General features: G+C 55.5%; 11 non-coding genes and 1 pseudogene across 11 annotated transcripts; 7 read left to right on the plus strand and 5 right to left on the minus strand.

Moving 5' to 3' along the window:
• Window positions 1-17,089: 17,089 nt before the first annotated feature.
• On the plus strand, window positions 17,090-17,161 carry TRNAH-GUG. The gene has a single exon. It is a non-coding gene; the product is annotated as a tRNA-His (tRNA).
• Window positions 17,162-17,788: 627 nt separating this feature from the next.
• On the plus strand, window positions 17,789-17,860 carry TRNAD-GUC. Its single transcript has one exon. It is a non-coding gene; the product is annotated as a tRNA-Asp (tRNA).
• A 1,160-nt stretch (window positions 17,861-19,020) lies between these two features.
• TRNAD-GUC lies at window positions 19,021-19,092 on the plus strand. The gene has a single exon. It is a non-coding gene; the product is annotated as a tRNA-Asp (tRNA).
• Window positions 19,093-20,254: 1,162 nt separating this feature from the next.
• On the plus strand, window positions 20,255-20,326 carry TRNAD-GUC. Its single transcript has one exon. It is a non-coding gene; the product is annotated as a tRNA-Asp (tRNA).
• Window positions 20,327-21,488: 1,162 nt separating this feature from the next.
• Window positions 21,489-21,560, plus strand: TRNAD-GUC. Its single transcript has one exon. It is a non-coding gene; the product is annotated as a tRNA-Asp (tRNA).
• A 5,704-nt stretch (window positions 21,561-27,264) lies between these two features.
• Window positions 27,265-27,358, minus strand: TRNAI-UAU. The gene is made up of 2 exons: window positions 27,321-27,358; window positions 27,265-27,300 (listed from the first exon to the last, which is right to left on the minus strand). It is a non-coding gene; the product is annotated as a tRNA-Ile (tRNA).
• Window positions 27,359-36,273: 8,915 nt separating this feature from the next.
• TRNAK-CUU lies at window positions 36,274-36,346 on the minus strand. Its single transcript has one exon. It is a non-coding gene; the product is annotated as a tRNA-Lys (tRNA).
• Window positions 36,347-38,240: 1,894 nt separating this feature from the next.
• Window positions 38,241-38,312, minus strand: TRNAQ-CUG. The gene has a single exon. It is a non-coding gene; the product is annotated as a tRNA-Gln (tRNA).
• A 12,968-nt stretch (window positions 38,313-51,280) lies between these two features.
• LOC120376303 lies at window positions 51,281-51,432 on the plus strand (annotated as a pseudogene).
• A 1,946-nt stretch (window positions 51,433-53,378) lies between these two features.
• LOC120376073 lies at window positions 53,379-53,494 on the minus strand. The gene has a single exon (XR_005586995.1). It is a non-coding gene; the product is annotated as a U5 spliceosomal RNA (small nuclear RNA).
• An 897-nt stretch (window positions 53,495-54,391) lies between these two features.
• Window positions 54,392-54,465, plus strand: TRNAN-GUU. Its single transcript has one exon. It is a non-coding gene; the product is annotated as a tRNA-Asn (tRNA).
• A 774-nt stretch (window positions 54,466-55,239) lies between these two features.
• Window positions 55,240-55,311, minus strand: TRNAM-CAU. The gene has a single exon. It is a non-coding gene; the product is annotated as a tRNA-Met (tRNA).
• Between the last annotated feature and the right edge of the window lie 13,484 nt (window positions 55,312-68,795).

Genomic DNA, 68,795 nt, shown 5'->3' on the forward strand with positions numbered 1-68,795 from the left:
TACACGCAGGAGCCTTCGTGCCCCGCGTGTTCAGGTCGCTCCCAGCGCCAGCTTTAAACTCCGCTGCTCAGTTCTAAGCTTTGGCCACACGGGGGCAGCGTGGAGCTCAGCCAACGCCTCCCGTTGCTGGTTGCGTTTCCCGCTCCTCGTGGCAGGTTCACACCCCGCAGGCAGATCTCTGAATCGGAGCCGAACCGTTCCCCAAATCCAGCGCTTTAGCAGCAGCTTTGCTAGGAAAGCGCTGACGTGACCAAGTAAAGTAAGAGCCAGAGCGCTGTGTGCGGGATCTTCTATTGGGCCCCTCACCGCGGTGTCTGTCAGGCGCAAGGAGAAACAAGGGAAATGTTTTCATGGTGTTTAAGGGCAGAAGGGGCCATTAGCTCAGCTGGTCTGACCCCCGAATAACACAGAATTACACCATGACACATATTGATCCCACAGACCTTAGATAGATCAAAGCGTTTCAGCCCTCAGGAAGGAGGCTAAACTGGGTGCCAGAGGCAGCGAACAAGGGGCCCCCAAGGCAATGGCAGGGAACTGACGAGGTGAAATATGCCCAGATGATCCCAGCAGGCGACCCACCCCCATGCTACAGAGGTGGGAGTCCCTGTTCCTCCTGCCCTTAAGAATCTCTGGTGGTAAGTGGGTCCCCCCAGTTCCCCAGATACGAATCCTCCATGTGGTTTCCCTGGCTTCACCTCCAGATAAGAACATTGTGTGGAGGGAGTGGGAGGAAGGTTGTCTGGCAGATCTGTAAAGGGGGACTGTGTCTCCCTGTCTGGCCCAGGCTCCTGGGAGAAAGTGATCTCAGTGTGTCTGGCTGTCTCCATTCTTCCCGCCCATAAGAATCCCTGGTGTGTGGGTGCACCCCAGACCATTAAGGATCTCTGGTGGGTGGGTGTCTCTCTCACCCTAGTCAGGCGCTCTGGGGCGTGCCTGTATAAAAAGAGACTTTGACTCACCCAGGCTGGGCTGCCATCATGGAACAGACCAGGTCCTTCTGTGGAGGGTTTGCGTTCCTCCAATGATGTGATCTCAGTGTGTGTGGGTGTCCCTGTCCCTGTCCCTTCAACCCTTAACAATCCCTGGTGCATGGGTGCGCTGGGCCCCATTATAATCCCCTCTGTCTTACCCCCCATGAGGGATCCGGTGGATGTGGGTGTTCTCCACGCTACTGGGGGTGTCTGGTGCCCCTGTCCCTCCTGGTTAATAGTGGAGTGTGTGGGTGTCCCCCCGCCCATTAAGGATCCGTGTTGTGCGGATGCCCCCGTTCTTCTCATTAAGAATGGTGCAATGGAGCATATGGGTGTGTCCCCCACCCCATGAACTAGCTCCCATGTGTGGTTCCCCTGCCCACATCCAGGCTCTGTGGGTGTCTCTGTTCCGCTTTTCAAGACCCGTGTTGCAGGGGGCGTCCCTCCCCCCAAGTCAGAATCCCCAGCGTGTGGGTGCTCCCATCCCCCCCTCCAGGCTCTGCGGGGGGCGGGGGGGTCTTAAAAGAGACCGTGTCTCACTGTCTTGCCCAGGCTACGCTGCAGGGGCTACTCACAGGCACAACCCCACTACTGATCGGCACAGGAGTTTTGACCTGCTCTGTTTCCGACCTGGGCCGGTTCACCCCTCCTTAGGCAACCTGGAGACCCTGAGCTTCCCAGGATCACCATATTGATGCTGAACGTAATGCAGACACCTGATCGGCACAGCTCCCTGCAGCCCAGAACTCCTGAGCGCAAGCGATCCGCCAGCCTCAGCCTCCCCAGGAGCTGGGATCACAGGCACCAGCCACAGAGCCCGGCTTGTTTTGCTGCCTGGCAGCTGGAGCTTTAAACTCTGCTTGTGAGCTCTGTGCCTTGGTCAGATGGGGACAGCCTGGAACTGGGAAATGCTCCTGCTCCCCCCGCCCCCGTCTCATGTCGAGCTGCAGGCGCCGCTGTCCTGCCAGGTAAGATCCCGGATGTTTCGGTGCCCCCCATCCCCCATCCAGGAGCCCAGGTGTCCGGGTACCTCTGCCCCCCATACAGAATCCTGGCTGTGTGGGTGTCCGTCCCTCTGCAGAGGATCCCGGAGTGTGGATGCCCTTGTCCCTCTCTAGAAGATCCTGGGTGTGTGGGTGCCACTCTCCCCCCCCAGAAGATCTCTGGTGGGTGGGTCCCCAGGGTGTGAGTGCTCCCATTCCCCGATACAGGCTGGGGGAGGGGGGGGTATAACTGGCTCTCCCTGTCCTGCCCAGGCGGTGCTACAGCAGCTGTTCACAGGGGCAGCAACCCCACTGTCACCCTGCAGCTTTAACCTGCTCCAGGGGTGACCTGCTTCACCCTCCTGTGGGAGCCTGGGGACCCCGAACTTCCCAGAGTCACCTGATTGATGCCGAGCTTAGCACAGACACCGGCTCAGCATGGCAGGGTGCAGCCCTGACCATAGGCGGCAGGTTTGTATAATTTTTGGTGGGGCCCAAAATGGTGGTGCCCCCCCCACACTCCCGCCCTGTAAGCCGATATAAAATGAAGCTACAACACGTCAGTACCACAAGATTACAAGGTTGGAGAAGGGGTAGGGGGTTCCAGGGGCCAGTCAAGGGTCAAGGAGCAGGGGGCGTTGGATGGGGCAGAGGTTTGGAGGGGCAGTCAGGGGACAGGCAGCAATTGGATAGGCATGGGAGTCCAGGGGGTTTATCAGGGTACAGGTACGGGTGGGGTCCTGGGGGAAAGTTGGGTGGGGTCTCAGGAGGGGGCAGTTGGGGACAAGGAGAAGGGAGGCTTAGATAGGGGCTGGGGTCCCAAGGGGCAGTTAGGGGCAGTTGTCTCAGGAGTGGGTAACGGGGGACAAGGACCAGTGGTGCTTAGATAGGGGGTGGGGGTCCTGGGGGGCAGTTGGGGCAGGGGTCTGGGGAGGGGGCAATCAGCGGCCAGGGGCTGGGATTCAAAGGGCTCTGAGCTGCTGGCAGCCGCGGGGAGCCCTGAGCCCTTTAAATCCCAGCCGCAGCGGGCAGCCCAGAGCCCTCTGATTCCCAGCCGCGGCTGAGATTTAAAGGGCTCCGGGCTCCCCGCAGTTGCAGGCAGCCCTGAGCCCTCTGATTCCCAGCCGCGGCTGGGATTTAAAGGGCTCTGGGCTCCCCGCGGTTGCAGGCAGCCCAGAGCCCTCTGATTCCCAGCCGCGGCTGGGATTTAAAGGGCTCTGGGCTCCCCGCGGTTGCAGGCAGCCCAGAGCCCTCTGATTCCCGGCCGCGGCTGGGATTTAAAGGGCTCTGGGCTTCCCGCGGTTGCAGGCAGCCCAGAGCCCTCTGATTCCCAGCCGCGGCTGGGATTTAAAGGGGCAAAACCTAGCTCCAAATATTGGTGGAGCAGAGCCCCTGATTTTGAATATTCCTGGGGCTTTAGCTCCACGAGCCCATATAAGTTGGCGCCCATGGCCCTGACCCCTGACAACCAGCTTCCCTCCGCCTCCTGCTGCACAGCGAGGATCCCACGTGAGAGCCTTTGTGCCCCACGTGTCCAGCCAGGTCCGTTCCAGCTCCAGCTTTCAACTCTGCTTGTGAGCTCCCATCTCCGGCCACACGGGGGCAGCACTAACGGCCCCATCTAAATTTGACCCTTCAGACCGCAGATTATAACCCAGCGGGCAGATTATAGCCCAGGAAGCCAAATCCTTCCCCAAACTGACAGCTGAAGCAGAAGCTCCCCTTGGAAAGATCAGGATTTTTGCCTTTAAAAACAAGGAAAATGTGCATTGGTCTCTTCTGTCTACAGCGAGAGATTGAAGAAACTCAATTGATTTCATTGACTGGAGGTTAAGAGGGGATTTAGTCACTGATTTTAAATACACAGTTTTAAAAATTCCCAGAGGGGGGAATATCTGATTTTAAAGGGTTCTTTAATTCACCAGACAAAGGTTGAACATGACCCCCTTGGTTTGCAGTCAATGTCACAAAACGCCAACTGGAAATTACCATTTTTTAACCGTGAGGCTAATTATCTAGTGGAACAAGTTCTGCGCAGGAATTGGTTAAATCCCCATCACTGCCCTGTGTAAATCAAGACCGCAGCTCTTGCTGCAAGACACCTGGTGTGTGGGTGTCCCTGTTCCCCCTTCAGAACCTCTGGTACATGGTGCTTCCCTCCTCCCAGTTCAAGATCCCCATCATGTGGGTGCTCCCATCCAGGATCTCCGGTGGGTGTCTCTGTCCCCCACCCCATGAACTAGCTCCCATGTGTGGTTTCCCCTGCCTGCCCCCATCCGGGATCTGTGGGTGTCTCTGTTCCCCTTTTCAAGATATGTGTTGCTTGGATGCATCCCTCCCCCCAAATCAGAATCCCCAGCGTGTGGGTGCTCCCATCCCCCCCTCCAGGCTCTGTGGGGGGTGTCTGTATAAAAAGAGACCGTGTCTCACTGTCTTGCCCAGGCTATGTTGCAGGGGCTATTCACAGGTGTGATCCCACTACTGATCAGCACAGGAGTTTTGACCTGCTCTGTTTCCGATCTGGGCCGGTTCACCCCTCCTTCAGCAACCTGGGGACCCCAAGCTTCCCTGGGATCACCATATTGATGCTGAGCTTAGTGGGGACACCTGATCGGCACAGCCCTCTGCAGCCCAGAACTCCTGAGCTCAAGCGATCCGCCGGCTTCAGCCTCCCCAGGAGCTGGGATCACAGGCACCAGCCACAGGGTCCGGCTTGTGTTATAGCCTGGCAGCTCGAGCTTTAAACTCTGCTTGTGAGCTCTGTGCCTTGGCCAGACGGGGACAGCCTGGAACTGGGAAATGCTCCTGCTTCCCCCGCCCCCATCTCATATCGAGCTGCAGGCGCCGCTGTAGTCCCAGGAAAGATCCCGGATGTTTCGGTGCCCCCATCCCCCGTCCAGGTGTCCGGGTACCTCTGCCCCCCATACAGAATCCTGGGTGTGGGGGTGTCCGTCCCTCTGCAGAGGATACCGGAGTGTGGATGCCCTTGTCCCCCGCTACAAGATCCTGAGTGTGTGGGTGCCACTCTCCCCCCCTAGAAGATCTCGGGTGCATGGGTGGGTGCCCCTGTTCGCCCTTACAGCATCCCTGGTGCACGGGGGCCTCCCTCCGTCCCAACTCAGGGGCCCCAGGGTGTGAGCGCTCCCATCCCCCGATACAGGCTGGGGCGGGGGAGGGGTATAACTGGGTCTCCCTGTCCTGCCCAGGCGGTGCTACAGCAGCTGTTCACAGGGGCAGCAACCCCACTGTCACCCTGCAGCTTTAACCTGCTCCTGGGGTGACCCATGCGGGTCGGGAGTGAGGGGCCCCAGCAGAGCTGAGAGTCTGGAGGTCAGGACTGGGATAGCAGGGGCTGCGGGTCGGGAGTGAGGGGCACCGTCAGAGCTGGTTGATGCCTAAGGGGCTGCGGGTCGGGAGTGAGGGGCACCAGCAGCACAGTAATTGGGGAGCTCAGCGAGGAATCGAGGGGGCTGCGGGTCGGGAGTGAGGGGCACCGTCAGAGCTGGAGGGAGCGCAGGGGGCTGCGGGTCAGGAGTGAGGGGCACCAGCAGAGCTGAGAGTCTGGAGGTCAGGACTGGGATAGCAGGGGCTGCGGGTCGGGAGTGAGGGGCACCGTCAGAGCTGGTTGACGCCTAAGGGGCTGCGGGTCGGGAGTGAGGGGCACCAGCAGCGCAGTAACTGGGGAGCTCAGCGGGAAATCCAGGGGGCTGCGGGTCGGGAGTGAGGGGCACCAGCAGAGCTCTTGGTGTGGAGATCAGGACTGGGATAGGAGGGGCTGCGGATCGGGAGTGAGGGGCAGCAGCAGAACTGTGAGTCTGGAGGTCAGGACTGGGATAGCAGGGGCTGCGGGTCGGGAGTGAGGGGCACCGTCAGAGCTGTGGGTGTGGAGGTCAGGACTGGGATAGCAGGCGCTGCGGGTCAGGAGTGAGGGGCACCACTAGAGCTGGGGGGAACCCAGGGGGCTGCGGGTCGGGAGTGAGGGGCACCGGTAGAGCTGAAGGAAGCCCAGGGGTCTGTGGGTCAGGAGTGAGGGGCACCGGTAGCACAGTGACTGGGGAGCTCTGCGGGAAGCCCAGTCGCTGCAAGTCGGGAGTGAGGGGTACCAGCAGAGCTGTGGATCTGGAGATCAGGATTGGGATAGGAGGGGCTGCGGGTCGGGAGTGAGGGGCAGCAGCAGAGGAGGAGGGAGACCAGGGGGCTGCGGGTCGGGAGTGAGGGGCACCGTCAGAGCTGGTGGACGCCTAAGGGGCTCCGGGTCGGGAGTAGGGGGCAGCAGCAGAACTGTGAGTCTGGAGTCAGGACTGGGATAGCAGGGGCTGCGGGTCGGGAATGAGGGGCACCGGCAGAGCTGGAGGGAGACTAGGGGGCTGCGGGTCGGGAGTGAGGGGCACCAGCAGAGCTGTGAGTCTGGAGGTCAGGTCTGGGATAGTAGGGGCTGCGGGTCGGGAGTGAGGGGCACCAGCAGAGCTGTGAGGCTGGAGGTCAGGTCTGGGATAGTAGGGGCTGCGGGTCGGGAGTGAGGGGCACCAGCAGCGCAGTAACTGGGGAGCTCAGCGGGGAATCCAGGGGGATGCGGGTCGGGAGTGAGGGGCACCAGCAGAGCTGTGGGTGTGGAGATCAGGACTGGGATAGCAGGGGCTGCAGGTCAGGAGTGAGGGGCACCACTACAGCTGGGGGGAACCCAGGGGGCTGCAGGACGGGAGTGAGGGGCACCGGTAGAGCTGAAGGGAACCCAGGGGTCTGTGGGTCAGGAGTGAGGGGCACCAGCAGAGCTGTGAGTCTGGAGGTCAGGACTGGGAAAGCAGAGGCTGCGGGTCGGGAGTGAGGGGCACCGTCAGAGCTGGTGTACGCCTAAGGGGCTGCGGGTCGGGAGTGAGGGGCACCGGCAGCGCTGTAACTGGGGAGCTCAGCGAGGAATCCAGGGGGCTGCGGGTCGGGTGTGAGGGGCACCAGCAGAGCTGTGGGTGTGGAGATCAGGATTGGGATAGGAGGGGCTGCGGGTCAGGAGTGAGGGGCACCGGCAGCACAGTGACTGGGGAGCTCCGCAGGAAGCCCAGTCGCTGCGGGTCGGGAGTGAGGGGCACCAGCAAAGCTGCGAGTCTGGAGGTCAGGACTGGGAAAGCAGGGGCTGCATGTCGGGAGTGAGGGGCACCGTCAGAACTGGTGGACGCCTAAGGGCCTGCGGGTCGGGAGTGAGGGGCACCAGCAGAGCTGTGGGTGTGGAGATCAGGATTGGGATAGGAGGGGCTGTGGGTCGGGAGTGAGGGGCACCGGTAGCACAGTGACTGGGGAGCTCCGCGGGAAGCCCAGTCGCTGCAGGTCGGGAGTGAGGGGCACCAGCAGAACTGTGGGTCTGGAGATCAGGATTGGGATAGCAGGGGCTGCGGGTCGGGAGTGAGGGGCACCGTCAGTGCTGGGGGGAACCAAGGGGCTGCGGGTCGGGAGTGAGGGGCACCAGCAGAGCTGTGGGGCTGGAGGTCAGCACTGGGATACTATCCAGCCTAATGGTAAGCGATGCCCAGCTGAGCCCATGGCCAGTACGTCCTGCTCCACCCACGACCGGGCTGGGAGCCAGGACTCCTGGTTCTTCTCCCCAGCTGTGGGAGGGCAGTGCAGGCTAGTGGTTAGAGTGGGGGTTGGGAGCCAGGGTATCCGGGTCCCACCGCTGGCTCTGGGAAGGGAGTGGGGGCCAGTCTTGTGCACCCCCTGGCTTGAAGTGGTTTCCATCCTGTGCAGGGTTTACAGGTTTGTTCACTGGCTCTCAGCACCTCCCACTATACAAATTGTCCCAGTGCCGCTGGGTCTAGTGGTTAGAGCCGGGGAGGCCGGGAGCCAGGCAGGGGCGGTGGGTATAAGGGGCCCGGGGAGGCACCTGGCCCGTGCTCCACCCAGAGGTCCTGCTCCCGCGCGTCCTCTCCCCCGCAAGGCCCCATCCTCACTTCGCCCTTTCCCAAGCTCCATCCGGCCACATGGGGCCGTGGGGGGAGAGGCCGGGGGTGCAAACAGCAGAGAGGCAGGTGGGGGGGGCCTTGGGGTGGGGGCGAAGAGGCACAAGTGGCAGGGCCTCGGGGGAAGAGACGTGAGAGGTGGGCGGAGGGGGTCAGGGGAGTGGAACAAAGGGGTCCTGAGGGGGGGGCGTGTGGGCGGGGCTGAAGGGGGAGTGTGGGCGGGGTGGAGGGGGCGTGTGGGCGGGGCTTTGGCAGGAGGAGGCTGAGTGGCAGCAGGCCTTGGGGCAGGGCCACAGTCTGGGCCCGCCCAGCCTCCCCAAGTGGAGGAGTCCCAAGCTGCCCATGGAGCCAGGACTCCTGGGTTCTATTCCTGGCTCTCCCACAGACTCCCAATCTGAGCTGGTGCAGCCCATCTCGCCCTCCCTGGTGCCTCAGTTTCCCCCGTATGATACGGGTCCCAGTGTGAACGGCTGCAGCGCCGTGGAGAATCTCGTCCCTTCTCCTGGCGGCTCCTTGGTAGCCCTGGGGAAGCAGCCAACTGCTGCAGCCCCTGGCTCCCGTCTGGGCAGCCCGGGGTGGGGGTGGGATCTGGGATCTGGGCAATGGGAGGAAGGAATCCCCCCTTCCCCCACCCCACCCCGGGGACATGGGGGGAGGCTGGTGCTGCGGGGGCAGGGAGTCCTGCAGCCCTCGCAGGGGAGAAGGGGCAGGTTCCCGGCTTGGCTGCTGATGGGGGCGGGATGGGGGGCACTGCTGGACTGGGGGCTCCCCCCTGCGGGGTGGAGATGGAGCACGGCCTGCTGGGAGCGGACGTCTCCTCTGGATGGGGGAGGGTGACACTGGCCAAATTGTGGGAGCCCCTGTCCCCCCCCCCAGACAAGGGAGGGGCCTCTCAGCCTTGCCGGCTCGTCTCTCTTTCACCAGGATCGGCCCAGCACCTGGCCTGGCCCAGACCCCCCTTCCTCAGCGCCAGCAGCTGCCCATTGTGGGGAGTGGAGCGGCCGGGGTGTGGGGGCCTCTCAAGCCCCCCCCGGGGAGCAGGGCCGGGGCACTGGGGGGCAGAGGCTGCGATGGGGGGAGGTGGGTTGGAGAGATGTCGGGGGGTGAAGCTGGGACTCCGGGGGGGAATGGGGCAGGCTGCAGGAAGTGTGGGGGGGCCACCGGAGGGGAGCTGGGGGCTGGGAAGCTGCGGGGGACACAGCCGGGGGTAGTGGTGACACCGCAGGGGGCTGCTCAAGAGGCAGTGGGCTGGGGGCAGGGCGGGAGCTCGGACAGGGGTGGGGTCAGGCTATGCGGGTCTCCTGTGAATGGCACCAGACTGCAGGGAACCCCACGGCCGGCAGCCCCCCTGCTGGGGGGTCTGGTCAGTGCAGCCCCCCCCCCGCTGCACCCTGCTGGGGGGTCTAGTCACTGCAGCCCCCCCCGATGCACCCTGCTGGGGGCTCTGGTCACTGCAGCCCCCCCCGATGCACCCTGCTGGGGGCTCTGGTCACTGCAGCCCCCCCGATGCACCCTGCTGGGGGCTCTGGTCACTGCAGCCCCCCCCAGCCCCCCTGCGGGGGGCTCTGGTCACTGCAGCCCCCAACCCCCCCCTGGACCGGGGGGGGGGGGGGGGAAGTTTCTTCTCGCGCTCCCAGTGGTCAGGGCTCTGCCTCCTCTTCCTATTGGCTGTCTCGGGAGAGCGGAGTTTCCGAGAGGGCGTCACGTGGCCTTGAAGCGTTCGCGAGGCGGCTCCTGAGCAGCCCAACCCCCCCCGAGCTCCCCTCCCCCACTGCCGCCCCTCCCCCTCTCTGCCCCCGCCCCCAACCCCTGAGCGCCCCCTCCCCAGTGCCGCCCCCTCCTCCTCCCCCGCCCCAACCCCTGAGCTCCCCCTCCCCACTGCCGCCCCTCCTCTCTGCCCCGCCCCCAACACCCCCGAGCTCCCCCTCCCCAGTGCCGCCCCTCCCCCTCTCTGCCCCCGCCCCCAACACCCCACCGAGCTCCCCCTCCCCCACTGCCGCCCCTCCCCCTCTCTGACCCCGCCCCAACCCCCCCGAGCTTCCCCTCCCCCACTGCCGCCCATCCCCTCTCTGACCCCGCCCCAACCCCCAGGCTCCCCTCCCCAAATGCCGCCCATCCCCTCTCTGCCCCTGCCCCAAACACCCCCGAGCTCCCCCTCCCCAGTGCCGCCCCTCCCCTCTTCTGCCCCCTTCCCCAACACCCCCGATCTCCCCTCCCCAGTGCCGCCCATCTCCTCTCTGCCCGCCCCCAACCCCCGAGCTCCCCTCCCCAGTGCCGCCCATCCCCTCTTCTGCCCCCACCCCAAACACCCCCAGCTCCCTCTCCTCCAGTGCCGCCCATCTCCTTCTCTGCCCCCGCCCCCAACACCCCGAGCTCCCCCTCCCCAGTGCCGCCCCTCCCCTCTTCTGCCCCCGCCCCAACACCCCGAGCTCCCTCCTCCACTGCCGCCCATCCCCTCTTCTGCTCCCGCACTCAAGCACCCCCAGAGCTCCCCCTCCCACAGTGCCGCCCATCCCCTCTCTGCCCCCGCCCCTAACACCCCGAGCTCCCCTCCTCCACTGCCGCCCATCCCCTCTTCTGCTCCCGCACTCAAACACCCCCGAGCTCCCCTCCCCAGTGCCGCCCATCCCTCTCTCTGCCCCGCCCCAACACCCCTCGACCTCCCTTTCCCCCTCTCTGCCCCCGTCCCCAAACACCCCCGAGCTCCCCCTCCCCAGTGCCACCCATCCCCTCTTCTGCCCCGCCCCCATCATCCCCGAGGACCCCTTCCCCAGTGCCGACCATCCCCACTTCTGCCTCAGCCCCAAACACCCCTGAGGCCCCCTCCCCAGTGCCACCCATCCCCTCTGCCCCGCCCCAAACACCCCCGAGCTCCCCGATGCCGCCCATCCCCTCTTCTGCCCCTGCCCCAACACCCCCGAGCTCCCCTCCCCAGTGCCACCCATCCCCTCTCTACCCCGCCCCAAACACACCCCAGGCTCCCCTCCCCAGTGCCGCCCATCCCCTCTCTACCCCGCCCGAAACACCCCCGAGAACCCAATCCCCAGTGCCGCCCATCCCCTCTCTGCCCCGTGCCCAACCCCAGAGCTCCCCTCCCCAGTGCCGCCCATCCCCTCTTCTGCCCCCGCCCCAAAACCCCCAAGCTCCCCTCCCCAGTGCCGCCCATCCCCCTCTTCTGCCCCCGCCCCAAACACACCCCGACACTGCTCCTGGTTTTGGGAGGGGAACAGCAGAAAGGACAAAAGAAGCAAGAGACGAAGAGAAAGGAGGGAGGGATGGATGGAGGAAAAGGTGAAACAAAAAGAACAAACCCTAATGTCCCCAGTGATTTTAAGGGACAAAATCCCTTGTACGGAATAAAATTCTGCCTCCTTAAGCTCGTGTTTTCCATGCCTAGAATTCAACTGTCACCAGATGGATCAGACTGAACAGGTTTCAAACCTCGAGGAGGCTCTTACCTTCTAAACAGGGACGGCTGTTTTCTAGTAAAATCACTAAAAGGGAAGGAGAAAACTCGAAAGAGGTTCCTCCTGGCGCTCACGTCCGTGAACCCGAATACTCTCTCAGTCCTCCAAGAGAGACCTGGAGAAAGAGACTTGCTGAAGCAAAGCCACAGGGGTCTCTGAGGTTTCCCTGGCCCCTCGCCCCTGTCCTGCCTGGCTGATGTCAGCATCTCTCTGTGAGGTCACCACCTCCCCACCACCTTTGACCAATAGTCTGAGGTCCTGCAAAAGGCCTTTGTGATGTCACTGCCACACCCCTCCCTTGCTGGGCTAATGTCCTGCCCCTGGCCAGGCACTTGGGAGGTTTGAGCTACTCCCTGTGGATCACCCCACTCAAGGAGCGTTCGTTCTAGGCAGCAAGCCGGCTAGACAGGAAAACATCAGATGCTGCTCCCAATGCTACATTCAGCTTTTCAGAAATTAGTCAACTTTATGGCCAGAAAAGACCATTAGAGCATCTAATCTGACCCCCCTGCATATCACAGGCCTCCTGTATGATACAATAGCTACTTTTGGAGCAAACATATTCCAGAAAGGCATCTAGTCTTCGTTAAGTGACATCAGGAGATGGTGAATCCACCACTTTCCTTGGTAGCTTGTTCCTGTGGTGAATCATCCTCGCTGTTGAATATTTGTGTCTTATTTGTAATATGAATTTGTCTCTTTTCACCTTCCAGCCACTGGGTCTTGTTATTCCTTTCTCTGCTAGATTAAAGAGCCCTTTAATACACAACCTTTTCTCTCCATTAAGGCCCTTCAACACTTCAATGAAGTCACCTTTCAATCTTCTTTTGATAAGCTAAACAGGTTGAGCTTGTTCAATAGCTCACTAGAAGGCATTTTTCTCCAGCCCTCAGAACATTTGTCATCAGACTCCTGAACTACAGCTGTATGTGGTTCTTGTTCTTCTGCACAACATAGCTCCTGGAGAAGAGGGATCTGCAAATGTGCATTCATATGATACCTTTGTTTAATTGATGAAAAAATAAACTAGACACTTAGAGGATTGGAACTGATTTCAGCTGATGGACAGCTTCGCTAGGTTTTTATGCATTTGGACAGTGAAATCTTGAGTGTTTACATTCATATCAAGCACTCCCATATAGAGGAGCCCCTGAACAGAATGGAGAATGGAAATGAAAATGTTTTCCTTTTTTTTAAAAAAAGGAAAGAAGGTTATAAGAGAACACTGGGGTTTAAACTGAGGATCACTGGAGCTGCAATCAACCACTCTACCACTGAGCTATACCAGCACAATGAGCTGAATAGAGAATTGTGATTTTCAGGACTTTGAAGGACAAACCCTGCTTCATCGAGGTCCTTTGCCATTCCCAGACCACAGGTGGTTTTAAAAATGGGGTTTGATTAAACTTCTTAAATGTGGTAAACACCACAGCTTGCACACCCACCGATATAGCTTCTCCCACTGACATAGCTGCCACCTCTTGGGAAGTGGATTAACTACACCCACAGAAAACTCTCTTCCATCAACATAGAGCAGTGGTTCTCAAGCTGTGTGTCAGGACCCCAAAGTGGGATGTGACCCTGTTTTAATGGGGTTGCCAGGGCTGGCATTAGACTTGTTGGTGCCTGAGGCTGAAGCCAAAAGTCTGAGCCCCACCACCCAGGGCTGAATCCCTCAAGCTCTGGATTTGCCCTCCCCTAACTGGGGCAGAGCTCAGGCTTTGTCTCCCCTGCCTCTGCTCAGTGGGGAGGGGCTTGGTGCTTGATCCCTCTTTCCAGGGCCATGTAGTGAGGTTTTTTTTGGCAGAAGGGGGTTGCAGTGAAAGGAAGTTTGAGAAACCCTGGCATAGAGCCTCTGAATATGTCTAGACTTGGCTCCCTGTGGCAGATCAGACACTGGAAGTACAGCCATGGAGACACCACACACCAGCCTTGCCTAACAGGCAAGAATCAAACCTCCACAGAAAAATGCCTGTTATTGTTTAACCCATCTCCCTAAGCCCTCAGCCACCACCACTTAACAAAGGGGCTTTTCTACACTATGGTTCTGGTCTCACTGAAGGGTCATTTCCAATTGTTTGCTCAGACCAGCATTAGGGAAAATGGTGCCCTGGGCAAAGCTTGTACTTTGGCACTTCCCCATTGCCCCTGGACGATCCCCACTCCCCCTTTACCGCTAGCTCCTGCACTCCCAGCCCTTGCACCTCCTTCACCCGTAACTCCTGCCCCTGCTGTGCCCCCTTTGCCCTTAACTCCCTGGGCCACCAGCCATTGCCCCTCTCCTGCAGCCCCTCACATGGCTCCAGTGCTAGGGGCCCCGCGCTTGTTCTCCCTTTCCCTGGGCTTTGGCATCACTAGCCCCTGCTTAGCGAGTAGGGTTCAGTAGTTCCCAAAATGTGGGGCATGACTCCTAGGGGGACACAGAGGAACATGCATGGGGGCACCTCAGGGCCTGAGCCAGCCCCTATGGAGGGAGCACCACTCAGCCCCACTCTGCCCCAGTTCTTCCCCAACCCCACCCTCAGCCTGGGCCCCTGGCTCCCAGCTCGGCCTCGACCCCCTTTCCCCAGCAAGCAACGGCCCCACTCCCAGCCCCGGTTCTCGACTGCGGACTAGGGGGATTAGGGATAGAGGAGGGCGGGGTTACCGAGGTGCATTGTGGGAAGGTGGGATTTAGAGAGCCCAGAGTGGATGGGTGGGGGTGGGTTGGAGGACCCTACAGTGGCTGAAAAGGGGAACCCGGCAGGTTGGGGGGCAGCAGAGATTGGAGCTGAGGAACCTCACACCCTGGGGATGGACTCGGCTGGTGTGGGGATGGGAAAGTGGGGCCCAGCTATGGGGAAATGGGCTGGAGGCAATTAGGGGTGGGACGCTGAGGGGGAGGAGGAGGGTGGAGTGGTGAGGAGGGGGAGGAGGAGGTTGGGGCAATAAAGGTGATAATTGGAGATATACCAATCTCCTAGAGCTGGAAGGGACCTTGAAAGGTCATTGAGTCCAGCCCCTGCCTTCACTAGCAGGACCAATTTTTGCCCCAGATCCCTAAGGGGCCTTCTCAAGGATTGAACTCAGAACCTGGGGTTTAGCAGCCAATGTTCAAACCACTGAGCTCTCCCTCCCCCCAGGGAAGTGGGGGGCAAAGGGAAAGGCCGGGCAGAGTGGACAGGGTGGGGGAGGGGACGCCGGGGGCGGAGCTGGCAGGTCACAGGTGGGGGGGGGACACTGCAGGGACAGGTTGGGGGGGGCTGAGGGGCCCCGTGGCCCCAGGCTGCCACTTGTGGGGCTGCTCCCCGGCAGCTCAGCCCCCCCCCCCCCGCTGCTGCCCCCCTAGGCCCAGCTGGGGGGGGGGTGAAGCCCTTTCACTCCGCGCTGCCTCTGGCCTGCGCCCCTCCCCCCCCGCCCGGATCCCACGCGGGATTCGAATCCCAACGGCCGCAGCGCGCGCCCGGGGGGGGGGCAGCGAAGCCTCGGGGCGAGGGAACCGGGGCCTCCCCCCACGCGCCGAGTCTCTGTCCCGCGCTCTCTCCGCCAATCAGGGAGCGGGGAGGGGCGCGGCGAAGTGACGAGCTACGGCCCCTCCTCCAATAGAGGCCGCGTGTGAGAGAGAGAGAACTACGCTTCCCAGAGTGCACCAGGAGGGGGCGCGTTGCCTGAGCAACCGTCGCGTCACTTCCGCTCTGAGACGAGCCAGGAACTACAACTCCCAGCCTGCCCCGGGGCGCCTCCGTCCTCTCCAGCCCAGGTGAGGGCGGGTCCCTGGGTCAACCTGACACCTCCCCCCCCAACGCAACCCGTCATCCCCGCCCCGCCCCCCAGAGAGCCCCGGCCCCGCCCCTCTCCTGCTCGTGACGAGAACTCGCGTGTCCCTTGGCCTTGTCTCTCCCCACTCGGGGCGGGGCTGTTGGATGGAGCCATATGGAAATACGGGGGAGGGGCAGGGCTGGGAGCCAGGACTCCTGGGTTCTCCCCCAGCTCTGGGAGGGGAGGGGCTGGGGTGCCTGCTGCCCTCGCAGCGACCAGCAGAGCCCCCCCCCCCTGCAGCTTGCCCCCCCCAACCACGCGCTGGGTGTGCTGGTGCCTGGAGCCGCCCCTGGTTCCAGCCCCTCTGCCCAGGCAGCTCCCCCAGCCTGACACACACACCCAGCCCCTGCACCCGCCCACCCCAGGGCTCCTCAGCCCAGAGGGGAGCCCCCCGGCTGAGTGGGGAATCAGAGCCCCCCCCCCCGAAATTACCCTGGGACCAACATGATCTGCCCATGACAAAGTGTTGATCCTCGCTCCCCCCAGCCCCACTCTTGACACCCACACACCCCATCCCCATTCTGTGCACACACCTTGGGTCACTGTGACACTGAATACTTCAATTGGATGGGGGGCCCAGCACCATGGCTATTCCCTGCCCCCCAGGGCTCACGGGGCCGATTGGGGGCACAGGGGGCATGATCCAGTGCCAGCCAAGGGTGGATCAGAGGTGGGGATGGGGCTGTGGTTTCTGCACCACCCGGTTTCTGGCACAGGCTCCTTCGAGGATTTGCATTTCTTGATAGTTTTCACCAGTGATGAGCTGCCAAAATGCTAACAACCGGTTCCCTCCTCCTCCTCCTCCTCACCCCATGAGGGGTCATGCCCCCCACCGGGACTCCTGCCCCATCCAACCCCCACCATGTTCCTTGACAGCCCCCACCCCAGGACTCATGCCCTATCCACCCCCTTCCCTGTCCCGACTGCCCCTTGCCACCCCATCCAACTCCTTCTCTGATTCCTGATGGCACCCTGGGACCCCTACCCCATCCAACCACCCCTTCTCTCTGTCCCCTGACAGTCCCTGGAATCCCTACCCCTAACTGCCCCCCCACTGCCCCATCCAACCCCTGCTCCTTTCTGACTGCCTCCCCCCCGACAATTGCCCCGTTCAATCCCCCTGTTCCCTGCCCGCTGACCGCTCCGACACTAATCCATCCCCCCCCCAACTCCCCTGCCCTCTATCCAACACACCCTCCCTGTTCCCTTACCGTCCTACCTGGACCCGGGGCCAGCCCAGGGGCCGGGCAGGCAGGAGCCGCGCCGCCCGGCTGGACACGGACCCGGGGGCCGGGCAGGCAGGAGCCGCCCCAGCTGGACCCAGCCCCGGGCAGGCAGAAGCCGCCCAACCCCAGCTGGACCCGGCCCGGGCAGGCAGGAGCCGCGCCCGCTCCCACCTCCGGCTGGACCCGGACCCGGGGGCCGGACAGGCAGGAGCCGCACCCCCCCCCCGGCTGGACCCGAGGCTGGGCAGGCAGGAGCCGCGCCCCCCGCCCGCGGCTGGACCCGGGGCCGAGCAGGCAGGAGCCGCAGCCCCGGCCCGCTGGACCCGGGCCGGGCAGGCAGGATTACATGATAATCAGTAAGAACAGAAGGCACAGATATCATTACAAGTAAAACAAACAAAACAAGCTTTCTAGTGACTAAAACTTAACTTCATAGAGTTACAATCTTTACCTAAGCAGGCAAGGTCCCAGGCGGGTGTTGTGTGAGGAGCTGTGTAGGCCCGAAAAGGCGTCCTGCTGGGCAAGGGCAGGTGAGGAGGGCCAGGGCTTTTCCCAGGGCTGTTGCTGCGGCCAAAGCCTTTGGGAAGCAGAAGAGGGCCAGGGGTGTTGTTGCCTGCTGGGGCCCATGCGACGGTGTAGGTGTACGCTGACCATAGCTGGTCTGTGGGAGCTGAGGCCACTCACCGTACCCTGGCCGTGATCGTATAGTGGTTAGTACTCTGCGCCGTGGCCGCAGCAGCCTCGGTTCGAATCCGGGTCACGGCATTGCTTTTTGGTGGGGAGGGGCTATCCTGCAGCACGCCTCGTGGCTCAGTCTGATGGCGTCCGTTTGCAAAGAGAGCCATCAGCCGGTCCTCAGTTTCTGCTTGGTAAAGGCAAGTCAGTGGGGTCCATCGGTCAGAAAAAGAGTCCCAGGACTTCTTGCTGGGCGCCAGGGTCCAAAAGCAGCGCATTCCCTCCTGGAAAGGGCTGTGTTTCGAATGCCCGTCCAGTGCGCGTTGAAGGGAAGGATCTGCGTGCCAGGGAAGCTGCTTCCCTCCAGAGGCGCTTGAGAAGCCAAAGGGGCCGTGGGTGAGTTTGTGATGAGGTGAGTGTGAAGTGTGGAAGGGGGAGGGTGGCAAGAGGAGGTTTTGAGAGGAAAAAAGGTGCTGCTGAGCTGGTAGGGGAGGGCAAGGTCCCAGGCGGGTGTTGTGTGAGGAGCTGTGTAGGCCCGAAAAGGCGTCCTGCTGGGCAAGGGCAGGTGAGGAGGGCCATGGCTGTTGCTGCGGCCAAAGCCTTTGGGAAGCAGAAGAGGGCCAGGGGTGTTGTTGCCTGCTGGGGCCCATGCGACAGTGTAGGTGTACGCTGACCATAGCTGGTCTGTGGGAGCTGGGGCCACTCACCGTGCCCCTTTCCTCGTTAGTATAGTGGTGAGTATCCCCGCCTGTCATGCGGGAGACCGGGGTTCAATTCCCCGACGGGGAGGGTGACCCCTTTTGAAGGGGGGACAAAGAAATCCCTGGCCTGCCCGCCACATGCCTTGCATTCTCCTTCGACGGCCACTTCCCTTCGCACCCCGCACTGATGACTTTCACCTCCAGAGAGACAGTTACCTCGCAAGGACATGCTCGCCCTAGCCAAAGCCTCCCCCGGGGCCTGCACGTGGGGGCACGTTTCAGAGCGGCAAAGGGAAATAGGCTGGCCAGGGCCATGAGGATAATGGCCCAGACAAACGGGGAGGGACTTGGTCCAGGGGTGGAGGAAGACAGAAAAAGGGACAGGCATGGGATTGGCTTCCTCTCTTTTTTCCTTTGCTCAGCATTTGACCTGTGACTGTAATGGGGAGACTTGAGAAAGACCTGTGGCCGCCGGCGAGGTAGGTGGCCGCCCCGAGAGCGCAGAGCTGAGCATTTTCCGCTGGGTTGCTGCCCTGCGCCCCCAGCGCCTGGCCGTGATCGTATAGTGGTTAGTACTCTGCGCCGTGGCCGCAGCAACCTCGGTTCAAATCCGGGTCACGGCATTGCTTTTTGGTGGGAGGGCTATCCTGCAGCACGCCTCGTGGCTCAGTCTGATGGCGTCCGTTTGCAAAGAGAGCCATCAGCCGGTCCTCAGTTTCTGCTTGGTAAAGGCAAGTCAGTGGGGTCCATCGGTCAGAAAAAGAGTCCCAGGACTTCTTGCTGGGCGCCAGGGTCCAAAAGCGGCGCATTCCCTCCTGGAAAGGGCTGTGTTTCGAATGTCCGTCCAGTGCGCGTTGAAGGGAAGGATCTGCGTGCCTGGGAAGCTGCGTCCCTCCAGAGGCGCTTGAGAAGCCAAAGGGGCCGTGGGTGAGTTTGTGATGAGGTGAGTGTGAAGTGTGGAAGGGGGAGGGTGGCAAGAGGAGGTTTTGAGAGGAAAAAAGGTGCTGCTGAGCTGGTAGGGGAGCGCAAGGTCCCAGGCGGGTGTTGTGTGAGGAGCTGTGTAGGCCCGAAAAGGCGTCCTGCTGGGCAAGGGCAGGTGAGGAGGGCCAGGGCTGTTGCTGCGGCCAAAGCCTTTGGGAAGCAGAAGAGGGCCAGGGGTGTTGTTGCCTGCTGGGGCCCATGCGACGGTGTAGGTATACGCTGACCATAGCTGGTCTGTGGGAGCTGGGGCCACTTACCGTGCCCCTTTCCTCGTTAGTATAGTGGTGAGTATCCCCGCCTGTCACGCGGGAGACCGGGGTTCGATTCCCCGACGGGGAGGGTGACCCCTTTTGAAGGGGGGACAAAGAAATCCCTGGCCTGCCCGCCACATGCCTTGCATTCTCCTTCGATGGCCACTTCCCTTCGCACCCTGCACTGATGACTTTCACCTCCAGAGAGACAGTTACCGCGCAAGGACACGCTCGCCCTAGCCAAAGCCTCCCCCGGGGCCTGCACGTGGGGGCACGTTTCAGAGCGGCAAAGGGAAATAGGCTTTCCAGGGCCATGAGGATAATGGCCCAGACAAACGGGGAGGGACTTGGTCCAGGGGTGGAGGAAGACAGAAAAAGGGACAGGCATGGGATTGGCTTCCTGCCTTTTTTCCTTTGCTCAGCTTTTGACCTGTGACTGTAATGGGGAGACTTGAGAAAGACCTGTGGCCGCCGGCGAGGTAGGTGGCCGCCCCGAGAGCGCAGAGCTGAGCATTTTCCGCTGGGGTGCTGGCCTGCGCTCCTAGCGCCTGGCCGTGATCGTATAGTGGTTAGTACTCTGCGCCGTGGCCGCAGCAACCTCGCTTCAAATCCGGGTCACGACATTGCTTTTTGGTGGGGAGGGGCTATCCTGCAGCACGCCTCGTGGCTCAGTCTGATGGCGTCCGTTTGCAAAGAGAGCCATCAGCCGGTCCTCAGTTTCTGCTTGGTAAAGGCAAGTCAGTGGGGTCCATCGGTCAGAAAAAGAGTCCCAGGACTTCTTGCTGGGCGCCAGGGTCCAAAAGCAGCGCATTCCCTCCTGGAAAGGGCTGTGTTTCGAATGTCCATCCAGTGCGCGTTGAAGGGAAGGATCTGCGTGCCAGGGAAGCTGCGTACCTCCAGAGGCGCTTGAGAAGCCAAAGGGGCCGTGGGTGAGTTTGTGATGAGGTGAGTGTGAAGTGTGGAAGGGGGAGGGTGGCAAGAGGAGGTTTTGAGAGGAAAAAAGGTGCTGCTGAGCTGGTAGGGGAGGGCAAGGTCCCAGGCGGGTGTTGTGTGAGGAGCTGTGTAGTCCCGAAAAGGCGTCCTGCTGGGCAAGGGCAGGTGAGGAGGGCCAGGGCTGTTGCTGCGGCCAAAGCCTTTGGGAAGCAGAAGAGGGCCAGGGGTGTTGTTGCCTGCTGGGGCCCATGCGACGGTGTAGGTGTACGCTGACAATAGCTGGTCTGTGGGAGCTGGGGCCACTCACCGTGCCCCTTTCCTCGTTAGTATAGTGGTGAGTATCCCCGCCTGTCACGCGGGAGACCGGGGTTCAATTCCCCGACGGGGAGGGTGACCCCTTTTGAAGGGGGGACAAAGAAATCCCTGGCCTGCCCGCCACATGCCTTGCATTCTCCTTCGACGGCCACTTCCCTTCGCACCCCGCACTGATGACTTTCACCTCCAGAGAGACAGTTACCGCGCAAGGACACGCTCGCCCTAGCCAAAGCCTCCCCCGGGGCCTGCACGTGGGGGCACGTTTCAGAGCGGCAAAGGGAAATAGGCTGGCCAGGGCCATGAGGATAATGGCCCAGACAAACGGGGAGGGACTTGGTCCAGGGGTGGAGGAAGACAGAAAAAGGGACAGGCATGGGATTGGCTTCCTGCCTTTTTTCCTTTGCTCAGCTTTTGACCTGTGACTGTAATGGGGAGACTTGAGAAAGACCTGTGGCCGCCGGCGAGGTAGGTGGCCGCCCCGAGAGCGCAGAGCTGAGCATTTTCCGCTGGGGTGCTGGCCTGCGCTCCTAGCGCCTGGCCGTGATCGTATAGTGGTTAGTACTCTGCGCCGTGGCCGCAGCAACCTCGCTTCAAATCCGGGTCACGACATTGCTTTTTGGTGGGGAGGGGCTATCCTGCAGCACGCCTCGTGGCTCAGTCTGATGGCGTCCGTTTGCAAAGAGAGCCATCAGCCGGTCCTCAGTTTCTGCTTGGTAAAGGCAAGTCAGTGGGGTCCATCGGTCAGAAAAAGAGTCCCAGGACTTCTTGCTGGGCGCCAGGGTCCAAAAGCAGCGCATTCCCTCCTGGAAAGGGCTGTGTTTCGAATGTCCGTCCAGTGCGCGTTGAAGGGAAGGATCTGCGTGCCTGGGAAGCTGCGTCCCTCCAGAGGCTCTTGAGAAGCCAAAGGGGCCGTGGGTGAGTTTGTGATGAGGTGAGTGTGAAGTGTGGAAGGGGGAGGGTGGCAAGAGGAGGTTTTGAGAGGAAAAAAGGTGCTGCTGAGCTGGTAGGGGAGGGCAAGGTCCCAGGCGGGTGTTGTGTGAGGAGCTGTGTAGGCCCGGAAAGGCGTCCTGCTGGGCAAGGGCAGGTGAGGAGGGCCAGGGCTGTTGCTGCGGCCAAAGCCTTTGGGAAGCAGAAGAGGGCCAGGGGTGTTGTTGCCTGCTGGGGCCCATGCGCCGGTGTAGGTGTACGCTGACCATAGCTGGCCTGTGGGAGCTGGGAGCATTCACTGTGCCCCTTTCCTCGTTAGTATAGTGGTGAGTATCCCCGCCTGTCATGCGGGAGACCGGGGTTCAATTCCCCGACGGGGAGGGTGACCCCTTTTGAAGGGGGGACAAAGAAATCCCTGGCCTGCCCGCCACATGCCTTCCATTCTCCTTCGACGGCCACTTCCCTTCGCACCCCGCACTGATGACTTTCACCTCCAGAGAGACAGTTACCTCGCAAGGACACGCTCACCCTAGCCAAAGCCTCCCCCGGGGCCTGCACGTGGGGGCACGTTTCAGAGCGGCAAAGGGAAATAGGCTGGCCAGGGCCATGAGGACAATGGCCCAGACAAACGGGGAGGGACTTGGTCCAGGGGTGAAGGAAGACAGAAAAAGGGACAGGCATGGGATTGGCTTCCTCTCTTTTTTTCCTTTGCTCAGCATTTGACCTGTGACTGTAATGGGGAGACTTGAGAAAGACCTGTGGCCGCCAGCAAGGTAGGTGGCCGCCCCGAGAGCGCAGAGCTGAGCATTTTCCACTGGGCTGCTGCCTGCACTCCCAGCGCCTGGCCATGATTGTATAGTGGTTAGTACTCAACCCTGTGGCCGCAGCAACCTCAGTTCAAATCCAGGTCCTGGTATTGCTTTTTGGTGGGGAGGGGCTATCCTGCAGCACGCCTCGTGGCTCAGTCTGATGGCGTCCGTTTGCAAAGAGAGCCATCAGCCGGTCCACTCAGCACTGCTATTGTAAGTCCTGTGCATTAACCCATTGCACCTCTGGTGCCCACCTGAGGGTCTTGTCTCCTTGATTCATGGATGGATTAGGGGTTGAGGGGGTTGCATTAGCTAAAACAAATCCATATTAATAGCTGCAGAATTGCAGCAGCAGAGGTGGGGAGTCTCATTCCATGTGATAGAGCTGGTTCCCCCTTCCGTTGCTCAGGGGAAGGTTGGTGCTTTGAGCCCACCCGGTGCTGGAACGTCCCATGGGGGAGATTAACAGGACTCTTGAGAAGAGAATGGAGGGGAAGTCTTTTCTATCCCTGCCTAGCTCCATTGGTCTCCTGTGGCCCTTTCGGCTCTCTGCTCCCCTGTTGGGGAGTTGCAGAGACAAGCCCCCATCTGGGGAGTCACCGAGAGGCTGTGTCCCATGGCGTGTGTGGGGGAGAGGGGTAGGGGTAGGGGTAGGGGTAGGGGTAGTGGTGGGGTGGGATGGAGCTCAAGGGGAGAAGGTTGTGTGTGACAGTGTGTGGGGGATGGTGTGTTCCTTAGGATAGAAATGATGGAAAACACAGGGGCAGTGACAGTGAAGCCCCGTGTCTGAGTGTTATGACCCTGTGTGGTGCCGCCGTTCACCTTCCCCTCCTATGGGCTCAGCTTTCATTGAATCCAGCATTTTTTCACCTGTCATCACCACAGAGGTGTCCCACATGGCTCAGCTACCGAGTGTCCCTCTTAGAGACGCCGAGGACTGGAACTGATTTCAGCTGCTGGACAGCTCTGCTAGGTCTTTATTCATTTGCACAGGAAAATGCTGAGTGTTTAAATTCATTTCAAGCCCCCTGCCCCCCTTCAGCGAACTCCTGAACATACTGGAGATGGCTCTGGAAATCGATTTTGATTCGAAAAAGTTTTTAAAAGGGATCACTTGGATTGGAATTAGGGACCCATTACTCTGCAGGGAAACATTCACCCACTGAGCTCTACTCTCAACAGAGAGCGCCATGTATAGCCCAGAGCAGGGACAGTTTTTAACCTGGGGGTTAGTAAACTTTCTCTCTATACAAACACCACAGCTTACAAACTCCCCACCCCCGCTCTGTGTCACCAGAGCACAACAACAACTCTCCTTGGAGCACTCGCAGCTCCCCAGCTCCCTGCCCGTCAGTCTCTCCAGCATTGCTCCAATCCCTTAAAGCAGGGTCTCAATCTCAATTTACCTTAGGGCCAGGGCCAGTCCTCCAGTTCTCCCAGTGGGCCAATAATGTCACTCATACTGCCCAGAACCTGCCCCCAAAACTCTGCCCCTCACCTGCCTAAGGCTCTGGGGGGGAGTTTGGGTGCAGAAGGGGTAAGAGGCTGGTGTCTGGGAGGAAGTTTGGGTGGGGGGAGGAGGTCTAGGGTGCAGGCCCTGGGCTGGGGCTGGGGATTGGGGTGCAGGGTCTGGGAGGGAGTTTGGGTTGGGGAGGGGGTCTGGGGTGCAGGTTCTGGGATGGAGTTTGGATGCTGCTGCAGGCTCTGGGCTAGGGCAGGAGGAAGGGGGAACAGGAGTAGGGGTGGGGTTGCGGGAAGGGGGAGGAAGATTGGGGTAGGCGGGAGGGGAGTGTGGGAAGGGGGAGGGGGTGCAGGCTCTGGAACGGATTTTGGGAACTTGGGGGTGCACAGGGAGAGGCTGCAGGCTGTGGGAGGGAGTTTGGGAGCTGGGGGGTGTGGAGGGAGGGGATGCAGGCTCTGGGAGAGAGTTTGGAGATGGGGGTGCAGGCTCAGGAAGGGGGTCAGAAGTGTGGCGCTTACCTGGGGCTCCAAGGCAGGGCGGGCTGGGGGTCCCATTGGCCACAGGGGTGATCAGGCAGGGGCAGTGCGCGGAGGCACAGCCCCACCGTGCCCTGCCATGGGGAGGGGCCGGCAGCCACTGGAGTGAGCAGGCAGATGCTGCTCAGCTCCGCTGCACTGACGGGGCCCCTGGGGGGGAGCGCCTGGGGGCAGCAGGTGGGGCCAAGGGAGTGACCTGGTCCCAAAACTGCTGGAGCCCCACGGGCAAGACCTGGGAACCAGGACTGCCAGCCAGACAAACACCTTTAAGAGGAGGCGTCCCTCCCCCTGTCAAAAACTCATCTTCCTCCTTCAGTTCAGTGACAGCCTGAATTGTTCCTTATCCCGCCAGAGCCAGAGGACTGAAAACAGCAACATCAAACCCCTGTGTAGCTCACAGGAATGGACATAAACACTCCCTGGTATCTGAGGAGATGTTCAGCTTTGCCCTTGGTCAACTTCAAGGCTAAAGGGAAAGGAGGTGGCGCCAGGTATAAAGAGTGAAACACGACACATCATATTTATGCCCATGGTGGCTGCAAAATCTTTTGATGTACTTCTTCTTACCAGCAGTGTATTGTTTTCTCTGGAGTCTAGGCCTTGACCAAGAAATTTGTATCTTGATAAAATAATCGACTGCCCCTGGTGAAGGCAATGGACTTGACACCCACTGAGGTGTCCCAACACAGGTACAAGTACTAACAACAGTGGCTGCCTTTTAGCCATAGATTTTAATCGGGGCAATAAATACAAACCCCTGTTAAATCATTTCTCAGCCCGAGTCCTTCACCCACATTTCCTAGAGCATTGGGCCACCATGTGGACGTTTCATTTCCGACCTCAGTTTCACACAGAGACAAAATTTCCTTTGCACAGATCCATGAACAGCAAAACCTCCCTGTGTCTCTGGTCTGAGCCAGGGTATTCGATTCCAGTGAACCCTTCTCTCCTGCAATGGCAACAGTCAGACAGAGGGGACGTGGCACCTGCATCCCTGCCAGGGAGATATTGGCTCGGCTCTTTCTTTCTGCTGCTGCTGTTAGTCCATGAAACATCAAGGGTGAAATGCAAGACTGAATTCACGCACCAGCCCTCAGTGCCCCAGAGAAATCCTGCCCCCTGCTATTGGAACGATGTGCTGGAGATTTGACTAGGAAAGGGACTGTCTGAATTGTCAGAGTGGGGAATGAACAACAATCTACAGCAACGTCGTTCACACAAACACTCTCCCATCCTGCTCCAACCGGAAGGGAAATGGGCAGGACTTCTCGCTGTTCAGCCAAGGACACACTTACACTAATGCAGCCGTGAGTGTGCTGGGGAAGCTGGTCTGGGCAAACAATTTGAAGTGACAATTCAGTGAGAACAGAATCATCATGAAATGAAATAAGTATAGCTCAAGTAGTTGTGGCAGAGGGGTTAAGGTGATGGACTAGAAATCGATTGGGGTCTCCCTGCGCAGGTTCGAATCCTGCCAACTACGCAAGTGCTGCACTGTTGTTATTATTGTAGTCTTAGTACCTGAGCATCCACAGTGCAAACTGGAGCCAGATCTAGTTTCACTCTGTCTACACTTAAAACACTGCAGTGGCACCGCTATAGCAGTTTGGAGTAAACAGTGACTGGAGGAGTTTTCCCATCCCTGTAATAGCTACATGGACAGAACAATTCTTCCTTTTCTTTAGCACTATCTAACCAGGGCTTAGGTCACCTTAACTAGATGGGTTTGGAGGGGTGTCACACCCTGAGAGACGTCGCTCTGCCAGTTCAGTGCCCAGCGTACACCAGCCCTTAGATCCCTCTTGGTATTTCAATGCAGGCACTGACCTGTGAGAGGAAAACATCAGCTCACAAACACAGAGACTGAATTCCCCACAATTAATCTCGCTGCACTTTCCAGAAAGTCACAAAATTCAATTCATTCTTGCTAGGACAGAGAAAAAATAAGTGACACTAAGTTTTTGGCTTGGTTAAATAAAATTGTGTTTAATCAATATAGTAAAAAATCTGTATTGATTCCTCTAACTAGCACCACAGCGTGAAATAGGAACAGAGACAAATCTTGTCAGTGACGACCAATTTTGCAAATGATCTTCCCATTATTAATTTCCACGCTGCCCCCACTGGAGGTCTGGGCATCTCCAGTGTCATTGCTCTGCATTCACCTTCCCCTTAGAATTGTTCTCGGATATTCGCCTTCCTCTGCAGCATGGGGCTCGGGTCACTTGCTGGAGGATTCCCTGCACCTTGAGGTCTTTAAGCCACAATTTGAGGACTTCAATAACTCAGACATAGGTTAGGGGTTTGTTACAGGAGTGGGTGGGTGAGATTCTGTGGCCTGCATTGTGCAGGCGGTCAGACTAGATGATCATAATGGTCCCTTCTGACCTTAAGTCTATGAATCTAGTCCCAAATTTGGAAAATTGTGCAGTTCAGAATGTGAATAGTGACCCCGTCTCCTTCCTGCACCTGCCCTACATTGCTCCACAGCAGCTTCTCCCCCTGCAGAGTCACCCCAGCACGGCAGTGCAGCCGCCCAGGGTTCAGCAGGGGCCCCTGGCAAGGACAGTGGGTGCAGCTAACAGCCCAGTGTGCCTGGCCCTGAGGCAGCTGTAAAAAAGCAACACTCCCCCCAGAAGTACAGAGACTGAATTCCCCAACTATAACATCATGGCCCCTGTAGAAAGCCACACGTCAGTTGTATTTTCACAGGGAGATGCAAAAATCAAGTGACACCAATTTTTAAGTTGAGTAAATAAAGTTGAGGAGATAGTTATTAACCTCACAAAAATACACTAAAGATCCCTCAACATGACCCCTGAAGGTGAAATATGAACAGAGACAAACCTTGTCAGCAAAGGCTCATTTCCCAAACGATCCTCAAATAGTTACTATTCCCACCCCTCCTCCACAGGAGCTCTGTGCAGTGTCACTGTTCTGCAGGCAGCTTCCCATTCAATGCTGTTGTGGGACATTCCCAGGCCTGGAAATGTACCAACGACAGAATTTGAAGAGCAAACCTGGCTCCCCACACCAGGCGGGATTTGAGAGTTTTGTCTTTGTCAATAGTACAGACACCAGGGGCAGGACTCCAGGCTCTGCTTGAGGGATCCTGGCCCAGGGGCTGGAGGGGAGAAAGGATTGTAGATTCTCACCTGCGCTCTAGAGAGGAGGTAATAAGTGAAGGGGGCCTTTTTGACTCTGCCCCTTCTCACTGTCCCCAGGGCTGGACTACAGGCCAAATGAGGGGGTGACACCACTTCGTTAATGAAAACCAGTGCTCCAGGTGAGGCTTGAACTCACAACCTCAGCATAGCTCCTCTCAGCACTGCCCTATAAGTACTGTGCGCTAACCAATTGCGCCACTGGAGCACCTATTCACTATGATTCTCCCAGTTCCCTAGGTTGATACAGGCAAGGAGTGACCCCAAAACATTCTCAGTGGAGCTGAGAGCCGGTAGCGACAAGTGTTGTACTCGGTGGGGTGGATTCTTCTTAAGGGTTCCAGGCCCCATTTCACCCTTTTGTTCTTCCCTGTGTAATAACAGAGCTGATTAAGACTCAATGGAGAGTCTTGCTGCAGACCAACGGATCTGAAATCACTGATAACCGGCTCTAAGCATTAGTCCTGCTTTGGGACAGTGTCTCTCATGCAAGAAACTGCCCAGTCTGCGCTAGCAGTGAGGCTCCCTCACTAACAGCTGAAATCAGGGAGAGCTGTGTGAGGTGCAGGGCCCCAGGGGTGCCTAACAGGGGGGAACAACACCCCAGGGCTTTTAAAAATGGGAGGGCTCTGCCTTGCCACTTTGTAATGACCGTAAGGGCGAGTGAGGGTGGGGAGGGGGCGGAGAGCAGTGAGCGGGAGGCGTGGTCTGGGGGTAAGAGGCAGCGTAGGAGGGGAGCGTTGGGGAGAGGGGTGGGGCAGGGGCGTGGAGTTGAGTAGCAGGGATGGGGCTACTGTTCGGGGTCTGAGGCCACTACTTTTAGGGAGCCTGTTCCGCTCCTGGTGGGACCACAAGACGTCCCAGAGCAGAGAGGGTGGCCAGCAGAGCGGTGACAGGGGGGAACAGCAAGGGGCCGGCAATGTGGCCAGACAGCGGAGGGAGAAAGGGGCTTTCCTCCCAGGAGGTGAGAGGTGAACTCTGGGTTTTCACTGACCCAGGGCAGCAGCTGTGGGTGAGGTGCAGTGAAGGGAGGGGCACATCCACAGAGCTTCTGGGGTCTGGATTTAAGAGCCCGAGGCCAAAGGCCACTACCCAGCGCACTGGGGGTGTTTTGCTCATAGTGTTGTGTTATGAATCCTGATTGTGGTGTTTTCCCAAGTTAATACAAGGTGATTATCCTCCTTTTTATTAAAGTTTCTTTCCTGCACTCAGTGGTTGTGAGTGGGGAAAGTATCACCTCTTAGAGGCACCCAGTGGCCAGGGTTAGTTTACCCAGGTTACTGGGTGGGGGCTTAAGCAGATTGTGTGTTGTATTGTTGAAGAGGAGCCCCAAGCACCCAGACAGGGAACTGTAACTTCAACCTTCAGAGTTAGAGCCAGAGGTGCTGCCAGCTGAGCTAGCCAGGCCAGCTAAATGTATTAAGCCCTTTCACCACAAGAGCAAACACTGGGTACTTCTGTGCTTCTCAGCAGCTGGGAAAAAGCCTCTTGGGGGAAATATCTCCTGCCCCACCGCCAAAAGGAGCCCCTTGAGTGGGAACGGTCAGAGGCCCCACCAGGGGCTGGCCCTGCTTTCCTACCGCCTTGTGATGCTGGCCGCTGAACGAATGCTGGTCTGTGGGTGGCCTTCAGTGGGGGTTCGGCATGCCAGGGAGCAGGCTGGCCACGCATAGGCATGGTCCTGCCCTCCTCTGGCCCTGCCCTCAGTTGCTCTGCAGCTTTTAAGCCTTCCCTTGGAGCTGTCAGCACCAGCTGCCTCTGCTCCAGGTGCCCAGAGGAGGAGAGGTGCTGGGCTCCAGCCTGGGAGTCTGCCTCCCTCCTGCCTAGCCCTGACTATGAAGCCTGGCCCTGGCCCTCCTTTCTTCAAGTGCCAGGTGGACAAGAGGTAACATGTGGCTGCAAGCAAAATGGCCAAACTTGTGGGCCTCATGTGATGCAGCAAGAATCCCAACCACCTGGTCAAACCACAGGCATCAGGGTCACAAGTTCTAGAGCCCCAACCAATTTTGGCCATCAGACCTGGCTCCAGTGGGCAAGTCACCCAGCAGGAGGGGAAAGATTTGCTTTTGCACAGCTAGAGACAGGGAAGTTGAGCACTGTGAGCTCCAGGGCTTTACCACAAGCCAACACAAGGTCCCACTGAGATTTGAACTCAAATTGCCGGATTCAGAGTCCTGAGTGCTGCCCGTTACACCATGGGACCAGCTTGTACTGCTTTCTCTGCACAGTGGTGACTCTCACGGGGCTGGCTCGTGTAAGGGACTGTTGGCCCCTTACTAAAACTTAGTGGGGGGTTTGGTTGGCTAGTTCCCAGCACCAATAGAAGGGGGAAGGGCCACTGGGAAATCAGGACCCTGAGACTGACAGTCCCCAGGGGCAATGGGGAGAGGACAAAGCTCCAAGTTAGCCGCACTGACAGGCCAAGCAGTGTAATGAGGGAGTCACCAGGCCAGGGGTCCCATCCTCCATGGGAGCTGGAACTGCCTGGGCCAGAGTGGGGCAGAGCTAAGGAGAGAGCAGGAGCCCGAGAAGAGCCGGGGAGCAGAGCTGCACCAGCCAGGGAGAACCAGAGCAGATCTGTGCTAGGAGCCGAGCCGCAGCAGCACGAGCTGTAGAAGCTGCCCAGGGAGCAGATCTGTGCTGGGAGAAGAGCTTGTTGGTGCCACTAGGCCTGAGTAAACCAAAGTTGTGACTTTGGGCCTATGTGACCCAAAGTACCTTTATGTAAAGTGCTTTTGTTAGCCTTACTAAACTTTTGTAACCTTTTGTGTTATGTGCTAATTACTGCAGTGGTAAGGTTGCTTGATACTAGATGTAGCCAATATTAAATAAGATAGGCGGAAAGCAGGTGCTGTAATTAAAGTTATATGCATGAGAACGTAGCCCCCACGGTGGGAAAGTACAGATAACTGATCACAGAAAAGTTGCTAACGAGCTAAGGTGGTTTTTTGCCAAGTATGACTTAACTGCTTCATGTGATTGCTATTGCAAAGTGTATTTGCTGCATGGGAATGAAAGGTGGGGGGAGAGGAGGAGTGTGGGGGTAATGGGAATGCGTAGCTGAAGTTCTGTATAAAGAGAGGAAAACTGCTTGTATCGGGGTGCAGGATTTGAGAATGCTTTTCTCCCTGGCACCTATTTGGGCTTAAATAAACCTGGTTTTGCTTCTCCACCCTGGTGTGATAATTAGTGCGACGCACACCGGGCAACGAACCCTACTGTTGCTCCGCCTTGGGCTCTTTGAGCCGGCAACAGTTTTGGCGTCCCTGGGTGGGCTCGAGGCAAAATTGTGCCTTGCCCGGACTCCTCCAATGGCCGGTGGACGATGGTCACAGCCGACGCCTAGCGCGCACCGGTGCCTTTACCGGGGGCCTCGGCAGAGACGCGTCAGGCTGACCTTGGAGGACACAACGGTGCAACGCGCTCAGATAGTGGAGAAGCAGCTGCGGGCGACGGTGGGGAACCGGTCTCGTGAATAAGGTAGGAACAGTCCAGTGCTGTTAACCTTTTGTTTGCCTGTTAAGACCTGGGGACGCCCAGTGTCTTCCCATAGGTATGGGGCAGGAACAGAGTACAGGCAGGGTATGGTGTACACCCTTAGAATGCATTCTGATGAATTGGAGAGTGTTTGAATCAGATCCATTGGCTAAGAGTAAACTGAAAAGGTTCTGTACAGTAGACTGGCCTCAGTATCAGCTAGAGAGCCAGGAAAGGTGGCCACCGGAAGGATCACTTAATTACAACACGATCCTTCAATTACTCCTGTTTTGTCAGCGAACAGGTAGCTTCTGAAGCTGTTTGTATGTAGAGCTCTTGTAAAAATCCCTCATCATATGCCCCAGAGCTGCACTGGGAGGAGAACTGTCCGTGGGAATGTCTGTCTCTGCTGGGCTCATGCCATTTGAATTTATTGACTGTGCAGCAAGATAAAATGCATCGTGGTAATAGGAAATAATGGTCTTGGTGTGTGTGTGTGTGTGTGTGTGTGTATACCAGTGTGAGTGTCTCTCCTGTGTAAGTGCCCTGTAGGAAAGATCCATAGTTTATGTGCTGCTAGCAGGGACAGAGCACCCTCTGTGTGTGTGTAAGTGGAAAATGGGGGAGGGACAGTCTAAACATTTTTACCTCACCCCCTAAGGGTACCCCAGTATGTTACATGTACGTACATTATGGTCCTGAAACCTGCAGGTATTTAGAGAATTGGAATCTTTACACGTGTGAAAATCTATCTAAACAATGCCCATTAGAAGGTATCTTCAATCTAAATAAGATCATATATCTCAGAGGAGCTTTTAATCACAAAGAAAAGCCTCTGACACAGTGTGAGCAATTTGTCTAGGAACGGGTTAATTTGAAACTCGGCTAACCCCAGAGATAAGGAGAAAGCTGCTCTGTGTACAAGGTCAAAAATCAGTACAGACTATGTTAAGTACAGAAAAAAAAAAAAAAAAAAGGATCGGGCCCAGGCGGCCAGGCAACAGACAGATAGGGTGGAGAAAAGGTTGGAAACGTTTAGGTGTAGTGAAAAAAACAAAGACAAAAACAGAGTAAGTAAGTATACGCATGTGGGTTCAAATACTCAGAAGAATATTTGGAATGGTGATCTGAGTTGGTAAGTGGTTGTTGAAAGGACAAGCAAGTGATTTAAGGCACAGTGAAAAGTTAACTCTATAGTTGCTGGAGGGAACAGCAGTTGAATTTTGTAAATGTACTAAAGTAAAAGTTCTTGGTGTCTTTGAAATGTTTGTAAATAAATTCAGGCAAAGAAATTATTAGATTGCAATCATTTGGCTATGAACAATTTTGTTAAATTAGCTGAAGAATGTATCCACTGCTATGTAATTAAAATTGTATTAGGCTCTAAGAGCACTGTGAGTGATGATGTTTTCTTTCAGTGTTTACAAGCAGGAGTTACAAGTAAAAAGTGAGCCAGCAAGCATCTGTATTAATGCAAATTATCTAACTAATAAGATAGGAGCCACTAAAACAGGGGCTGCCTATAAAACACATACAAGACAATATGGGGTAATTCTCCTAAATTAACAAGAGTATTTGTATATTTTAAGTAATGATTGCCTGCCCAGAAGGGGTAGACTTTTGTTTCTGTCTTTCAGATAATCAAAGAGAAAACTAATGCCAGCTGAACAGCATTCAACATATCATGCATTTACTGACAGAGTAACAATTATGTTTTGTGTTCTATGTATGTTCTGTCTTGTGGTGTTTGTCTCAAGTGGCCAGAATTGTTGTGATTAATATTTTTTATGGGATGGTCTAATTTAAAATCAAGTGGCAGTGTTAAATTGAAATGCAGATACTTGTTTTGTTTTATTTAAAATACAAAGTGTTTGAATATATCAGAAAAATGTGATATACTAAAGTCTAATACATTTTCTTAAGTAAGAGAAAGAAACTTTATTAGCCAAATCTTTTAATTTAAAGTGGTTATTAAAATTTGCATACTAACAGTTTTTGAAAGCAAGGACATGGAAAGTTAATCCACTCCCCATATTGTACATGGGATCCTTCTGGCTACCTCAGACTTCTAGCCAGAGGGCTAGGGATGGTGGAAAGCTATTGGACTAGAGGTTGTATTGAGTGAACTCATCAAAGTGGGTGTGCTTGTCCTGGCCTGTTGTTCTAAAGCTCTGTAATAAGGTTATTTTAGTGAAAGGGTATATGTGGCATACATTAAATAAGACTAATGTACTGTGTATGTGTTTATTGTTAACAAAAGGTGTATAAGTAAAAGTTTCCTTTGTAGGTTAAAAAGAAGCCAAAAGGAAAAAATGAGTTAACTGAGAAAGTAAATAGTTAACATACTCAGTTTCAAAATAAGACACTGACTCCGTTCAAGGACACAGCCAAGTTTTAGCTGTGAGCAAACAACCAAGAAAAGGGGGGGACTTGAATATACCCAAGCAGATGTAAAATCTGCAAAGACACTAATGCAATGTGTTAGGTTTTTTTCTCACAGGTAAAGAAGAAACAACCCAAAGATCCTAGCAGCCCTACCACTCCTAGGAACCAGGAGCCTGGGTCTACATAAAGATCCATCAACAAAAGACTGCCTTGGCTCCACGCTGGAAAGGCCCTTTCCAAGTCCTGCTGTCTACCAACACTGCTGTGAAGTGCCAAAGACTGACTGCTTGGACCCAGGATTCTCACTGCAAAAAGACCCCTCCACATCAGAAGAATTTTCCTATTGATGATTAGCCTATTCTTTCTTCTAGTTCTACTGTGCTTCTGGACAGCAGGGAAAAAGCTCCCTTGTCCACTGACAGACCAACTGTGCCTTTAGACTTTTCTAGAAAAAGCACAGCTATTACAGGGTGATATGTGCTGGAAACCTCTCCCCTGTAGGATGCTAAACCACAATTGTTTTGGGAAAGAAGAAGAAACACTCACTCCACTGACATTGCCAAAGTCCAGGAATTCCTGACCAGAAAGGACATTGAGAACTGACCCTGGTGAAGAAACAAAGAATTACACACTGGCAGGAAGAAACTTGTGGGACCCATGTTTGGGAATGTGGTATTAATTGGATTTTGGGGTTTATTCTACAGGCTGCGCCCTGTGTTTTGGATAAATCCTTCAGTATGTATTGCCCTCCCTAATTGGATTTTAAATGACATTGCCTTTATTCAGTTTTCAGATCACTTTTACATACCCAGATTGCTCACAAGGGGCTGCCATTAGATTAGCACAACAAAGAGCCTGGGTTATTTCCTCTGGAAAAAGAGGAAATTGGGCAGATCCCTGTGGGCTGGGGCTAACAGTGTAACAGCCATTTGGAATATTCTTAAAGGCCAAAAACATGATAAGAAATTGGGCCGACCAGAAAGGGCCACTAGCCTTATTTCTGAAGTTCAGCTAACCCAAGTATAGGCTGAAGTTGGTGAGTTACATGTCATTTCCACCCTTAGTTCTATAACCCAGAAGTTACTGACAGAGATGGTATTGAATATCACTGAGGCTGGGAAGGTATTGCAGTGGGATCTAGTATGTTTAGAAATTCAGGATTTCCTGAATGACCAGCTGATGGCCATTCAGAGTGATCTTGAGCACCAGATTTGACCCACTGCCCTTACAGACACATCAGGAGTACCATCTGATCTGTGGTCATGGAGACATACTTGGACACTTTCTGAATGGAAGTGTGGACATTCACAGTGCTCCTTCCAAGCATATGGACCGGTTAGGGTGGGTGTGGCTTCCACATACCGAATCCTGCTGGATCCATGGGGAGGATGCATATGGGACTGAATTATTCACCGAGACATCTGGGAAATTAAACCACTTGGTATACCTACCTGATTTATAGTCAGTGCCCCAATCCCTTAGTTGTTAAATGAACATTCCACTCTTTTGTCCATGCATTCATTCCTGGGTTGGGGGTAACTAAGCTCAAAAGAGCAGTTGTACATATATCTGTAAAGCTTCATTGTTTTTTGTTTTTAAAGTTTGAGAAAACTCGCCAAAAGTTTGTTGAGTATTCTCAAAGGGGGGGATTGTTGGTGCCACTAGGCCTGAGTAAACCAAAGTTGTGACTTTGGGCCTATGTGACCCAAAGTACCTTTATGTAAAGTGCTTTTGTTAGCCTTACTAAACTTTTGTAACCTTTTGTGTTATGTGCTAATTACTGCAGTGGTAAGGTTGCTTGATACTAGATGTAGCCAATATTAAATAAGATAGGCGGAAAGCAGGTGCTGTAATTAAAGTTATATGCATGAGAACGTAGCCCCCACAGTGGGAAAGTACAGATAACTGATCACAGAAAAGTTGCTAACGAGCTAAGGTGGTTTTTTGCCAAGTATGACTTAACTGCTTTATGTGATTGCTATTGCAAAGTGTATTTGCTGCATGGGAATGAAAGGTGGGGGGAGAGGAGGAGTGTGGGGGTAATGGGAATGCGTAGCTGAAGTTCTGTATAAAGAGAGGAAAACTGCTTGTATCGGGGTGCAGGATTTGAGAATGCTTTTCTCCCTGGCACCTATTTGGGCTTAAATAAACCTGGTTTTGCTTCTCCACCCTGGTGTGATAATTAGTGCGACGCACACCGGGAAACGGACCCTACTGTTGCTCCGCCTTGGGCTCTTTGAGCCGGCAACAAGCTGCAGCAAGCGGAGCCAGAGGAGCAGCCCAGGGAGCTGGAGGCAGAGCCGCAGCAGCACTGGGGCTGGAGGTGGGTGCAGTGAGCAGCGTGGGAGAGCGAGGGGGACCCTGGGCAGAAGGCCCAGTGCAAGGAGATGCCACCAGTCAAGAGATCTTGCAGGCCAGACTTTTGGGGGTGGGGGGATCATATCCCCTACATGGGGGCTGACACTGGGAACAAGGGCCTGTCACCTAGAGCATGTGGCCACTGCCAGAGCAAGTGTCCAGCCCGTGGTGTCCCTGCAGCACAGCCAGGGCCTGGGGAGGAGGCCTGGGACATGTGAGGGAGAGACTGTGACCTGCCCTGACCCTCCAGAGACGCTGGTTGTGATCTCCCTGCACCACAGAACAGGGTGACGTGTTTTCCTTTCCCATCTTTCCTTATGTTTTACATTGATTGCTGGGTAGTAAATGGTGTTTGCTTGAAGCACATGCAATGAGGAGTGGGTCAGGGAAGTGCCCAGAGCGGAGCGAGTACCCCAAAGTGAGGACACTGTAGCCCCCGTTCAAGTGATCATGGCAAGATTGGAGGTCAAGCCCCCTAGGAATCCTGGGCCCAGCCTTGTTAGGGATACAAGGTCTCTGCCATACATGAGAGTAGAAAGAGAGTCCTTGAGGTCAGGCAGCCTCTGGGTAAGGGGGTGGGGACTCAGATCCTTCCGCTGGCCAATTCCACTGGGGTCGTGTATAAGCCAGATTAGACTCTCCTTACACTTATGCTCTGTCCTCACTGCTTCTCTCTCTTCCTTCCCCTCATCTCTGCTGCTCCCCCTCTGGGCTTTCTCAGCACCTGGCCCCACAGCACTTCCTGGCAGCCAGAGACTGCGCTTTCTGCATCTGCCGATGTGGCCTCTCTCCTGATTGCTAAGGAAAGGAACCTTTCCAGGAAATGGCTACAGCTTCTGGGAATCCCTGTGTGGCTGTGAACAGCATATGGGTCCTGGCACACAAGGCAACTTAAAAGCTGAGCACCCAGACAGGGGCTTGAACCCTGGACCCTCAGATTAAGAGCCTGATGCTCAACCAACTGAGCTACCTGGGCTTGTTGAGAAACATCTTCACCGTTAAAGCAATAAAGAATCCTGTGGCACCTTATAGACTAACAGACGTTTTGCAGCATGAGCTGTGGGTGAATACCCACTTCTTCGGATGCAAGTGGTGGAAATTTCCAGGGCAGGTTTATATATGCAAGCAAGAAGCAAGCTAGAGATAACGAGGTTAGTTCAATCAGGGAGGATGAGGCCCTGTTCTAGCAGTTGAGGTGTGAAAACCAAGGGAGGAGAAACTGGTTCTGTAATTGGCAAGCCATTCACAGTCTTTGTTTAATCCTGAGCTGATGGTGTCAAATTTGCAGATGAACTGGAGCTCAGCAGTTTCTCTTTGAAGTCTGGTCCTGAAGTTTTTTTGCTGCAGGATGGCCACCTTAAGATCTGCTATTGTGTGGCCAGGGAGGTTGAAGTGTTCTCCTACAGGTTTTTGTATATTGCCATTCCTAATATCTGATTTGTGTCCATTTATCCTTTTCCTTCACCGTTCAGCACAAGAGCGAGCAGGCAGGCAAACGAGAGGCAAAAAAAGTCCCAGGAACCCCTCCTCTTTTTCTGCACAGCCACTGCCTGTCAGCAGGGTTCCCCCTCCTCCTCCTCAGTGAGACTAAATCTAAGCACCTAGACAGCCAGCCTGTCCGCTGCACCCCAATCCCCCATGCCTGAGCCTCCCTGCCAAAGCCCTGCACCTGGCCCCATACAATTAAGTCTCACATCTCGCTGGGAACTCGACTTCTTGTGCCCAGAGCGTCTCGGCCCCCTCAGCAGATGACCCGAGAAACACAGTGTCCAGCTTTTCCAAAGAAGAGCTTAGACCCCCTCATCATGTGGCCTAAAGGATAAGGCATCTCCCTGTGGATCGGATGATTCAGGATTTGAGTCCCCTCATGGTTGTGCTCACTTTGTGCTGCAAGTCCTGCTCCCTTCAGGGCTGGAACCTCTTCTTGGTCACTCAGGCCAATGCTCTGGCTTCAGCTAGAGCCCCGGGAAGGAGTTGGGGGGGTGGGTGTCACAAAGGCTGGGGCATGAGCCCCAGGTGCTTCCAGTCTCGCCTTTGCCATTCCTGACTTGCCAAAGAAAATGGGCGGCTGCCCGGGCTAGCGTGTGGAGCAGTTTCCCTCTTCCTGTCCCTGTGCTGGAGGGTACTTGCTAAATAGCACCTTTGGAGCCTGGGTCTTTCTCTGCTTCTCGCCAGCTGGGGAAAAGCCTCTTGGGGTAAAATCTCCTGCCCCACTGCCAAAGTGAGCACAGAGCGTGGGAACAGTAAGAGGCCCCACCGGGGGGGCTGGCCCTGCTTTCCTACCGTCTTCTGATGTTGGCCACAGAGCATCAGCAGCCGCCCCGCATGCTCCTCTGCGGGTGGCCTTCAGTGGGGGTTTGGCATGGCAGGGAGCAGGCTGGCTGAGTGTTTTTGTGCCCATCTGAAGGCCACACATAGGCATGGTCCTGCCCTCCTCTGGCCCTGACCTCAGTTGCTCTGTGGCTTTTAAGCCTTCCCTTGGAGCCATCAGCACCAGCCGCCTCTGCTCCAGGTGCCCAGAGGAGGAGAGGTGCTGGGCTCCAGCCTGGGAAGCCTGGCCCTGGCCCTGCTTCCTTTAAATGCCATGTGGGCAAGAGGAAGAGCTGCAGCGACAGGGACCAAAGTTGTGGGCATCAGGTGAAGCAGAAAGAAACCCAACCGTCAGGTCAACCCGCAGGAATCTCTAGCCAGATAGTTAAGTTCTAGGACCCCGCCCTATGGTGGCCCAGCTGGACCAGAGACCCATCTCCCAGTGGGCACCAGTGACCCAGGAGGAGGAGAAACAAAACATCCACTCTAGTTCAGCCAGGGAGAGAGTAACCGAGCACATTGGGCTCCAAGGCTTTACAGCAAACCACCCTACCTGGCAGAGGCCCCACTGAGATTTGAACTCAGATTCCAGGATTCAGAGTCCTGAGTGTTGTCCATTACACCATGGGACCTGCTGCTGTTTTGCTTTCTAGACCCCTGTGACTCTCAGCTGGCTGGCTTCCACTCTGCACTTATTGCTTCCCACCAGCGGCTTCCTCTCGCAGGACTCTCTCTCCTCCTCCAGCGACTGTGGGCCTGCACGGCTGGATCCGCGGGTCCTGCCCTGAATCCCCGCATCCCCCTGCTTTGTCTCCATTCCCTGCAGGCTGCAAAAATGTCAGGGGAGGCCGCTCCTCCCTTCACTCGGTGCTCCCGCTCATATCAGCCAACTGCAGCCTCATCTCCTGGAACTCGGGCAGCTGTCGCTTGATCCTGTTCTACAGTCACACGCTGACTGGCTCCCCTGCCTGGATGCTCTTGTGGAAATCCCACAGGCAACACTGCAGGACTTGGCACTGTTGGTTTCTTTAATGTTGTGGTGTTTGCACGACTGCCAGAACAAAGCCGCCAACTCCTCCCTCACCGACTCCCACCAATCCCCCTGGTTGCCATAGAACCCTCTGATGCTTTCCCGTTCTGCCAACACCACCAGGCCTCGGCCCCCTGCTCCTTTATCTTGCAAGCTCTGGATGTTCAGGTTCCAATATCCTCTGCCCTGGGTCAGGGACAGGGGTGGCTCCAGGCACCAGCGCAGCAAGCGGCGGGGGGGTTGCCTGCTGGTCGTTGTGAGGGTGGCAGTCAGGCTGCCTGCAGGAGGTCCCCTGGTAATGCGGATTAGGCGGCATGTCTGCGGGAGCTCTGCCAGTGCCCCGGCTTCAGCAGCAATTCGGTGGTGGTACGCTGAAGGCACAGGATCGGCAGACCTCCCACAGGCATGCTGCTGAATCCGCCTTACCAGAGGACCTCCCGCAGGCATGCCGCCGAATCCACCTTACCAGAAGACCTCTGGCAGGTGTTGGGATAGATCTGTATTACATTATACACTAATGTTAGATGTGTAGAAAGTGTGACTAGAAAGGAGCAGTGTGACGGTGCTGCCTGTGGGAGCCAGCTGAGGTCACTCAATCAGGGTGAACTGCAAACAAAATGGGGCAGACAAACCCCAAACATTGGTGGTTATTCCAGTACTTAGATTTACCAACCAGCACAACACAGCTTCTGTAGCACCTCACTGGTTACTCAGAAGTCCAAACAACGCAGTTCCCAGCCTCCGGCCTCTGTCCAGACACACACATCAGATATGATGATGATTCCTGAAAATCTGATCTCATCATATAAAAGAAAAGGTTCTTCCAATCCCAAAGGATCAGCCACATACCCAGGTCCAATTATAACTTAGATCTTACCCAAAATACACGCTACAGCCAATTCTTATTAACTAAGCTAAAATTTATTAAAAAAGAAAAGAGAGAGAGTGTTGGTTAAAAGATCAATATACAGACAGACTTGAATTCAATTCTTGAGGTTCAGATGCATAGCACAGATGAGCTTGTAGTTGCCAAAAGTCCTTTTAGAAATAGTCCATAGATTATAGTCCAATGTCCATATTCAGGGTGACTCCAGTCAGTGACTCGGGATCTCAATCCTTATGGCTTAAGGTTTCCGTCTCTTGAAACCCAAAGCAGTTCTGAGATGAAGCAGGATCATGTCCCAGGCTTCTTATATAGTTCCAGCAGCTTTTCAGCCTGAGAAAACTATAGGCTTAACTCCTTCTCCCAAACATCCTGGCAATTAGCACAGGGTAATTTACCCATTAAACAGTTCAGATACAGGTTAGTACAACCTTCAAAGAGACACAGAGACAATAATGCTATTTCACTCAAGTATCATCATAAATATTAATATTCCTTTTTTGATCTTTGAATTAAAACTACAGCAATAGACAAGACTTGTTTGCTGACATCACAAGCCCTGAGCAAACATCTCCCCTTCTACCTCTAACAGTGCAGACTTGCATTTCAAAGCTCTGTTCATTTACAGATCTTCCTAACCAGTCCTTAAGGTTCACCCATGGGTCAGGTCAGTGGGTGAGGTGAGTTAATTAACTCTTTCTGGCCCTGTCACCTTTCAATGAAATATTATATTACATTCATAACGTCACAGGAGGTCAGGAATGGGATGGCAGGGGCTGCGGGTCGGGAGTGAGGGGCACCATCAGAGCTGGAGGGAGCGCAGGGGGCTGCGGGTCGGGAGTGAGGGGCACCGGCAGAGCTGTAAGTCTGGAGGTCAGGACTGGGATAGCAGGGGCTGTGGGTCGGGAGTGAGGGGCACCAGCAGAGCTGTGAGTCTGGAGGTCAGGACTGGAATGGCAGGGGCTGCGGGTCGGGAGTGAGGGGCACCGTCAGAGCTGGAGGGAGCGCAGGGGGCTGCGGGTTGGGAGTGAGGGGCACCAGCAGAGCTGTGAGTCTGGAGGTCAGGACTGGGATGGCAGGGGCTGCGGGTCGGGAGTGAGGGGCACCAGCAGAGCTGTGAGTCTGGAGGTCAGGACTGGGATAGCAGGGGCTGCGGGTCGGCAGTGAGGGGCACCGGCAGCACAGTGACTGAGGAACTCAGCAGGGAGTCCTGGGGGCTGTGGGTCAGGAGTGAGGGGCACCAGCAGAACTGTGAGTCTGGAGGTCAGGACTGGGATGGCAGGGGCTGCGGGTTGGGAGTGAGGGGCACCCTCAGAGCTGGAGGGAGCGCAGGGGGCTGCGGGTCGGGAGTGAGGGGCATCAGCAGAACTGTGAGTCTGGAGGTCAGGACTGGGATGGCAGGGGCTGCGGGTTGGGAGTGAGGGGCACCCTCAGAGCTGGAGGGAGCCCAGGGGGCTGCGGATCAGGAGTGAGGGGCACCAGCAGAGCTGTGAGTCTGGAGGTCAGGACTGGGATAGCAGGGGCTGCGGGTCGGGAGTGAGGGGCACCGTCAGAGCTGGAGGTAGCGCAGGGGGCTGCAGGTCAGGAGTGAGGGGCACCAGGAGAGCTGTGAGTCTTGAGGTCAGGACTGGGATAGCAGGGGCTGCGGGTCAGGAGTGAGGGGCACCATCAGAGCTGGAGGGAGCGCAGGGGGCTGCGGGTCGGGAGTGAGCAGCACCAGCAGAGCTGTGAGTCTGGAGGTCACATCTGCAGGGAACAGTTCTGAACTTGGAGCACTTACAACTTGGAGAGTCTTTGTAGGGCATCCCAAAGGTTTCCTGTATTCACAGACAGTTGTTGAGATGGTTCACCCAATTCCTCACCTGTGCACACGGCTCTCGGGAGCACTTTTTTTCAGAGCCATAGATGTCTGAGACCCACGGCTGGTCCCCTCATTCCAGCTGCGAGATCACATCAGGTTTGGAAACTGGAAACCCTGGGAAGGGAAAGAAAACAAGGAAGGTCCATGGAATTTGTGGGATACTTGTCACAAGGAATATTCCATGGTTTTAACCCCAGCTCATTTTTAAGACGTAACACCCCAAGGCCGGCTTCCTTGGCTCAAAGTGGCAGGAGAGTTATTATTATAAATCATATTCATGACCTTAGTGCGTAAGAGCCAACAAACCATGGGCCCCTGTTGTGCTAGGCACAGCACAAACCCAGAATAGAAGCTGGCCCATGCCCTGAAGAATTTACAGTCTAACTAGACAAGACAGACACAGATGAGGGAAGAGGTGGAACCCACCAGCAGAGTGAACTATGTGAAGGCAGAGGGACAGATCTGATGAACACAGGTATAGATCTTGAGACTATTGTATTTAATGTTATGACTAGGGCCAGTGTTTTCCAGAAATTGTGGCTGTTACTGCATTTCCCCCTGAAATTACTCTTCATTTCTGGAATCACCCTTCGTATCCAGAATAGCTGAACAGAAGGTGGTTGGGGATGCAGGGTCACAAACCCCACATTTCTGCCTGGAGACCCCTGACTCCTCCCCAGGGCACGGGGCAGAGGCTGGGGGCTGGCTGCTTTTGAGACTTGCTGCCAATTTCTTCCCTCCTCATACAAGTCTGGGCTCAGAAAAAACACTGGAGCTTCCCCTTGGGAGACGGGGCACTTGGCAGTGGGACGCTGGGCACCCTCATCGTGCTGCAGCGCAGACGGCATCAACAGCACCTCTCCCCTGCTCCTCTCCCCTGCACACAGCTGGTTCATGCCCTGTCTCCCCGGCACACAGCCGGCTCCAGGCTCTCAATGCCCAGTGTCTGGGCCCCACCTTCCCCACACAGCTGGCTCCTGTCCAGTGGTGAGCTGGAGCCGGTTCCCACAGGTTCTCAAGAACCGGTTGCTAAAATTAGACCTCCGTGGAGAACCAGCTGTTAAAGGGCCAGGGGGTGGGCAAAGAACTCTGGTCTGTGGGCCGGACCATCCTGTTGCTCCCAGGATTCCCAGCTGGGGAGGCTGAGGCTCCCCCGGCCCTTCCCCCGCTTCCCCCCAGCTGCAGCGTGGCCAGCCGCTGGCACCAGCTGGGCAGCTCAGCTGAGCTCTGGAGTCGTCCTGCTGCCACTTTTTGAATGGCCCAGCAAGGTGGGGCGGGGGGCTGCTGCAAGCTCCAGGGCTGGCCAGAGGAGACGGGAGGGGGCAAGTGGGGCAATTGGCCCAGGCCCTGCAGGGGCCTCCGGCCCCATGAGGATCTCTCCCCTGCCCCCTCCCCCACTCCCCTCCCTTAAATCAGAACTTTTTATAGGGAACCGGTTGTTAAGATTTTGGCAGCTCATCACTGCTCCTGTCCCCTCCCCCCAATGCATTTTCATGTTGTAAAGGATTATATATTGCTCATGCTTGTCAATTACTCTGTTTTCGCTGCCAGCAAACACTGGCCCTACTTATGACTGTTATCTTTGAGCCAGCCCTTGAAAGCACGAATACTTCACAGACTGTGGTGCTGAGATGGGCCAGATGATACCGGGGAGGCTGAGGGATGGGGAGATGGGTTTCCTGTGCAATCTGGTGTCACTAAGGCTGGATCTCAAGGCTGGTTATGCAGAACTCCATCTTCTGAAGCTTTGCCCCGCACAGAAAGGGGCAGTGACTGATTTTACCTCTTTCGGGAGACTGAATATGACAGACTTTTTGGAGAGAAACAGTTGAGCCAGGCTGCTGTAGAAAACAGTTTGATTTCCTTTCACTGAGCCTGTCCGTTTGTCTTCACTCCGGTAGAGCTCCCTGCATCTGCGAGCCCAGTTATTCCTGCTCCCAAGAACGTAACGAGTCCGTGTATACTTCACTCAGCCAAGGGGAGATCCTCCCATGGACAGGTGACAATTATTCCCTTGTCTCTGTCGGGTATTCCACTGATGTAGGTTGGTCCCAGCCTGTCCTTAATGACCCATTCATATCACCCCGTGACAGCTCCGTGATAAAACACCTCATGTCTCCTGCTCTTTATAATCATGGCAATACCAACCACAGAGGGAAACTGAGGTGTGTATTGGCATCATAGAAGTATCACCAAAATTCCTGCCTCTATCACACACACACTGCTCACAGCCCTTGGAGAGAAAGCAAAGCACGGGAACTGGATGTTAGTCCAGTGAACACAGTGGAGGACAAGCTGCAATCCGCACACCCTGGTCAAACAGGAGAGGCAGGTGGGTCCCCACCCATAGAGAGGGGCTGGCTAGAGGCCTGATACCCGAGAGGCCATTGCTTGAGCAGACCATGGAGGCAGGTCAAAGGCTTCGCTACCCCAGAACTGTGGCATCGCAAAAGCAGATTTTGGGGAATTAGGAAATCTAGTGACTCAGGTGTAATGGGAGGGAGAATTAAACTCCCCAGTGTGTGGAGAAGGCTGGGGAATTAAACACTAAAATTCAGGAGCAACAGCCTCTAATTCTTCCGAAAAGAAGGAAGTTTGGGGTGGGCTTTAGCAATTAGGTTGCACCACATTCATAGATTGGAATTATTAATTAATAAGTGATGTAAATCATGAGTATTAATGCTTGATGCTTATGGACTTCCCAAAGGCCATGTATGGGTTGGGGCAGCTATTGACATTCTTGTAATCAGAGAAAAGGAGCAGATATGGTATATAGCCATCCTATTACCATAAGGAAGTGGATAAAATACCTCTCCTAGTTACCAGGTTTTCATTTTGTCGGGTCCCTGAGACAGTGTAAACTGAAGCAGGGCTCCCTTCTGATGGGCTCTCTTGCCCGTCGATCTTTCTTTCCAATGGTGTCGGTATCTTGTAAGTATGCACAGTGCAAAACCCTCTTTACTGTACTTACCTTAGTTTAATCGTTACGTGTATTGAGCCTGGCCTATGAGTTCAGTTATAACTGTCTGGATTAAATCACGTTTCTGCGTTTCACCAAATTCCATCTTCTCAATTAACTCTGAGTAGCCCTGTACAAGGGCAAGTTGTGCCCCAACCTGTAATCTTATAAGTGTAGAAACTGTCCAGGCTACACCACCGCCCTGTGACATCATCAGCCAAGCGCCCATTGGTGCCTGGGACGTGGCCCTGGTGTGGGAGGGAGGATGCAGCAAGGACTCAGGGTCGGAGGCCGGGGTCACTGTGCATTGAGATGGGGAGGCCATATGGGGAGGGGGGTAATGAGCGGGAGAGGGAGGGCAAGAGTTATAATAATAATAGTGGGGGGGGGATGTATAATGAAGTGAAACTGAACAGAAAGAAAACTGGAGTGGAGGCTCTAAAGCAACAAGGCTTGGGAAGGGATTCGGGGTTAAAGGTCTGGGATCCCCCAGAGCTCTGGATCCCCAAACCTCTCCTCCCTCCCACTGACCCACCCAGCCCCCGTCCCGGGTGCCCTTCCCACACTCCCTCCTCTTCCCACTACTCTCAGCCGGCACCACCTCCCGGCACCTTGGGAACTTCTTGTGTTCCCTCCTCGTCTCTCACAACCTCCTCCCTCCCTTCTTAGCTCTAACCCTGCACACTCCCTCCCCATGTCCTGGCACCCCAGAATTATCTACTCCCCCTTCTCCTCCCCTCCCATAGCTCTGTTCTCCCTTCACCCGTGGGGTCCTGAATGGCAACATTATACACTCTCCTATCAAAAGAGGAGCTCACCTGACTGTCACACAAGCCAGGCATGAGTCACACACCTATTAACTCAATTTAGAATTCTACAGGTGGCATATTTTCCTCCTAAAATGAGGAAACGGCATGAAAGCGACAGTTATTAATGTAGTTATTAAGGTATCCTATAAGGATACTGTAGCAGGGTGGACCCTGCTCCTGCCCGGAGGGGCTTGAAATGCTGCCTGCCAGGGCTTGAGAGCGGTGGCTCTGGAAGCTGGGCTGATTAAGGAAGTGGCTGCAGCTGGAGGCCACGCCCCAAACTGAAGCCCTGGGGCTTATAAGAAGGCAGGGAAGCCAGGAGCAGTCAGTCTCTCCCTCTGCTTCCAGAGAGAGATGGGCCTGGCTGCTTAGAGTTTGAAAAGGTACCTATGGTGAAGCAGGGCTGGGGAAGGGCTGAGGAGCTAGGGAAGCTCCAGCCTGGAAAGCCCCAGGCTGCGGCCTAGGAAAGGGCAAGAGGTACTGGGGGTTGCAAGGGACAACCCAGGAGTAGGTAAAGCAGCAGGTCCAAACCCCTTTTGCCTGTGATGAGTGGGCCGATGCTGCAGTCTGCCCCAGGGTGTGGGGCTAGGCCATGACTGTCAGTGCCCACTACTGAGGCAAAGTGGGGATAGTAGGGTGGGGGTTCCCCTGGGAGGGGGAGACCCAATTATAGTTAAAGGGGCACCGGGTCCTGGGAGGGACACGGGGCCGATAGGAAAAAGGGGGATCACCGGCCTGCAGAGGGCACTCCGGGCTGGAAAAGAGCTAATTCCTTGGAAAAACCAGCAGGAGGCGCCGCGGCGCTGAGTAGCCCGTTTACAGATACATTAAATGCAATTTTAAAATGACTGTTAGCACCAAAAAGGCACATGTCCAAAAATTATTTTAGTGGGTGGGAGATAAGGCAAAAAAAGTGGGGCAAGGGAACTTGTCAAAACTTGTATGACAATTAAAGGTATAAAGTTATCACTGCTCAGATTTTTTAGAGCCCCCACAGCTTCTAATAACCGAGGGGACAGGACTCCTCACCCAGCAAGACCACTGTCTCATAGTTCTCCTGCATGACGTCTCTGCAGAGGGCTCTCTGAGCGGGGTCCAGCAGAGCCCACTCTTCCCTGGTGAAATACACAGCCACCTCCTCGAAGGTCACCGGCCCCTGAAAGAGCAAGAGTCCCACACTCAGTACCTGCTGCCCCACTCACAGCCCCACTATTCATGGGGGAGAGGAGCCAATCAAAGGGAAGCTCTGGGTGGCTCACAGGCAGGAGTCCCACCTCCACCCCATTCACAGCATCCAGGAAATGCCAGGGTGAGGGGACGAAGCGAGAGCCCCTTGTCTCTCCCAGCAGATCCATCACCCCCCTACTAGCCACAGCCGGACACAGGGGATGGAGCCCCTAGCAGGGCGCAGGGAGAGCTCGCTGGCAGAGAGCCCAGCGCTGTTCTCATTGTGAAGAGTTGGACAGGACCAGACTTAGTGGGGGGCAGACGACATGACGGTCCAGGGGGGCCTTGCTGAGGGGGTTCCTCCAGCAGGGGTGTCCTGTCTCTCCTCCCCCCACTTCTCTTCAGCTGTCTGCCCCTGCAGCTCTTCCTGCAGCCCTGCCCCCTCCCCCCCCCACTTGGAGCTGCCCCTGCCAAGCTGCTCCCAGGAGCCTCCCGTGTGCTGTGCGGGGGGCGGGGGGGGGAGTTTGCTGATGTCAGGGTGGCCCCACCCTCCTGCCTCTGCCCAGTCTCTGCTGAGCTGAGCAGGGGGGACAAGAGTCTGTGCTGCTGCCTCTGGGTCAGGAGTGGGAGCTGCTGGCCCCTGCTGCTGTGTGAACGAGCCTTCGGACTAGTGAGTGCCGCTGGGCTGGGAGTGACAGCGGGTGTGTCTCTCCCCCGCCGCCCCCCACACACTCACCCCACAATAGACACTTCAATTACTGTTATTACTTCTTTTTACTTCCTGTCAAAATGTGCAAAGTGCACATAGTCTCTGTAATTTTATTCTTTCACATTCGGTCAGGATGACAGTGCTGGTATTTTAGCTTTCTAACTGGTCTGTGCATTTCAAAATTTTATTTCTGTCTTATGCTTAAATTCAATTCTTTGAGTAATGAGTTCTAAAATGCCTCACCTGTCCTGGCTGGAGTAATTATCATTATTACTGTTATTATCATATTGTGCTTTGTCATTCATTATTTAACATGGTACAGTCAAATAACAGACTCTACATTTTGCATGTACTTACCTTAGCAGGGCTCATTTAAAAAAAAATTAGCTAAACTCAAAACTTTAGACACTGTGCAGATGAAGATCACTTATCTTCAGACTGTATTTTTAAATCTGTCTGTAAAGTAACTTAAAATGTCTATGAAAATAAATACAGTTCCAAGTATGATACTAATAGCAATGATGGAGTGAAATGTTAGTGAGTCACCTACATGATAGTGACCAGTTAACACAAATGCCAAAATAACTAGAGAAATAAATTCCCATTCGTAAAAAAGAGAAAAAAAGTTTAATATGTTTTCAGTGGAATGAAAAACAATTGACTAAAATAGAGGAGATAATGGCAGTAACATGGAGCGTGTCTGTTAGAGAAAGTAAGCAGATTTTATTTATTTTTATTTATCTCTACTAAAGATGGGGTAAAAAGTATCAACCTTGTGTTTCTGATACCTGCATTAAAGCTCCAGAACTGATACCTCAAGGCTTGGGATAGGGAATATCTTGCTGTATTGTCTCCTGATTGTTCTAAATTTACTTTTAAATTTAATATGTGGCTGTATTAAGATGATGGGAAAAGAGGTACCAAGTGGTAACAGGGTGAACAATTAGCAGGAAGATTAATTTTAAATAATTTTTTTTTGTAAAGGCACCTCTGTTTCCAAATGTGCCTTAACCACAGGATACAGGTTGTGTGTCAATGCTAATGAGGTATAATCAGAATCACATTATAAAAAGGGGGTGCCCAGAGCAGGAAAATTGAGCTCCCTGTGGGAAATTCCAGCAGGAACCATCCCTCTACTGATGATCAATCCATGAGAGACACCTCAGACCCTAATACTATTGAACAGGATGTGAGTAGAACTAGAGTTGTAACTTTTGCACAGGTCTTCATAGAATGTCTATGTGCCTTGGGTCGTCATAACCTTAACTGTAACTTCAATAAAACTTGTAAAACCGACTAGACCTTGTACCTGCGAATGTCTGTGTGGTCACTACCCTTGGTCTGTGTGTGTTCCTAGAGACTGTACATTTGAAGCAAGTAGCAGAGGCGACTTTCACTCTGTTAAGCTTGAAACTGTCGCCACCAGAGCCGACCCCGCGGCGGTGTAATGCCACATTACAAACTGCACTTTAAATAAAATAAAAGGCTGCACAATACACCACACACCAGGCCACCCTCACTTCTGCGCTGCTGCTGCTGGCGGTGGCATGGCCTTCAGAGCTGGGCGCTCGGCCAGCACCCGCCGCTATCAGGCCGCCCTGCCAGTGCTTAATTTGTGCCATGGCTGAGCTCTGGCACCTCTTTCAATACAAATTAAGCAATAGAGGGAGGCACCGGGGCCTGGACGTGATGGTGGGGAGCCCGTGAGGGCCAGGGGGGATGGGGGGCACCAAAATACAAGTTCACCCAGGGCGCCATTTTCTCTAAGGCCAGCCCTGGAGCTGGGTATGGGGGAGGGGCATATCCCCTCAGGCCGCGGTTCTCAAGCAGGGGTCCCTGGACCTCTTAGGGGCTGCGAGCTGGTTTCAGGGGCTCCTCCAAGCAGGGCCAGTGTTAGACTCGCTTGGGCCCAGGGCAGAAAGCCCAAACCTCCCTGCCTGGGGCCATGAGCCCTGCCACCAGGGGCTGAAGCCAAAGCTGGAGCAATTAGCTCTGTGGGGGGCCCTGTCACATGGGGCCCCAGGCAATACCCCTGTTTGCTACCCCCTAACACCAGCCCTGGCTTTTCTGTGCAGAAAACCAGGCATATGCAGGGCAGTGGGGGTTTTATAACATGTTGAGGGGCCTCAGAAAGAAAACAGTTGAGAACCCCTGACTAAGCCTCATTGGTGGGTGCCCCTCTACATCTCACAGCAGCCGCTGGTTAGTCGGGTGAGGCTCCAGCCCTGGGATTCTGCTCCCTTTACCTAGCCCCACCTAGGTGTGTTCTTTGCTCTTCCACAAATCAGAGCATTTCCACCTTCTAACCTCATGGGTCTGTTCCTAGAATGGAAGCCACATATTAAACAAGTCCCAACAGGTTTGCTACACCCTGGCTTCCTCCCATTCTCCACCCTGTGAATTTCCTGCCCCGCTCCAACCTCCAAACCAGACTGCCCAAGCCTCCCACCTCCTGTGTATCTGCTGTCACTCTCCCTCCAGCAGGAACCCACCAATAACCCCCAATAATCCCTACCTGAATGGGATCCTCTGCAGCCATTTCCCTTCCCTGTCCCATAGGAGGATGGGATGAACCGGGAGACGTGGGCGTCATTCTGCAGCCTGGCAGGATGAGAAGGGCAGTTGTGGATGTTTCAGAACTGGCTTTAGTTCATTTCACATCGCAATTCCCCCAGGCCCTTTCCCTGCAGACAGACATGCTAGACTCTGCCATGCTGGGAAATGCTCGATCTCTTTATTACAGTGTAGACTTGACCCCTCCTGCCAGGGGTAAATCCACAGACGTTTTTCAGCCTCTGCAGTAATAAAGTCTCTGAACAAAATGCTAGAAAGGAGCAGAACCAAAGGGGCTGGGCAGGCTCCATAGGGGACACTGGTTCCTCCTTCCCCACCGGTGCCCCAGCCATGCCCTGTGGCTGGCAGAGAACGGCCACCCCATCTCCACCCCAGAGGGAGCTGTGTCTCAGGGCTCCCCCAAACAGCACCCAGGAACCCCCATCCCTTTTGGGGAATGACTCAGGGCAACAATTTCCCACCCAAACAAAGACGAATTGCTGCTGATGAAATGGGGGGTTGGGCGAAGCCCCCCAAATATGAGGAGAATTTAAATTGACATTTGAAAATTATAGAAAAAAAAATCAGGAAAAATAAGAGACTAGAGAGTCAACAATTTTAGGAAAAACGAGGGAATCTCCTTGGGTTTGACGGTCCTGTGTGGTGAGGGGAGAGAAAAGGGGGAGAACCAGAGAGACTTGTTACCAGTACTGGGGAGGGAAGTGGCACAGACAGGAGAAGGATGCAGGTATCTCCCCCCCGATTCACACACACTCTCCCCCTGGACTTTCCCAGCTGCCCAGAGACCGTTCAACCCCCGCCTACCCCACTGCCCTTCCCCCGCCTGCAGCTCCGGCTTCTCCCCTCCCGCCCCCGCCAGCCACACAACGGGGAACCCCCGGGCCCCAGGCTCTGGCCCCACCTGGATCCCAGCGGGGCCGGGGGCAGATCCTGCTGCAGCTGAGAACAGCGGCTCCGCTCCGGCTCCGGCGGCTCCAGCGCTGCTGGCAGCACGTGGCCATCAGAGAGCAGCTGCTGAACCTGGGCTCTCGCGTCACAATGTGCCAGAGCCCCGCCCCCAGGAGCTGCCCCGCCCCCGGGCTGTGCCAGAGCCCCGCCCCCAGGAGCTGCCCCGCCCCCGGGCTGTGCCAGAGCCCGGGCCCCGGGAGCTGCCCCGCCCCCGCGCTGTGCCAGAGCCCCGCCCCCAGGAGCTGCCCCGCCCCCGGGCTGTGCCAGAGCCCCGCCCCTGGGAGCTGCCCCCGCCTGGGCTGTGCCAGAGCCCCGCCCCCGGGAGCTGCCCCCGCCTGCGCTGTGCCAGAGCCCCGCCCCCGGGAGCTGCCCCGGGCCTGGGCTGTGCCAGAGCCCCGCCCCCCGGAGCTGCCCCGCCCCCGGACTGTGCCAGAGCCCCGCCCCCAGGAGCTGCCCCACCCCCGGGCTGTGCCAGAGCCCCGCCCCAGGAGCTGCCCCGCCCCGGGCTGTGCCAGAGCCCCGCCCCCGGGAGCTGCCCCCGCCTGGGCTGTGCCAGAGCCCCGCCCCCGGGAGCTGCCCCCGCCTGGGCTGTGCCAGAGCCCCGCCCCCAGGAGCTGCCCCGCCCCGGGGCGGTGCCAGAGCCCCGCCCCAGGAGCTGCCCTGCCCCGGGCTGTGCCAGAGCCCCGCCCCCAGGAGCTGCCCCGCCCCCGTCTGTGCACTGCGGGTGTGCTGACCTCTGCGATTTCCCCAAATGTGGGAAACTTGACTGCATAATTTGTGGTAGTGGGGGACTGTGTTTGTGCTCTCCCCTGGTGATTGGTTTGAACAACAAAAAACTGACAGTGGGCTGTTTAGGCCTAGTGCACTGCAAAGCAGATTCTCAGGAAAGCAGCTGTTATTCTGGGCCTTTGGGAGTGCTCTTTTCCACAGGCCCTGTACTTCTAGGTATCTTTGTCACACGTTCCTCCTTGTAAGCAAAGCTCAGCTCTGAAACTTTACTTGGGTTTTATAAGGCTCTCTCTGTGTTCTTGGCTTTCCCTGGTTTTTTGCAGCTGATCTGCTCTCTAGTCTGCTTTTGGGGGGCTTGGACTGGTGCCTTCCTTGGCTCTAAGGGGAGCTGCCTGCCTGCCTGCTCTGCTTCTTTCCCTGCTTGTAGCTTCTTGCCCGGCCCTTCTTCTCAGGCTCTTCCTTCTTTGACGGGAGGACGGTCTGTCCAAAACGCCTGTCCCACCTGGTTTCCTCGTCCAACAGGCAGCCTCGCCCCCCGCCCTGGGACCGCTTTGGCTTTCGCTGTCTGTTCCTGACTCTTGGTGGCCCCCCTGTCTGTGCTACGGAGACTAGGCTGTCACAACCCCATGCTGGAGGAGGGCTTTCCGTCGCTTGAGGCCCACCCACCGCCTCCCCGAATGCCCTTTAGCTACGCTGCGGGTTAGGGCGGCGTGGCCGTGTCGCCCAGGAGCGGGTTTTCCCTTTTGCACACCTCTGACGGACGGAGCTGTTTTGACTTAACTGTTCAGCACGCACCGACCCTCGGGCCTGGGCTGCACGGGGAACGTAAATCGGCACGGCTACATCAGTCCGCGCCTTGGTCGGAAGAATTCTTCCGTCGACCTAGCTCCCACCTTTCGGGGAGGTGGATGGCCGGCACCAACGAGGAAAACCCTCTCCAGGACCCTTCTCCGGGAACAGTGCCCTTCCGTTTGGGGAGATTATGCTGCTTTAATAAAGAGAAATTGTTTAACTGCCTTTCTCTGAGGCAAGGTTGACTTTGTATTGCTTCCCTCGTGGCTCCTTATAGCAGTTGTGTTCTGAAATCTTTAGGGTTTGACTTCATTTATGATGAAATCTTGCTGTAACTTTATTCTAATTTTCAATGAGTAACTAGACCTGAGCTGTTTGGTTTGTTAGTGGAGGATTGTTTAAAAACCTGGGATTCCACTTTTGGCTGCCTTTCCATTACATTTCCTCTGAAAGCCCACCGAAAGCCTCCACTTCCCACATAACTCTCTCAAACCTGCAGTCATCAGACATACGGAAGATGCTCACAGTTTCACTCCATATGAGTCCAGTCCCTCGCTGTTTCCTGTCTAACCACTGCACACATATGGTATCCCCTCCCTACCCGGAGCTGCTTCCTGGCTTTTCCGCTCAGGACAGAAAAACGAGAATGGAGAGGTAAGCTGTGCAGGGAACTCTTCCTCAGCTCGCACTCCACCCCACAAGGGCCTTTCGAGGTCTTCTACGGACTTCAGGTTTCATTTGATTTCCAAGGTTTATGGGCTCATTAATTAGCCATCTCTCCTAATGCAGGGATCCCACGGGTCAGACCAAAGATCGATGGCCCAAAAGAGCTAAGAAACAGAAATAAAGGTGAGCGCTAGGCGTTACATTCAGATGAGCATCCAGAATCTGACTGTGCCCTGGCATGTTCAATGCTGCCGAAAAGAAGGAGCTCGTCAGGTCCCTCTGCTAGCACCCAAATCTGGTGGCTAGTCGGTCTGCTGGGAAATAAGGAAAAGGGAAAGAATTAAAGGAGTCAGGCAATAACAAGGAAATGAAGAGATTTGTCGAACGGGTTCTGTCTGATTTACCGTCTTCCCAGCTACCCGTCCAAGTTAAAGACCTAGCCCAGTATCCTGTCTGCTGACAGCGGCCAATGCCAGGTGCCCCATGCTATACTTTTTTCATACTATAGAAAAGCTTCAGCCAGTGACACCAGCTCAGGGAGCACTCTTCTGTTTTTCTCACAACAGGCAACAGCCTTGCCAAAGCAAAGCCTTAAAAAATTGGGTACAAACTCATCAACATTCCTCTCCATAGAAATCTTTAGTAAAAAGCAAAAGATTTATACGAACTGAAGAGAAAGCAGAGTATGTAGAACACGCGGCAGAGGTGCTGCCGGGGCAACGGCCTACGCTCCCAAAAGTCAGGGTGACTACTCTCCCAGCCCGTGTCAAGGCCTTTTGGGGCTGATGTCATTTGCATGGTTACACCCACCCCGGATTGCATGATGGGAGTGCTTGTCCAAACGGTTATTTCAGCTGCTGCGGGATCCCCAGTCTCTTTGTTATTGGGGCAAGAGTAATCCAGTGTATTTTCCTGTTGATTTTGGATCAAGGACAGAGTAACTGTACGTGGCATTTGAGGCCTGAGAGCGTCACCCTCGCCTGAAAAGTGCTCACCATTAAGGGGTAGGGGTTCCTAACGGCCGCTCGTGGAGGGAGGTAGAAATGGATGTTTGTTGGTCTCTTGCAGGTGCTGCTGATGTCCTTTCTGCTGTCCCTGGTGTGGAAAGACAGAGGCAGAGGCGGTTTTGAATCTCTTCAAATTGTTGTTAGTGCTGCAGTTGCTCACCCTAAGCTAATGCTGTTAGATCTCTTTCACGGTGTATTTTGGCCCTGAGAGGTAAAAGGTGTGTTGTTAGGGAGTGAGGTAGCAAACGTTAGTTGCAGAGGTGGTGCATGTGCCAGAGAAGTCGTGGGCCCCCCCACCCCCGCCTCTGTCCAAGAGTCCAGGATTTGCATAAACCCACCCACTGACCTGTGACTAACAATCTCGCTCTGCTAACTCTTCCAGCAAAACAGGCCAAAGAAAGTGTATGCGAGCGCTGTACCACAGCCCCGGTGCTCTTTTTGGTTCCTTCCCACAGAACTTTCCTTCCATAGCAGTCCAGTTCCTTGCTGTTGCTTGGCTAACCACTGCATGCATGTGCTATACCGTACCCTGAGCTGATTCCGGGCTTTTGTGCTCAATACAGCCTTGCCCCTCCATGTCTCTGTGGCGCAATGGGTCAGCGCGTTCGGCTGTTAACCGAAAGGATGGTGGTTCGAGCCCACCCAGGGACGATGCTAAGCCCATGCTACTTCCTTGCTTCCCCGAGGCCTGTGGGGGGGAGCCTCAAAGGTCCCATTTTGCTGCCTCTTGGCCTCAGTGCTTTCAGCTGGTGGTCCAAAGAGCTGGCTGGATGCCATTCAGAAACCCATCTGCCAGCAGCCGTGCCGGAGGCTCAGGCTTAATCCTCAAAGCCGAGCACAAAAACTTTCAGCCGGGAACATTTCACTCCCTTCCCGCCTCCGCCCAAGCGGCAAGGGAGAAGCGGAGGAGACAGGCCGGCTCAAAGACACCTCCCTCCCACTTCCCTGTATGCTGTGCAAAGCTCTTGGCCTGCCTCATGCCTCGTCAGGAAAGCACGGCCATGCGGCCCAAGCCTGAGTCACGTCCGCGGCCTGGCCCGCCCCGCCCCGGCTGACAGCGCGCAGAGCCACGCGAGTCAATGGCAGGTCGAGTCGGGAGCCTCGGCTCTTTCCCCTGACAGCCACACACACAGCGCTGCCTAGCGCCCCCAGAGCCTCCCTCGTGTTCTCCCGCAGCAGCCGCCTGCCGGTGTGGGTGGGAAAAGGGGACCAGGAAGCACTGCAGCCTCATTCCGGGACAGGAGGCCCTGGCCACGCCCAGGCCTGCCTCTTGCCTTCAGCCCAGGCAGCCAGAGGTGCCAGGGAGCTCCCTGGCAGGCCGCCGCTTCGCCTCAGCCACCTCTTGCCTCATGGCCTAGGCTCTTGGGGCTCTGCTGGTCACCCGCTCGCTTGAAGGCCCAGAGGGAAAAGAAACAAGCGCACGCGTAGCAGAGGATGGTTTTGATCCATCGACCTCTGGGTTATGGGCCCAGCACGCTCCCACTGCGCCACTCTGCTGCTTCTTCACACTCTCCCCCTGCCACCTAGCTGCCACTATCCGGATTAGTGCCTTACACGCCCTCGCTCTGGCAGGCAGATGCGCAGGCTACTAGGCAGCTGCCCTGGTTACAGGATTTTACAGCTAGCTTCTACAGGGTAAAAAGGATCTATTTGGGGTTTGGACCCCATTGGGAGCTGGGTAGCTGAGTGCCAGAGACGGGAGCACTTCTTAAACTGTTTTCAGTTACGCTTGTGGGGGACGAGGTTCAGCCTTGGATCCATGTCTGCAGCAGGCAAGCACCTCTGGCTCAATCGCCCCCCGCCGTATTAGCAGAGTAAAACGCGGAGCGAACGCACACGCCTTGCAAAGGAAGAGGAGCCGGGATCTCGAACAAAAATCAACATTTTATTAAGATGAAGTTCAAAGAAAAAAAAAGTGTACGGTACAGAGTTTCGGCGTAGAAGTTTCTGGTGCTCAGGGAACAACGTACAGCTTACCCAAGGGGTGCAAAGTTCGGTTTAAAATGGGGTGGCGTAAAAAATACATAATCTGCAATAGCCCTGACTGGCGGTAAAAGGTTAACGTACAGCCACTGAGTTAGGAGGGTATGTTGTCCATACGAGGGCTACATTCAGGTGTGGAGTATAACGAGCGGTTACGACAATGAGGATGGATTGACCCGCGTTAGGTGAGTTTTAACGTTCGGTGTTTGGGAATCTTTGCCACAATCTAGTTGAAGCAGGGTCAGTATGAAGTCAACCCTGCCATCTGTTGGTGATCTGTCGTCAAGGCCTTTTGGGGCTGATGTCATTTGCATGGTAACACCCGCCCCGGATTGCATGATGGGAGTGCTTGTCCAAACGGTCATTTCAGCTGCTGCAGGATCCCCAGTCTCTTTGTTATTGGGGCAAGAGTAATCCAGTGTATTTTCCTGTTGATTTTGGATCAAGGACAGAGTAACTGTACGTGGCATTTGAGGCCTGAGAGCGTCACCCTCGCCTGAAAAGTGCTCACCATTAAGGGGTATGGGTTCCTAAGGGCAGCACGTGGAGGGAGGTAGAAATGGATGTTTGTTGGTCTCTTGCAGGTGCTGCTGATGTCCTTTCTGCTGTCCCTGGTGTGGAAAGACAGAGGCAGAGGCGGTTTTGAATCTCTTCAAATTGTTGTGAGTGCTGCAGTTGCTCACCCTAAGCTAATGCTGTTAGATCTCTTTCTCGGTGTATTTTGGCCCTGAGAGGTAAAAGGTGTGTTGTTAGGGAGTGAGGTAGCAAACGTTAGTTGCAGAGGTGGTGCATGTGCCAGAGAAGTCGTGTGCCCCCGCCCCCCGTCTCTGTCCAAGAGTCCAGGATTTGCATAAACCCACCCACTGACCTGTGACTAACAATCTCGCTCTGCTAACTCTTCCAGCAAAACTTTTCTGCCAGGTTCTCATTCCAAACTGTATTGCTATGAACTTAAGCTTTTAAATAGCATTACAGTCCACTTCCTTCAGTATATCTCAATTTTTCACTTATCTGTCTAAGATTTTAAGTGCATGCTTTAACACACTATTTGTAGTGGAATAATAATTAATTCTATTTTTCAACTAAAGAGAGAAGAAAATGATAAAATGTGTATTTAGAGAGTTTTGCAGAATCTCAGGATGTTAAATACATATATTTTCAATTTCTCTTAAAGTGCTAGTCTTTGGAACCCATGTCCCTTGTCTATCGATTTTTATGTAGGTTCGGGTGAGTCCCGAAATCATGAACTGCTAAGTACCGTTCTACTGGTTTTGATTCATATGACCAGGATTACTACACTTTATTACTCCTGCCCTATTAAGAAAGTGTTTGGGGATCCCACAGCAGCCAAAATCACCATTTGGACAAGCACCCCCATCATGCAATGCGGGGTGGGTGTGACCATGCACATGAGCAACCAAAAGCCTTTACAACACATCACCAACAGATGGCAGGGTAGAGTTCATTCTGACCCTGCTTACATCCTCCCCACAGCCAAGAGTTGGTGGTCCTGATAAATCACACTCCCTATTATACCAGCTCATTGGTATTGCATGCTGAAGTTATGGCTAGCAAAAGTAGCCACCCATCTCTGCCCTGTAGCATCCAGCTTAGCCCTTCTTAACACATAAGTCAGTGGATTGTTCTCTGTGCATACCTGAAACTGAGCACCAGACAAGTAGTCTCGAAATTTCTCAATGATGGCCCATTTCAAGGCCAAGAACTGCAGCCGGTGGATGGGATAGCGAGTTTTGCTATCAGACAGTCCTCAGCTGGCAAAGGCTACAGATTTACATTTACCTTCCACTTCCTGGTAGGAGAGTGCTCCCAGACCCTCCAAACTGGCATCAGCATGCAGGATACTGTTTGTTTGGTCAGCAAGGACTAGGACTGGCACATGAATCAGGCAAATAATGATTTCCCGTAAAGCCCTGTCACATCTCTCATCCCGCCATGTCCCCAATGGAGAGGAGAGGAGCCCCTCCCCTGTCCCAGGCCAGGCGTACCAGATCTGTGGGGGCAGATGTCCATGGCCCAGCCCAGGTGAGCTGGAGCTGCTGGGGAGAGAAGTTCCTTCCTCAGCCCAAGCCCACCAGAGTTGATGTTGCAGTGAGGGAGAGGTATTTCTCACCTGGTTTTTAGATGCTCTGATGAGAGCGAGCAGAAGAAAGATTTTTCTTCTCCTTACATTTCAAATTCTCCACCCCCACCCCTAACCATTTTCTACTCTAGCCTGATCTCTCTCTTATGTGTCCAGGGCCATCCTTACCCATAGCCAGCTGCCTAGGGCACCACTAGGTGTGGGGGCACTGCTCTGCTGGGAGCCTGGACAGACGGGAAGCAGTGGAGCATGTAAGAGCAGGGCTGCTGGGTCCTAGAGAGAGCCAAATGCAGCACAGTCTGAGGGAGGGGATTGGCTGCTGGGGTCTCTGGGAAGGGGAGGGGTTGGGGAGGGAGCTCACCTGTGAGTGTGACTCTTTCCCCCGGCTGAGGTGAGGTGAGGCAGGCCCTGCGGCTCTGGAACCAGTATCCTCTGTTGTCCCCCATAACATCCATTCTTCTCCCACCCTGCCCCATGGAGCACCCCCTCCTTTCTCCCTCCTCCCCAGGAGCATCCCTCTCTCTCTCCTCCCTCCCCTCCATCAGGGATGGGTTGGGTGAGGTGCTGGGGGGTAGGTGGGGGGAGGAGGCTGGCTGGCTGCCTGCTGAGGAATGACAGTGAAAGTAACTCACTTCCTGGGCAGTGAGCCAGGATTGGAATGTCACACGGGCCTGGGCTGGGATTAGCCAGATGTGTGAAAACTCAGGACAGGGGGTTGGGATAGGGTGAGCAGATATCCCTATTTTATAGGGCCAGTCCCAATTTTGGGGTCTTTTTCTTATATAGGCTCCTTTTACCCCCCACCCCCACCCCCTGTCCTGATTTTTCACACTTGCTGTCTGGTCACTCTGGGTGGGGGTAAATGGTGCCTATATAAGACAAAGCCCCAAATATCGGGACTGGCCCTATAAAATCAGGACATCTGGATCTGGTCAACCTACCTGGGGAGCATGTCTCCCCCGGGCTGGCAGCTGCCACCGATCCATCTCATCCGGGTGGGAGCTGCACAGGGCAGGATGAGCTGCTGTGGCTCCATGGGTGACCTGTCCCTGAGATCAGATGCTGTGCTAACTTCACCATGGTCCGTAAGGCTGGTGGTGGTGCCCATTGGCGTGTGATTGGACCTGAGGGTTTGCTGCTGCTGTTGCTATTCTGCACCCCAAGAGGTGGATTTTGGGGTCTACTACTGCAGCTGTTGGACCAGCAGGCTGGGGGTGAGCCAAGCATGAAAGCAGTGCTGTGTTGCCATTTAGATTGTCATTTAACAACTTTGTTTGCCAAAAATTCTTGCTAACAATCCTGAATCCAATTTCAATATTTTTTTTAAAAAAAATCAATATCTTAGCCAAAAACAGAAAATTAAGTTGTTGACAATTATTAGTGACAGGTTTGGTTTGAGGCAGGGAGTGGGCCAGTTTTCATCAGCGAAACAAAAAATGTCGACTGACTTTCCTATAGCCTGTTACTCCAGATAAGAGCCTTCCAACAACTGTAATATGCTCATCTCCTTACTGGTGTATAGAGCAGGAGTCGGCAACCTATGGCACACGCGCCAAAGGTGGCAGGTGAGCTGATTTTTGATGGTACGCAGCGGCAGGCTGAGCGGCTCAGCCCATCACTGTTCTGGGGTTGCGGCTGCTGCCCTATTGCCAGCTGGGATACCGGTCGTTGGCCCCTCTCAGCACCTGCTGCTGACCTGGGGACACCCAGGGAACCCCAGGCTGGCAGCGGGCTGAGCAGGCCGCTGAACCACCCAACCTGCTGTCAGCCTGGGGTTCCATTCACTCAGCCGGCAGCGGGCTGAGTGGGCTGGTGGCGGGCTGAGTGGGCCGGTGAGGGGTTGAGTGGCTCAGTCTGCTGCCAGTCTGGGGTGCCGGCAGCACTCAGCCTGCTGCTACTCTGGGGTTCCGGCTGCCAGCCCCTTGCCAGTCAGGAGACCAGCCGCCGGCCCCACTCTGCCTCCTGCCAGCCTGGGTGAGCAGAATCCCAGGCTGGTAGCGGGCTGAGGGGGGTTGGCGGCCGGGATCCTGGCTGGCAGGAGTTGGTGGTCAGAACCCCAGACCAGCAGCGGGCTGAACAGGGCCTGGGATCCTTGTCTAGGGTTCCAGCCACCAGCCCCGCTCAGCCTGCACCCGGTCTGGGGTTCCATTTACTCAGCTGGCAGTGGCCTGAGCAGGACCAGTGGCCAGGACCTCAGATAATAACAATAGTTTATTTATATAATATACACATAGAGAGAGACCTTCTACAAATATTAAAATGTATTACTGGCACGAGAAACCTTAAATTACAGTGAACTTGGCACACCACTTCTGAAAGTTTGCCAACCCCTGGTATAGACTGACCATATGTTGTACTAAGATTCTCCTGCTTTCTTTTTTTATCCTGTGAGTCAGTATAGCCTTTGCCAGCCCAGAAGTTGGGCAGCCAATGTTTTACGTTTTCACAATGTTTTCTCCAACTTTCATAAAGTAAAAACATAGTTAATATGAGTTAAAAAGGCCAGGGACACTTCCTTGTGAAGAATCTGTACAGCAGATCATGCTAGAGCTGTGAAAATGTCAGTTTTTGATGGAACTTTAGAGGCAGTGATTTATCATGTATTTTATCATGTGAATGTGCTGCTAGTGCTAATGTCTTTCCAAACAAAAATAATGCACACTAGGACTTCTGTAACATTTCTGTGCTACCTTAATCTAGATGAGATGATTCTGTGCTGACTTCATTTTGGTCACTTTGTGCTTTACCTAGCAGTAAAACTAGGGTTATATTTTCCCACTGTTTGGAGACCCAGCTTATTAAACTGATTTTGCAGCCAAAAAAGCCAGAAAGATTGCTTTTAATTAAAAACAAATCTTTGTTTCAATACCTCTTCATATAAAATTTCCAATAACATTTTGACAAATTAAAAAAATTATATTATTTGCATCATTCTGTCAAATCAGAATTTTTTCTATAGTGCTACTTCTTTAGTGCTAGTGCATCAGCATTACAGTTTGCTTCATTAAGTTAAACTGGTTTTAATAACGTGAATGTGGCAAGTTTTCCAATAGTGTAAGCTTATATTTGTGTTGCTAAGAGCAGATCAGGCAGAGGGGCACCAGTTTAATAATCTCGCCTAGGGCACCAGAAATCCTAAGGACGGCCCAGTGTGTGGGTGCCACTCTCCCCCCCCCCCCGAGAATATCTCTGGTGGTTGGGTGGGTGCCCCTGTTTGCCCTTACAGCATCCGTGGTGCACAGGGGCCTCCCTCCGTCCCAACTCAGGGTCCCCAGGGTGTGAGTGCTCCCATCCCCCGATACAGGCTGGGGGGGGTATAACTGGCTCTCCCTGTCCTGCCCAGGCGGTGCTACAGCAGCTGTTCACAGGGGCGGCAACCCCACTGTCACCCTGCAGCTTTACCCTGCTCCAGGGGTGACCTACTTCACCCCTCCTTTGGGATCCTGGGGACCCCGAACTTCACAGACACCGGCTCAGCATGGCAGGGTGCAGCCCTGAATTCCGTCCGATCGCCTCAGCCTCTCACTGCACAGCAAGGATCCCACGCGAGAGCCTTTGTGCCCCGCGTGTCCAGCCAGGTCCCTCTCAGCTCCAGCTTTCAACTCTGCTTGTGAGCTCCCCTCTCTGGCCACACGGGGGCAGCACTAATGGTCTCATCTAATTTTGACGCTTCAGACTGCAGATTATAACCCAGCGGCAGATTATAGCCCAGGAAGCCAAATCCTTCCCCAAACTGACAGTTGAAGCAGAAGATCCCCTTGGAAAGATCAGGATTTTTGCCTTTAAAAACAAGGAAAATGTGCATTGTTCTTTTCTGTCTACAGCGAGAGATTGTAGAAGCTCAATTGATTTAATTGACTGGAGGTTAAGAGGGGATTTAATCACTGTTTTTAAATACACAGTTTTAAAAATTCCCAGAGGGGGGAATATCTGATTTTAAAGGGTTCTTTAATTCACCAGACAAAGGTTGAACACGACCCCATTGGTTTGCAGTCAATATCACAAAATGCCATCTGGAAATGACCATTTTTTAACCGTGAGGCTAATTATCTAGTGGAACAAGCTCCACACAGGATTTGGTTAAATCCCCATCAGTGCCCTGTGTAAATCAAGACCGCAGCTCTAGCTGCAAGACATCTGGTGTGTGGGTGTCCCTGTTCCCCCTTCAGAACCTCTGGTACATGGTGCTTCCCTCCTCCCAGTTCAAGATCCCCATCATGTGGGTGCTCCCATCCAGGATCTCTGGTGGGTGTCTCTGTCCCCCACCCCATGAACTAGCTCCAGTGTGTGGTTTCCCCTGCCTGCCCCCATCCGGGATCTGTGGGTGTCTCTGTTCCCCTTTTCAAGATCCGTGTTGCTTGGGTGCGTCCCTCCCCGCAAGTCAGAATCCCCAGTGTGTGGGTGCTCCCATCCCCCCCTGCAGGCTCTGCGGGGGGGGGGGTATGTCTAAAAAGAGACTGTGTCTCACTGTCTTGCCCAGGCTACGCTGCAGGGGCTATTCACAGCCACGATCACACTACTGATCAGCACGGGAGTTTTGACCTGCTCTGTTTCCGACCTGGGCTGGTTCACCCCTCCTTAGGCAATCTGGGGACCCCAAGCTTCCCCGGGATCACCATATTGATGCTGAATTTAGTGTGGACACCCGATCGGCACAGCCCCCTGTAGCCCAGAACTCCTGAGCTCAAGCGATCCACTGGCCTCAGCCTCCCCAGGCGCTGGGATCACAGGCACCAGCCACGGGGCCAGGCTGGTTACAGGGTTTCCCACTTCCAACTTCAGGCTCAGCCTGGGAGCTCTGCACTCTGAGCGGGTGGAAGTGGAGCCTGGAACTGAGCTGATGCGCTGAGGGTTATTTGCACTGAGCACTTCACATGGAGGTGAAAACACGGGGCACAGATCTTTGAGCACAACCCTTGTCCTGAGGAATGAGGGGGCTGCACAAAGAGAGACGGGCTCTCCCTGGCGGGGCTGCAGCGGCTCTTCACAATTGGTACCAGAGTTTTGCCGGCCTCCTTTCCTGGGTTGGCTCCCCTCTCCCTAGGAGGAACTGGAGACCCCAAACTTCCCAGAAACCAGCATAGCGAGGCCAACCTGAGCACAGGCACCTGCTCAGCACCCCGGGGTGCAGCCCTGGACTCCGGCAATCAGCTACGCTCAGCTGCCCACCCAACAAGCGTCACACGCAGGAGCCTTCGTGCCCCGCGTGTTCAGGTCCCTCCCATCGCCAGCTTTAAACTCCAGTTCTAAGCTTTGGCCACACGGGGGCAGCCCGGAGCTCAGCCAACGCCTCCCGTTGCTGGTTGCGTTTCTCACTCCTCGTGGCAGGTTCACACCCCGCAGGCAGATCTCTAAACTGGAGCCGAACCGTTCCCCAAATCCAGCGCTTTAGCAGCAGCTTTGCTAGGAAAGCGCTGACGTCCCCAAGTAACGTAAGAGCCAGAGCGCTGTGTCCAGGATCTTCTCTTGGGCCCCTCACCGTGGTGTCTGTCAGGCGCAAGGAGAAACCAGGGAAATGTTCTCATGGTGTTTAAGGGCAGAAGGGGCCATTAGCTCAGCTAGTCTGACCCCCGAATAACACAGAATTACACCATGACACACATTGATCCCACAGACCTTAGATAGATCAAAGCGTTTCAGCCCTCAGGAAGGAGGCTAAACTGGGTACCAGAGGCAGCGAACAAGGGGCCCCCAAGGCAATGGCAGGGAGCTGACGAGGTGAAATATGCCCAGATGATCCCAGCAGGCGACCCACCCCCATGCTGCAGAGGTGAGAGTCCCTGTCCCTCCTGCCCTTAAGAATCTCTGGTGGTAAGTGGGTCCCCCCAGTTCCCCAGATAAGAATCCTCCATGTGGTTTCCCTGGCTTCACCTCCAGATAAGAACATTGTGTGGAGGGGGTGGGAGGCAGGTTGTCTGGCAGATATGTAAAGGGGGACTGTGTGTCCCTGTCTGGCCCAGGCTCCTGGGAGGAAGTGATCTCAGTGTGTCTGGCTGTCTCCATTCCTCCCACCCATAAGAATCCCTGGTGTGTGGGTGCACCCTAGACCATTAAGGATCTCTGGTGGGTGGGTGTCTCTCTCCCCTAGTCAGGATCTCTGGGGCGTGCCTGTATAAAAAGAGACTTTGACTCACCCAGGCTGGGCTGCCATCATGGAACAGACCAGGTCCTTCTGTGGAGGGTTTGCGTTCCTCCAATGATGTGATCTCAGTGTGTGTGGGTGTCCCTGTCCCTTCAACCCTTAACAATCCCTGGTGCATGGGTGCGCTGGGCCCCATTACAATCCCCTCTGTCTTACCCCCCATGAGGGATCCGGTCGCTGTGGGTGTTCTCCACGCTACTGGGGGTGTCTGGTGCCCCTGTCCCTCCTGGTTAATAGTGGAGTGTGTGGGTGTCCCCGCCCCCGCCCGTTAAGGATCCGTGTTGTGCGGATGCCCCCGTTCTTCTCATTAAGAATGGTGCAACGGAGCATATGGGTGTGTCCCCCACCCCATGAACTAGCTCCCATGTATGGTTCCCTGCTCCCATCCAGGCTCTGTGGTGTGTCGGTGTCTCTGTTCCCCTTTTCAAGATCCGTGTGCAGGGGGGCGTCCCTCCCCCCAAGTCAGAATCCCCAGCGTGTGGGTGCTCCCATCCCCCCTCCAGGCTCTGCGGGGGGGGGGGGGGTCTTAAAAGAGACCGTGTCTCACTGTCTTGCCCAGGCTACGCTGCAGGGGCTACTCACAGGCACAATCCCACTACTGATCGGCACAGGAGTTTTGACGTGCTCTGTTTCCGACCTGGGCTGGTTCACCCCTCCTTAGGCAACCTGGAGACCCTGAGCTTCCCCGGGATCACCATATTGATGCTGAACGTAATGCAGACACCCGATCGGCACAGCCCCCTGCAGCCCAGAACTCCTGAGCGCAAGCGATCTGCCGGCTTCAATCTCCCCAGGCGCTGGGATCAAAGGCACCAGGCAGGGAGCCCGGCTTATTTTGCTGCCTGGAAGCTGGAGCTTTAAACTCTGCTTGTGAGATCTGTGCCTTGGCCAGACGGGGACAGCCTGGAACTGGGAAATGCTCCTGGTTCCCCCGCCCCCATCTCATGTTGAGCTGCAGGCACCGCTGTCCTCCCAGGTAAGATCCCGGATGTTTCGGTGCCCCCTTTCCCCGCCCAGGTGTCCGGGTACCTCTGCCCCCCATACAGAATCCTGGATGTGTGGGTGTCCCTCCCTCTGCAGAGGATCCCGGAGTGTGGATGCCCTTGCCCCCCCTACAAGATCCTGAGTGTGTGGGTGCCACTCTCCCCCCGCAGAAGATCTCTGGTGGGTGGGTCCCCAGGGTGTGAGTGCTCCCATCCCCCGATACAGGCTGGGGGAGGGGGGGTATAACTGGCTCTCCCTGTCCTGCCCAGGCGGTGCTACAGCAGCTGTTCACAGGGGCAGCAACCCCACTGTCACCCTGCAGCTTTAACCTGCTCCAGGGGTGACCTGCTTCACCCTCCTGTGGGAGCCCGGGGACCCCGAACTGCCCAGAGTCACCTGATTGATGCCGAGCTTAGCACAGACACCGGCTCAGCATGGCAGGGTGCTGCCCTGAGCCCTGACAACCAGCTTCCCTCCGCCTCCTGCTGCACAGCGAGGATCCCACGTGAGAGCCTTTGTGCCCCGCGTGTCCAGACAGGTCCGTTCCAGCTCCAGCTTTCAACTCTGCTTGTGAGCTCCCATCTCCGGCCACACGGGGGCAGCACTAATGGTCTCATCTAAATTTGACCCTTCAGACCGCAGATTATAACCGAGCCGGCAGATTATAACCCAGGAAGCCAAATCCTTCCCCAAACTGACCGTTGAAGCAGAAGCTCCCCTTGGAAAGATCAGGAATTTTGCCTTTAAAAACAAGGAAAATGTGCATTGCTCTCTTCTGTCCACAGCGAGAGATTGAAGAAACTCAATTGATTTCATTGACTGGAGGTTAAGAGGGGATTTAGTCACTGATTTTAAATACACAGTTTTAAAAATTCCCAGAGGGGGGAATATCTGATTTTAAAGGGTTCTTTAATTCACCAGACAAAGGTTGAACATGATCCCCTTGGTTTGCAGTCAATGTCACAAAACACCAACTGGAAATTACCATTTTTTAACCGTGAGGCTAATTATCTAGTGGAACAAGTTCTGCGCAGGAATTGGTTAATTCCCCATCACTGCCCTGTGTAAATGAAGACCGCAGCTCTTGCTGCAAGACACCTGGTGTGTGGGTGTCCCTGTTCCCCCTTCAGAACCTCTGGTACATGGTGCTTCCCTCCTCCCAGTTCAAGATCCCCATCATGTGGGTGCTCCCATCCAGGATCTCTGGTGGGTGTCTCTGTCCCCCACCCCATGAACTAGCTCCCATGTGTGGTTTCCCCTGCCTGCCCCCATCCAGGATCTGTGGGTGTCTCTGTTCCCCTTTTCAAGATCCGTGTTGCAGGGGGGCATCCCTCCCCCCAAGTCAGAATCCCCAGCGTGTGGGTGTCCCATCCCCCCCTCCAGGCTCTGCGGGGGGTGTCTGTATAAAAAGAAACCATGTCTCACTGTCTTGCCCAGGCTATGCTGCAGGGACTATTCACAGGTGTGATCCCACTACTGATCAGCAGGGGAGTTTTGACCTGCTCCGTTTCCAACCTGGGCTGGTTCACCCCTCCTTAGGCAACCTGGGGACCCCAAGCTTCCCTGTGATCATCATATTGATGCTGAACTTAGTGCTGACACCCGATCGGCACAGCCCCCTGCAGCCCAGAACTCCTGAGCTCAAGTGATCCGCCGGCCTCAGCCTCCCCAGGAGCTGGGATCACAGGCACCAGCCATGGAGCCTGGCTGCTTTTATTGCTTGGCAGCTGGAGCTTTAAACTCTCCTTGTGAGCTCTGTGCCTTGGCCAGACGGGGACAGCCTGGAACTGGGAAATGATCCTGCTTTCCCCGCCCCCGTCTCATGTCTGGATGCAGGCTTCTCTCTCCTCTCATGTAAGATCCCAGATGTTTCGGTGCCCCCCATCCCCCATCCAGGAGCCCAGGTGTCCAGGTAACTCTGCCCCCCCGTACAACATCCTGGGAGTGTGGGTGCCACTCTCCCCCCCAGCAGATCTCTGGTGGGTGGGTCCCCAGGGTGTGAGCGCTCCCATCCCCCGATACAGGCTGGGGGGGGGGTATAACTGGCTCTCCCTGTCCTGCCCAGGTGGTGCTACAGCAGCTGTTCACAGGGGCAGCAACCCCACTGTCACCCTGCAGCTTTACCCTGCTCCAGGGGTGACCTGCTTCACCCTCCTGTGGGAGCCCGGGCACCCCGAACTTCCCAGAATCATCTGATTGATGCCGAGCTTAGCACAGACACCGGCTCAGCATGGCAGGGTGCAGCCCTGAGCCCTGACAATCAGCTTCCCTCCGCCTCCTGCTGCTCAGCGAGGGTCCCATGCGAGAGGCTTCGAGCCCCGCGTGTCCTGCCAGGTCCCTCTCAGCTCCAGCTTTCAACTCTGCTGAAATGATGGAAATGAGGCATCAGCCTTGTATAGTCTCTTGCCATGTGGTCTTTGCTTTCTTTGTCTCAAGGACACTCTATCCAGCACGTGGCATAGAAAAACCTGAGTTCTGTCCATAGGCAGGTCCCTGCATACCCTGCTGAGTCACAAGGTGTATCTGCCTTCTCTCAATGGGTCAGTTGTATAGCTGATGGTCCTTAATTGGGTGATCCACAGGGAGTAGCTCAAACCCCCAAAGTGCCTGGGCAGGGGCAGGACATTAGCACAGGAAGGGAGGGGTGTGGCAGTGACACCACAAAGGCCTTTTGCAGGACCTCAGACTATTGGTCAAAGGTGGTGGGGAGGTGGTGACCTCACAGAGAGATGCTGACATCAGGAAGACAGGACAGGGGCGAGGGACCAGGGAAACCTCAGAGACCCCTGTGGCTTTGCTTCAGCAAGTCTCCTTCTCGAGGTCTCTCTTTGAGGACTGAGAGAGTATTCGGGTTCACGTACATGGGCACCAGGAGGAACCTCTTTCGAGTTTTCTCCCTCCCTTTTAGTGAGTTTACTAGAAAACAGCCGTCCCTGTTTAGAAGGTAAGAGCCTCCTCGAGGTTTGAAACCTGTTCAGTCTGATCCATCTGGTGACAGTTGAATTCTAGGCATGGAAAACACGAGCTTAAGGAGGCAGAATTTTATTCCGTACAAGGGATTTTGTCCCTTAAAATCACTGGGGACATTAGGGTTTGTTCTTTTTGTTTCACCTTTTCCTCCATCCATCCCTCCCTCCCTCCTTTCTCTTCGTCTCTTGCTTCTTTTGTCCTTTCTCCTGTTCCCCTCCCAAAACCAGGACCAGTGTCGGGGTGTGTTTGGGGCGGGGGCAGAAGAGGGGGATGGGCGGCATCGGGGGAGCTCAGGGGTTGGGCACGGGGGCAGAGAGGGGATGGGCGGCACTGGGGATTGGGAGCTCGGGGGTGTTTGGGGCGGGGCAGAGAGGGGATGGGCGGCACCAGAGGAGGGGCGCTCGGGGTGTTGGGGCGGGCAGAGAGGGGAGGGGTGGCACTGGGGAGGGGAGCTCAGGGGAGGTTGGGGCGGGGCAGAGAGGGGATGGGCGGCACTGGGGAGGGGAGCTCGGGGTTGGGGGCGGGGGCAGAGAGGGGATGGGCAGCACTGGGGAGGGGAGCTCAGGGGTTGGGGCGGGGCAGAGAGGGTGATGGGCGGCACTGGGGAGGAGCTCGGGGTGTTTGGGGCGGGGCAGAGAGGGGATGGGCGGCACTGGGGAGGGGAGCTCAGGGGTTGGGGGCGGGGCAGAGAGGGGATGGGCGGCACTGGGGAGGAGCTCAGGGGTTGGGGGCAGGGGCAGAGAGGGGATGGGCAGCTCAGGGGTTGGGGCGGGGCAGAGAGGGGATGGGCGGCACTGGGGA

This window comes from Mauremys reevesii, linkage group 12, assembly GCF_016161935.1.
Source record: "Mauremys reevesii isolate NIE-2019 linkage group 12, ASM1616193v1, whole genome shotgun sequence".
NCBI lineage: Eukaryota > Metazoa > Chordata > Testudines > Geoemydidae > Mauremys > Mauremys reevesii.